The sequence below is a fragment of the Solea solea genome, chromosome 10 (assembly GCF_958295425.1).
Source record: "Solea solea chromosome 10, fSolSol10.1, whole genome shotgun sequence".
Classification (NCBI taxonomy): Eukaryota; Metazoa; Chordata; class Actinopteri; order Pleuronectiformes; family Soleidae; genus Solea; species Solea solea.
This window is the reverse complement of record NC_081143.1, coordinates 1582256-1654344: the sequence shown is the minus strand read 5'-3', so window position 1 is coordinate 1654344 and position 72089 is coordinate 1582256. Positions and strand designations below refer to the sequence as shown.

At 41.1% G+C, this 72089-nt stretch overlaps 4 protein-coding genes and 1 long non-coding RNA gene across 6 annotated transcripts; 1 reads left to right on the top strand and 4 right to left on the bottom strand.

Moving 5' to 3' along the window:
* Positions 1–16845: 16845 nt before the first annotated feature.
* On the bottom strand, positions 16846–18867 carry LOC131467461 (uncharacterized). Its single transcript, XR_009241500.1, has 4 exons — positions 18809–18867; positions 18201–18362; positions 17520–17699; positions 16846–17427 (listed from the first exon to the last, which is right to left on the bottom strand). It is a non-coding gene; the product is annotated as an uncharacterized LOC131467461 (long non-coding RNA).
* Positions 18868–18931: 64 nt separating this feature from the next.
* Positions 18932–23354, bottom strand: LOC131466709 (uncharacterized). The gene is made up of 12 exons (XM_058640137.1): positions 22876–23354; positions 22313–22451; positions 22154–22231; positions 21690–22061; positions 21459–21554; positions 21146–21375; positions 20751–20929; positions 20565–20652; positions 19998–20345; positions 19764–19881; positions 19208–19299; positions 18932–19117 (listed from the first exon to the last, which is right to left on the bottom strand). The coding sequence occupies exons 1-12, from the start codon at positions 22936–22938 to the stop codon at positions 18932–18934; spliced, it is 1989 nt and encodes a 662-aa protein (XP_058496120.1). The 5' UTR covers positions 22939–23354.
* Positions 23355–40378: 17024 nt separating this feature from the next.
* On the top strand, positions 40379–49192 carry LOC131466447 (PWWP domain-containing DNA repair factor 3A-like). Of its 2 annotated transcripts, XR_009241424.1 has the most exons (6): positions 40379–40613; positions 41119–47776; positions 48332–48422; positions 48504–48691; positions 48815–48903; positions 49016–49192. XR_009241424.1 is itself a non-coding variant. In XM_058639671.1 (4 exons), exons 2-4 carry the CDS (start codon positions 48599–48601, stop codon positions 49140–49142), a joined length of 309 nt encoding a protein of 102 aa, XP_058495654.1. In that variant the 5' UTR covers positions 47817–48422; positions 48504–48598; the 3' UTR covers positions 49143–49192. The 2 variants fall into 2 exon arrangements, 1 of the variants encoding a protein (XP_058495654.1); XM_058639671.1 differs by lacking the exons at positions 40379–40613; positions 41119–47776 and having other exon boundaries at positions 47817–48422.
* Positions 49193–63196: 14004 nt separating this feature from the next.
* LOC131466707 (store-operated calcium entry-associated regulatory factor-like) lies at positions 63197–65203 on the bottom strand. The gene is made up of 4 exons (XM_058640134.1): positions 65010–65203; positions 64678–64740; positions 64298–64588; positions 63197–64210 (listed from the first exon to the last, which is right to left on the bottom strand). Exons 1-4 carry the CDS (start codon positions 65188–65190, stop codon positions 64110–64112), a joined length of 636 nt encoding a protein of 211 aa, XP_058496117.1. The 5' UTR covers positions 65191–65203; the 3' UTR covers positions 63197–64109.
* A 2278-nt stretch (positions 65204–67481) lies between these two features.
* On the bottom strand, positions 67482–70428 carry LOC131467653 (interferon-induced protein with tetratricopeptide repeats 5-like). Its single transcript, XM_058641679.1, has 2 exons — positions 70117–70428; positions 67482–69161 (listed from the first exon to the last, which is right to left on the bottom strand). The coding sequence occupies exons 1-2, from the start codon at positions 70119–70121 to the stop codon at positions 67862–67864; spliced, it is 1305 nt and encodes a 434-aa protein (XP_058497662.1). The 5' UTR covers positions 70122–70428; the 3' UTR covers positions 67482–67861.
* Positions 70429–72089: the final 1661 nt, after the last annotated feature.

Sequence of the window (72089 nt, the reverse complement as noted above, 5' to 3'; positions counted from 1 at the left end):
ATGGAGTTTTTTTTCATTCTGAGTTCTTGAAAATGATAAACAAACATGCTCCATTACAAAAATTTAGAGTTAAGGGGCGAAATAATCCCTGGTTTTCCATTAATATTGGAAACCTCCTCAAAGAAAGAGATCATGCCTGGGTCAGAGCACGAAAAACAAAAAAAGAGGCTCACTGGCAATTTTTTCTTCAGCTCCGCAATAAATGTACCTCCCTCATAAAGAAGGCTAAATCTGAATTTATATATCAGAAACTACCAAAAACCTGAATGATCCCAAGAAATTTTGGAATGTTGTGAGAGGTGTTTCTGGTACTACTTCTTCCAGTGAACTGCCACCTTTTTTAGTCAAAGATTCTGTACACCTGACTGATAAATGTGCCATGCTAAATTATTTTAATGAACATTTTATCACAGCAGGGCACTTGTTTGATTCTTTAAATCGTGATTTTAAAAAAAACTCTTTTAAATAACGACTCTACTATCGTAAGCCATCCCCCTGTTGATTGTGCTTTTAATTTTGAACATGTGTCTATTTTTGAGGTCTGTAGAGCATTGGAAAATTTGGATCCCAAAAAAATCAGCTGGTCCTGATGGTTTGGATCCATTTTTCCTAAAGCTGGCTGCTGATTTAATTGCTGAGCCTCTAACTGGTATTTTTAACTTAAGTCTTAGCTGAAACCAACTTCCTAAAATGGAAATCTGCGTTTGTGTCACAACCGAACAAGGACTTGAACCCAATAGCACGACTCAGAGACAACTTCCAAAAATATTCCAATTTATTGGACAAAGTAACAAATAAAAATCACTCTCAAAGGGAGGAAAAGTATCAACAGAAAATCACTCTATCGAGGAATCACTAGATAAGCAAAAGGCCAAAGTAACAAATTATAATCACTCACTGGGAGGAGACAAAAGGTCTGGGCAAGGTGCCAAATCAAAATCACTCTTCACGAGGAAAAAACTCTGATGGCTCAAAAAGGGACAAAACAAAGTAGCAACTAAGAAAAGCAAAAACCTTACAAACAATTGACGTGGCATGGATTGGCGTGGGTTCTCTGGCATGACAGACAAGACGAACTGACACAGGGCAGAGGGAAGCACAGGCTATATGTAACTCAAAGTAAATGGGGAACAGGTGGAAACAATCAGGGCGGGGAAGATAATCAGACTGGCGGGAAAACTACAGGGGAAGGGCAAGTTATCTGAAACAAGAGGAAAGAGAGATGTCAAAATAAAACAGGAAGTCACAAAACAAATAGAAGGCAAAACTAAACATAACTTAACACAACTTTCTGGATATGACAGTACCCCCCCCTCTAGGGACGGCACCTGACGGCCCAGATAACTGAGGGTGGCGTCTGTAAAAGTCTGTGATGAGGTCAGGATCCACAATAAAGCTAGCAGGAACCCATGATCGTTCCTCTGGACCGTAGCCCTCCCAATCCACCAGGAACTGCCTGCCCCGGCCCCTGTTGCGCACAGCCAGCAGAGCCTTGACTGAGTAGGCAGGGCCGCCGTCGACCATCTGGGGAGGTGGAGGGGGTGCGGCTGCGGGCACCATGAGGCTTTCCTTAACCGGTTTCACCCGGCTGACGTGGAAGGTGGGGTGGACTCTCATGGACCGGGGCAAACGGAGACGGACAGCGGAAGGGCCGATGACCTTGGACACTGGGAAAGGCCCCACGAACCGTGGAGCCAACTTCCTGGAGGCGACTTGGAGAGGCAAATCCCGCGTAGAGAGCCAGACCTTCTGGCCAGGCTTGTATACAGGAGCAGGTAGGCGCCTCCGATCAGCAGCCCTCTTCATGCGGTCCACACTGCGTAGGAATGCCTTACGGGCGGCTGCCCAGATGCGGTGGCATCGCCGGACCATGGCATGGGCCGACGGGACGATGATCTCCTTTTCTGTCTCGGAGAAGACAGGGGGCTGGTAGCCGAAGACGCACTGGAATGGAGACATGGCAGTTGCCGAGGTGAGAAGGTGTGAGCCCAATGGATCACCTGTGGACGCATAACAACAGGGACAAACAAGCGATTCTCCGGACAACCACTGGGTGTCGGATTCTCACCATTAGCCTGCTTCACCTGAGATTCTATCTGCCAACTCACCGCTCCTACCACACGGTTCAGTGGTAGGATGGGCTCCGGTTCCTTGGCAGTAGGCTCGGGGTCAAACAGACGGGACAAGGCATCGGGCTTGGTGTTCTGGGACCCCGGCCTATAAGACAAAACAAAGTTAAATCTGTTAAAAAAAAATGTCCATCTGGCTTGGCGAGAGTTCAGTCTTTTTGCTTTGCGAATATATTCCAGATTCTTATGATCTGTCCATACAATGAATGGGTGCTGTGCGCCCTCTAACCAATGTCTCCACTCTTCCAAAGCTTTTTTCACTGCTAATAACTCACGGTTCCCAACATCGTAGTTTCTCTCTGCCGGCGAGAGTTTATGAGACAGGAAGGCGCAGGGATGAAGCTTGTTGTCCTTCTCAGAGTGCTGGGAGAGTACTGCCCCCACTCCATTATTGGAGGCATCCACCTCCACCACAAACTGCCGGCTGGGATCAGGAACTGTGAGAATGGGGGCAGTAGTGAATCGCACTTTGAGCTGCTGGAAGGCCTCCTCAGCTTGAGGGGACCACAAAAAGGGAGACTGAGGAGAGGTAAGTGCATGTAGAGGTGCAGCTGTGGCACTGAAGTTTCGGATAAACCTCCTGTAAAAGTTAGCAAATCCTAAGAATTGTTGAACCTTTTTGCGGCTATCAGGTGTTGGCCACTGAGCCACAGCGCTAACTTTAGCCGGATCCATTTGCACCTTTCCAGGGGCTATGATAAAGCCAAGGAAAGATACAGTGTCGGCATGGAATTCGCTCTTTTCTGTCTTGACATATAATTGGTTCTCCAGCAGTCGCTGGAGAACCTGCCGTACATGATGCACATGAGAGTCTAAATCTGGGGAGAAGATCAATATGTCATCTAAATACACGAACACAAAGTGGTTCAGGAAGTCTCTAAGTACATCGTTGATCATTGCTTGGAAGACAGCAGGAGCATTGGTCAACCCAAACGGCATGACTAGGTACTCGTAATGACCACTAGGAGTGTTAAAGCCTGTTTTCCATTCATCCCCCTCTCTGATCCTAACCAGATGATAGGCGTTTCTGAGGTCTAATTTAGTGAAAACCTTAGCTTGCTGAAGCTGATCAAAAGCTGATGACATTAGTGGCAGAGGGTACCGATTCTTAACAGTTATGTCATTAAGTGGTGCATAGTCTATACATGGTCGGAGTGTCCCATCTTTCTTTCCCACAAAAAAGAACCCTGCCCCCGCTGGAGATGAAGAGGGGCGGATAAGACCAGCCTTTAACGAGGACTCAATATACTCGGTCATAGCCTTCTTTTCGGGGCCAGAGATGGAATATAGTCTACCCTTAGGAATAGGGGACCCCGGGATCAAATCAATGGGGCAATCATAAGGCCTGTGGGGAGGAAGGGAGGTTGCCTTCTTTTTACTAAATACCTCACTCAACTCGTGGTAACATCTTGGGACTGAAGTCAGGTCAGGAGTTTCAGAGTCTGTGACATGAACAGAGGCAATGTTATCACTAGTTTTCACATTATGACAAGACTTTAAACACTTGGTTTTACATTCTTCTGCCCAGTTCAAGACCCTCCCAGTACTCCAGTCAATGTGCGGGTTATGTTTCTTCAGCCAGGGAAAACCCAAAATGAGAGGATACTGGGCAGAGTTATATAAATGAAATTGCATAAGTTCATAGTGGTTATCAATGATAACTGTGAGCAGTTCAGTCTTGTGCGTCACTCGAAAAATCAGACTGCCATCGAGAGCGCTGGCCTCTATAGGCTGAGATAATTGTTCTGTTTTTAGCTTGAGTCTCATGGCAAAATCCCAGTCCATGAGACTTTCATCAGCCCCCGAGTCAATGAGAGTCTCCAAACTAAGTGTGGTGTTGTGATGCCTCACCTTAGTCTGGGTTAAAGCTCGAGGAGGGAATTCCGTGGAGGAGAAACGTCTCCCCAGTACCCCCCTGTCGACTGGTGAGCCTGTGCCTTTTGCCGGACACGCTGCTAGCAGATGCCCTTGCTGTCCGCAATAGAAGCACCTGCCTTCCTGCAGGCGACGACGGCGCTCCTCTGTGGACAGTTTGGTTCGCCCCAACTGCATGGGCTCCTCCACCTCCTCGGATGGCCTCTCCCTCCGGGTAATGGGTGATGGAGCACGTGAGGAGCTCCGCCAACTGGGTGTAGTGACAGCAGCGCGACCCTGATGACGACCAGCTGCAGAGGCCATTCGGCTTCGTTGTAGCTCCTGTAAGCGGTTGTCTGTTCTTATGGCCAGAGTCATTACTGAGTCTAGATCAGAAGGCAAATCTAGGGGCACTAACAAGTCTTGAATTTGATCTGAAAGTCCCTTGAGAAAAACATCATACAGGGCCGTGGTATTCCATCCGCTATCCGTGGCTAGGGTGCGAAAGCGGATAGCATAGTCACAAACAGAGTCTCTATTTTGTTTGATGTTGCTCAACTCACGTGCTTTCTCTCGGTCGGATGAGAGGGGATCGAAAGCCTTCCGCAGAGCCTGTTTAAACTCCTTGAGGGATCCGCAGATCATTGAATCCCGAGACCATTCAGCCGTAGCCCATGCCCTCGCCCTCCCGGTGAGGTGGGAGATCATGAATGCCACCTTCGATCGTTCCGTAGGAAAGGCTGAGGGCAAGTGTTCATAATGCATATCACAGTCCACAATAAACGCCCGACATCCTCCTGACTCACCAGAAAACTTTTCTGGGGGGGAAAGGCGAAGAGTCGTGGCATGGGGAGCTGAGATCAATGAAGCTCTGGTATCCGCCGGAGATGATGTGGTCATGGTGTCTGAGGGAGAGGGATCCCTTGTGAGATGAGCAAGGACTTGATGTACTTGGTTTGCCAGGAGGTTAACTTGGGCTGTCATAGAGGCTTTGAACTCCTCCTGACTTTTAGCCATCCCCTTCACGCCACTGTGCAGAGAGGCCATGTGCTCCTCCTGCTGAGTCAGGCGGGTGTTCTGGGAGCGAACGGCCGCTGTCAGTTGTTCTGAGTCGGCTGGGTTCATGCTGGTCAGTTCGTTATGTCACAACCGAACAAGGACTTGAACCCAATAGCACGACTCAGAGACAACTTCCAAAAATATTCCAATTTATTGGACAAAGTAACAAATAAAAATCACTCTCAAAGGGAGGAAAAGTATCAACAGAAAATCACTCTATCGAGGAATCACTAGATAAGCAAAAGGCCAAAGTAACAAATTATAATCACTCACTGGGAGGAGACAAAAGGTCTGGGCAAGGTGCCAAATCAAAATCACTCTTCACGAGGAAAAAACTCTGATGGCTCAAAAAGGGACAAAACAAAGTAGCAACTAAGAAAAGCAAAAACCTTACAAACAATTGACGTGGCATGGATTGGCGTGGGTTCTCTGGCATGACAGACAAGACGAACTGACACAGGGCAGAGGGAAGCACAGGCTATATGTAACTCAAAGTAAATGGGGAACAGGTGGAAACAATCAGGGCGGGGAAGATAATCAGACTGGCGGGAAAACTACAGGGGAAGGGCAAGTTATCTGAAACAAGAGGAAAGAGAGATGTCAAAATAAAACAGGAAGTCACAAAACAAATAGAAGGCAAAACTAAACATAACTTAACACAACTTTCTGGATATGACAGTTTGTCCTCCCACTGCTTAAAGGAGGCGAACCCTCAAACGCGAACAATTACAGGCCTATTTCAAAATGATGCATTTTGGCGAAAGTATTGGAAAAATTGGTTTGCGATCAGTTGAAGGACTTTTTGGAATCTAACAACATTCTAAACTCTCTTCAATCAGGTTTTAGGAAGCAACACAGCACTGCTACTGCTGCCCTAAAAGTTTTAAATGATGTGTTTGAGGCATTGGACTCAAAAAAGTTTTGTGTTGCCCTGTTCATTGACCTGTACAAGGCATTTGACACTGTTGATCACAATATTTTGCTCGATATTCTCATCAAAAAAGGTATCTCCACACAAGCTACTACTTGGGTAAAAGATTATTTGGCAAATAGGACACAATGTGTTCAGATGGCTGGAGTTAGTTCCACTTTTCTTGAGGTCACAAAAGGTGTACCTCAAGGCTCAGTCCTAGGACCACTTTTGTTTACAATTTATGAAAAATGAAAAATCCAAAATTATGTTTTTTTCAAACTCATCTGTTCCCATGGAACAAATCCCCTCAATTAGAACTTCCCATGGCAGAGCTCTTGAGCTGGTTACCAGTTATAAGTACCTGGGATTTATTATTGATGGGGAGCTATCTTTCAAAGTGCATGTTAGAAATTTGGTTTCTAAATTAAGGGTGAAGCTCGGTTTCTTTTATAGAAACAAGTCTTGTTTCTCCCTCAGAGCTAGGAAGGTCCTGATATCAGCGACATTCTTACCAATAATTGACTATGGCGATGTTGTATACATGTGTGCCTCTAACTGTTGCCCACAGTCTTTGACTCCAGTCTATCATTGTGCTTTGAGGTTCATCACTGGCTGTAGCCGCCTCACCCACCACTGTGAACTGTATGCCAAAGCTTCCATGTCCTCTCTGTCTGAAAGATGCTACACACACTGGATGACTCTGGTCTATAAGGCTCTTCTCGGCTTGGTTCCTACCTATTTAAGTACTTTTCTTCAGCGGACCAGAAGCCATTATGCCTTACGTTCAAATGATATTTTGCACTTGTCTGCCTCACGCATTTGGACCGAAATGGGAAAAAAAGCTTTCAGTTTCTCTGCCCCCTCTGCTTGGAATACCCTCCAAACTGAACTTAAATTGCATGCTTTTATTTCACTGGGAGCTTTCCGCTCCATCTTAAAAGATACACAACAAAAAACCATTGAACAGTGCCTGGGTTCTTAAATTGTTACTGTGACCAAAACTCTTGCACTTTATGTTTGTCTAGTTGTTCTCTTGTATTTCTATGTTTGTATTGTAGTTGTTGTCTTCCTGTTTTTATTTAACTATGATGTGTGCTGCTGCCTTTCTTGGCCAGGTCACCGTTGTGAAAGAGATCTTGATCTCAATGGGTCTTTTTATCTGGTTAAATAAAGGAGAAATTAAAAAAATAATAATAATAATTGTTTAATTTCTCCCTTGAATTGTCTGTCTGAAGTTTTGTTTCTACCACTTGTGTCTCAGTGTAGTCTGAATGGCTGTTCACTTTGGGGAGTCTGTAACTGTACACTGTACACACGTGTTTTGAGTAAAATGTTAATAAACATATTGTTAAAAAAAATAGCAGTTTGCTGTCTCTGTTGAATGATTTTTTTATTCAACAGTAACAAGTAACAACAAATAAAGGCAGTAACAACATAACAGATTCTGTCCATTATAGAGTTTATTTTTCAGGCTGATCAACATATATATTTACCCACGAAAAAGTTTTTCCATCCATCGTTGGCTGGTGGCTTTTGTTTCCTGGAAGACGATGGCATTGATCCAGTCTCCTGGTTGATGGAGTCCTGGTAGTCGCTGACGGAGCTCTTTGGAAAAACTCTGCCGGTCCGTTTTTTTGAAAAGACTCATTTTATTCAGAAAGCTGACTGGTTCTGGCTTTTGCACAAACCCAGTACACCTCCTCAAAGTTACTGTCACTGAACATGGCAGCCAGCAGCGCATTTGCAGATCCGTACTCGCAACACAGCGTCTTGTGCAACCCAGTCTCATAGAAAAACGTACCCTGGCTACGTTGGTCCACAGTGCAAAAACGTAGAGGGGTTACAATAATGGCCCTGGAATTGTATGACTGTTACATTTTTTTCTGCCTATTCTTTTGCGTCCAGGTCACGTGACTTTCAAGATTCCGGCCGTGAGAACAAAAACATGGCGGACATTTCTCTCATTTTTAGTGAAAGAAATCAATATTTTGAGTATGATTCTGCATAAAAATGCGTTTTGATTACATTTCTAGCGAGAAATATATATTTTAATTTCATAATATTCACTTAGTGAATGTACATAATCACTCGCTTGCTCGTTGTTGCGAGATTTATTCAGATCTCGCCAGAAAAATGTGAAACTGATACGTTTTGGTTGTGGCCCCAGATTACACATAGGACACCCTTGCGATCTGACGGATCAAACCCTTGCGATCTGACGGATCAAACCCTCGACAACTACATGCCTTGCGTCTGAGGTTGATTTGCCGATCGACACATTATTCTGTGGCAGCGGGAGAAACTAATATTGACAAAGTGACGAGTTACGATCAAATGTCCGCTGTGTTTAATTTTGGAATCTACCGGATCCTGTAACTTCCTGTGTGGTGCGATCTCATTGATGGGGTTTGGCGCGTCATGGGCCTACGAAGAATAAGGGGACGAAGAAGAAGAAGAAGACGAAGAAGAAGAAGAAGAAGAAGAAGACGAAGAAGAAGAAGAAGAAGAAGAAGAAGAAGAAGAAGAAGTCATTTTAGCTTGCTTGATGGAGTCTGATTGTTAACTGAATATTTTCACGACTAGCGTGTTATTTGTGGTATTACTCCTCGATCACGATATTTCAATAAATATTCCATTCCATTGATTAAGTTTCTTATGACATACACAGTGCTGCCACCACGTGTCTGTTCTTAGTAATAACTTATTTCTGTATGATCACGTTTTTGTCTGCTTGGAGGTTAATTAATTGTACTTATATTATTGGAAATATGCAATATCTATCTATCTATCTATCTGAGATGATCTGTCAAGCTTTTGCAAACAGTATGTGTTGTCTGGTTCCTTACAAAGTGGGAGTCTTTCAGGCTTTTGAATGTTTTTTAATAAACTTTATAACAACATACACACACACACATATTACACACATATTTTCTTTCCTTAATTTGTGGTGTTCTCCTTCTTCACCCACTGTGGCGGCCAAGTTTTCCCACTGTAATAAAAAAAGATTATTTTTCATTTAGGTCTTTACATCAGCCATAAGTTAATTTCAAAACATGGTTAAGGGCAATGAGCAACAGCAAGCCACAACTTCATTCAGTAGGTTTATAAACTAACCCTAACCCTAACAGTAAATGACCTGCCTATGGTAATATTTTGGTTAAGGTTTGTAGCCGTTTATTTTAAATCATATACCTCTTCTCTGAAGGTATCCATTGTGAAAGACCTCTGCAATTTTCTGCACAATAATAGTCCCAAGTCATTGGACTTTTGTAAATGTCATTAAACCAATGTGTGTTTGTGAAATCTAATTTATTATTATCATTATTATTATTATTATTACTTTAGCATCCCAATGCACGCATTCACACACCCAGTGACACACTGGGGGGCAAGTGTGGGTTCAGTGTCTTGCCTAAGGACACCTCGACAAATTGAGCCACAGCCGCCCACAAATACAAGCCAAGGCTATTACTAAGTTTGAAGGACTAAGAATTAGGCTATTCCAATCAAAACTATGAGAAATTGTACATACCAGAGTGAACAGGGCTCCCACTCCACCAACTGCATTTGGATCCCCTGAAAAAACATCAAAGTTTAAGGGGTTTCTAGTTGGGGTGCTTGCAATTCCAGTACATCTAAGACTTTTAATATTGTAAAGCTAACCTTCAGCAATTTGCAGCGGATCACCCTCTTCACTGGGTAGTAAGGATCCCCTTCTAGGATCCCATGGTTACATTCTGAAAGAGCAAAATAGTACTTGAGTTTGACCTCATACATCGTCATCAATGTATCAAAAGCTATTTTGACACACAACACATGATATATATATGACTTAAGTATATCTGGTATATCTTATTACTGTATCTGAAGTCTGATTTGAAATGGTGAAATGTAAATCTAGGAAAGCTTAATAACCTGTGGGTGATGTTTTCCCCCTCAGTTTCCTCCTTGTAGACATGTCTACTGAGGCTGCAGAATTCTTCTGCTTCTTTTTCTTTGCATCTGTTGAGATTAAGGAAATGTGTGAAATCTGTGAAGAGCTGTTATTGCAATGAATACTGGTCTAAATACCTCTATTCCAATAACAAATATAAAATGTAACATTACAATTGTAAATATATAGATTAGAGCTGAAACAATTAATCGATTAATCGATTATGAATCGATTACTAAATTAAGCGACAACTATTTTGATAATCAAATAATCAGTTTGAAGCTTTTTTCATGATTAAAACAAGATTTCCGATTGTTTAAGCTTCTTAAATGTGAATATTTTCTACATTTCTTTGCTCTGGATAACAAAGACATCATTCAAAGTCAATCATTTTCGTTTGTGGACAAAGCAAGACATTTGAGAACATCATCATTTCCAGGTTTGACGAACACCAATCAACATTTTTTAAAGATTTTCTGATATTCTGATCACCAAACGATTAATCGAGAAAACAATAAACAGATAAATCGATTATGAAAATAATCGTTAGTTGCAGCTCTAATATATATTGTAATCTTTTGCAGGGCACCCATTGAAATACTTGGAAATTGTTTAACCATATGCTGTATGATCACTTATTCGCTCTACCAAGGGTTATAGACTACAAGATGGACAAACAGGTGACCAATTGAAGGAAAAGACTGAAAGATGAGGGGAAAAACAATGAATGTAGATCCTCCCACACAGACTATCTCAATAATAATAATGATCTCAAAATTGATGGGAGTTGTGTCTTGCATGGTCTCACTGAATGATTTACTAAGTATGAAGATTCTGTCAATCTGATTCAATGGGTTTTACAAACCCCAATTCCAATGAAGCTGGGACAACTGTAAAACGAAAATAAAAACATTATACAACGATTTGCTAATCATTTACAACCTATATTAAATTTAAAACTCTACAAAGACAAGACATTTAATCTTCAAACTGATAAAATGTATTGTTTTTTAGCTAATATTAACTGATTTTGAATTTGAGGCCTGCAACATGCTCCTTAAAACCTGGGACAGGATGAAGACTGGGAATGTTTGGAACATTCCACAGGTGAACAGGTTCATTGGAAACACTTGAGTGTCATGATTGGGCATAAAAGGGGCATCCCCGGAATTCATTCACAAGCAAGTCATCCTTGGTTGTGAATAACTGAGCCTTCTGGCGATGCTTTGTGACAGTCAGAATCACTGCTGTAAAGGATATTACCATGTGGGCTCAGGAACACCTTGGAAAACAATTGTCAGTTAACACAGATTGTCGCTATTACAAGTTCTACAAGTGCTGTCCACACCACATTTAAAATAGTTTTTGGAAATCTTGGATGTCGTATTCCTCTGGGTAAAGAGGAAAAGGACCTCCCAAATTGTTATCAGCGCTAAGTTCAAAGGCCAGCATCTGTGATGCTATGGGGGTGTATAGTGTCCATGTCATACCCATGTCCCATGACATTCAAAATGAGTGAATCTTTGCAAACAAACCAATAAATATCTTGTTATATATTCATTGAATATAGGAAATTAATTGGAATAGGGATTTGTATGATCATCTGGGGCCTAATTTATAAATGTAAAAACATATGAACAAACTGAGAAATAAGACACTGATTATGATGACAGAAATTCACGCTCCCCGCAGAATATGAAAGCTTGCTAAGTTACACAATATTTTGAGTTGATTATCATTTATAACAGAAACCAGCATAGGACGTGAATTGTTATGGCCATGTATTTTGATGTGTGTGTGTGCGCATACTGAGCTTGTCCATATATACAGTAGACTGAAGTGAATTCTATACAGCTAAAAATGAGGCACCAAAGATTGAAGCTGTTCTGGTACATTTCTTCATTTAGAGTATTATTTCAGATTAAGAAGGAGAGACCGATTAGATGTTTAACATGGTTTTGTATACCATGATTAAACAACATATGAAAAAGAAACAGACTAGTAATTGAATCATGATTTATATGCTATTTGAAAATATCAGCAGAATTTACCATGTTTCTGCTGAGGTGGTTGGTGGGCTGGATGGTAGGGCTGGATGGGGGAACTGGTTGTGGGCTGGATGGAAGGACTGGTGTTGAGCTGGATGGTGGGCTGCATGGGAGGACTGGTGGTGGGCTGGATGGTGGGGATGGGAGGACTGGTGTTGAGCTGGATGGTGGGCTGCATGGGAGGACTGGTCGTGGGCTGGATGGTGGGGATGGAAGGACTGGTGTTGAGCTGGATGGTGGGCTGCATCGGAGGACTGGTGGTGGGCTGCATTGGAGGACTGGTGGTGGGCTGCTGTTTAGTAAAACCTCAATGGTACAAAAAGAGGAAAGTATTAACCTCCTGTAGTAAGAACAAATGTCCTCTTTTTTCTAGCAGTGAGTGTGATCCATAAGGAAATGTATGTCTTTTGTATTCTTCTGTCTATAAATGCTGCCCTATGGAATCTATGCTCTCTGTTGAACTGGGGTGAGGCTGATTTTGATGCAAATTGTAGGCTCTCGTGAAGTGGAGATATGTGTTTATAGTTTTTTGAAGCCTCTTGCTGTTGCCTCTTTTGCTATGTATGGCAGACAATCAGTGAGCTATGTGGCTCACTGACTAGTAAAAGAAACAAGGTCTGCAAACTAGAGCTGGAACTAACTAATTATTTTCATAATCGATTAATCTGTCGATAATTTCTGGATTAATCTATTGATCCTTTGGTCCATAAAATATCAGAAAACCTTAAAAAATGCTGAGCAGTGTTCGTCAAACCTGGAAATGATTATGTTAAATGTCTTGTGTTGTCCACAAACCAAAATGATTGACTTTTAATGATTTCTTTGTTATCAAGAGCAAAGAAATTACGAAAATATTCACATTTAAGAAGCTTAAACAATCATAAATCTTGTTTTAATCATGAAAAAAGCTTTGAACCCATTCATCGATTATTTAAAACAGTTGTTGATTCATTTAGTAATCGATTAATTGTTTCAGCTCTACTGCAAACAATGGTTATTTTTACAATCTGTCAATTTTTTTTTTTTTTTTCAATGGATCGATTAGTTGTTTGGCCCAAAAGGCATAAAAAAATGTTAAAAAATACTGACCAGTGTTTCCCAAAGTCAAAGATGATGTATATACTGTATACATATATATTTATATGTTTGACTCTGAAAGCAGAGACTCTTTTAACTTAACTTTACTTATGACATAACTTAACTTATGACTCAAACCTATTCATCACTTATCAAATTTGTTGGTGATTAATTGTATAATTGATTAATAATCCCAAATATCAATTAATTATTGCACCTCAGAAAGAAATACCTATTGGATAAAGCAAAGACAAAATTTAATGAAGCAACAGGTGAAAAGCTATTTTTGGCCCACTGTGGTTTACCCCATGACAGCTGTACCAAGAAGATTCCCAACTGTTTTTGCTGTGTCTGTGGCACATTTATATTTATGTTGACTGTAGAGTAAGATTTTAAACAATCGCACACACTTACCATTAAGTAAAACTTCATATAGAGCCTTCATCCTGTCAAGGCATTTGTCAGAATGCTCTGACAACTGCCATTTTGGATGGAGGACTTGTGCGGACCAGGTGTTCTGCTTCTTCCTTTTCTTTCCAAGAAAGACTACGGCCATGTAGCCCAATGTGTTTAACTTTTCTACCTGAAAATACAGATATACATTATATAAAACATACAGACATATAAGCAATTATATGGGCTGTAATCATGTAAATAATTACTATAGAATTTAAACACATACTAAGACAGATGCCTCATCAACAACATGAGAGGTGGTTTTTTTTTTTTTTTGGTTTTTCAACCACATCTCCTTTCTGGCCTCAAATTTCTGGAGTTTTTTTGCCAGTCGTTGCTTCCTGGGTTGTACTGACTGGCAATATTTGCAGGTCTTGGTGGCCACACCAATAGCTGCTCTGCAGGTCACACAAGTTGTTGTTGTTGATCCTCGTGGCATCTTCAAACTACAATATAAAACAATCAACATTTAATAACTAAAGTGACAAAAGAACTGCATTATTTAAGTGTTATCACATTACAAATGTTTGTAATTTGGCCTACTTCAGCATTATTAGTCTTGTCAGACATCAACACTTCATGTAGCACTGTTTCAATGGTGTTCATATCACAGCATCACATCCAATTAACTGCTATTATCCTTAGCAGCAAATACAAGGCTACAGATTCTATGCAACCCTAACCCATACTCTATAGTCTCACATAGCTCCAAGTTGATTTTTGTTTTCATCTAGGTATATCTGTATTTTGTTTGTGTATGTGATTTTATCACTTGTCTTACTATAGCTCCTATCTCATTTTGATTCTGCTGAAGTGACATGTGAATTTGGTATCAATAAAGTTTTCAACTAATCTCATCATTCTGTCCTCGGTTAGCACATTGCCGCCAACTGCAGCTAAGCTTAAGTGCGGTGACCAATATAATGCAGGATAATAAACCCCTATGTCATTGACCACATCACTATAAATTCATGTTGTTTAAATAATTATGACCTAGACAGCGGTAACTAACTTTATAATTCAGGTGCCGTTAGCATGTTGATATCAGTACGAGTGTTCATTACCTACCTTAGAGGATGTACAGTATGAATGATGTTGGCGGAGAGCGCGGACACACCCCTCACTCACTTGTCAATCTGCTGACCTCTGTGCCTCTGTGATAGGGCAACCCACGTGCCAATCAGCGACCTCTCGCAGCTAGGTTGCCCACACGTCCATGTGCCCACACGTAAAAACGTGATGCCACTTTTGTGACACTGATTTTAAGATAAATTGGGCTAAGTATTTTCTACAAAACCCTGTCTCGATTGGGAATTTTATTCCCCACTATATATTCTCTCACTTTGGTGGTCTGAGCTTTATTTTGAACTCCAATTACAACTTGGACAAACTCCCTGTAGAACTGTCCACTTTCCATAAACAGGTCCTTTTAGCATGGTCTCTCATTTATTTTTATCTCATTTATTATTTCTTTCTCATCCCACACGTATCTAATTTGGAATAACAGAGATATTTTATATAAAAACAAGTCACTCTTTTTTGAGAATTGGGTACAGAATCAGATTCTGCTATTTAACGGGAGGGGTGACTTTTCTCTTACTGAGAATTTCTATCAACATATAATATTCCAGTTATGCCATGAGAATTTGCAGTTGTATTTGACACCATTCCATCAGGCTCAATAATGCTTTTTAGAAATACTGGCAGACCTCCACCCACTTCTGTCTTCCTCTCCGCTGTGGCTGAATCACCTGTTGTCATTCCATTTCAAAGGTTGACTATCTACCATAACCTGAACCCAAAGACCACTATAATCTCTGTTTTTGGGCAAATTATAATCTGTGATTGCAAAATAATAATTTATTTCATTGTAGGCTATATTTCCAGCAGGGTGCCTGGCTGCAGCTGAGGTTATGTCATCCAAAAATACTAGTTAACCATGTTATCCAATGAAGCACTGCACACACTTTTTTGTCTACTAAAATCTAACTATAACATTAGATGCATTGTGTGACAGAGTAACTTGGCTGAAAAAGAGCACAGTCACAGCACTGCAGTCATTTTTTAACCAGGTAAAAAAACAAAAACTACTGAAATAGAGGTGGTCTGTCAAGAATGTCAGAAACACAATGTTTAATAGCAAATTAATAGAAAACACAGTGGAATACTTGTGAATTTGCATGCAGACAACCTAGACTGGATGTGGCCTACTGTTTCCAATTAGTAGCCTCTCTATCAAGGCCTACTTTCTTATCATAATTATTATTATTAGTCTACCTAATTGTCACTCTACCTTTGTCTCCTTTGATGTATGTATATAAATGATTTGAATTACTGTATTACCTCATCCTGGCATAAAGTCCTCCAAAATCATAAAGATACAAACAATACTCAACCAATCCTCATTTTGATCATTATTTACACACACACACTTCAAAGTGCTCTCTGAACCTGAGCCTGTTAGGGCTCATGTCCAAAAAGTAAAAAAAATAAACTTTGTCATACATCACTGGAATTGTCTTGACCTTGAGAGTAACATATATCAATTTGAAGGCTCTTAATTATTTCTGCTTTGAGATATTGATCTTTGAACCTTAACCTCAGGGCATATTTGAAGGCTTATAATTAGGACAAAACATAGGCAATAATCACACTATTTGCAAGACAAGTGACATTTCCCCTCCAACACTATCTTTTTAACATCAGGCTTGACAGCTTTTAAGCTTGCCTTATGCGCCTGCAGTCCTACTTGACTTTTCACAAATTCACAGATGTATGTTGATCCAAACAAAGTGAGCACATGCATGGCCAATGTCTTCTGTATATCATACTTTTGGGGACAAGCCACCCTAAAACTTTCTGTACCATAGAGAGCAGCCTTCATGTCACCAGCGGCCTGGATGTCAATCAGTTCACTGTGATTGACCACCTCATCCAGCGACAATCACCTTCCCCACATTAGCAGTTGACAGCCTCAACTAGTGGCTTGCTATCATATAGGTAATATGAGTCTGTTAACACTGACAAAGGCTAAAAAATAACTTGTTTTTTCAAAGGCAAATTGATATATGAAATAATAATATATTACTTAGGGTACAATATTCATTTTAATTATATATCCTATTATATTATAGTAAAATTAAAGAGTGTCTGGCCCTGATGGTGTCTGTCAGAAAAATTCCAGCACTTGGACAAGTGTAGTTGATGAGCCCTGCCTTAGAATATAGGCCTAATGCTTACGACAGACTTACCTGAAAGAAACAACTCACACAATGGGATAAAACAGGAAACTGGCTTAAATAAAAACTATTCATGAAACAAACAAAAGAGACATGACTATAGTTGAAACATCAGTTCACTTTACTGGGTGAAATTAATAAAGCAGGCTTTCTAAAACCAAGAGACTATGCCCTGTTCAAAATAAAGACTGTATATCTTCAGATAGAGAAGGTGTATGTGTGTGTGAGAGTGAGTGAGTGAGTGAAGGGGAGAGAGAGAGAGAGAGAGAGAATTAATATACTAACATGTGGAAAAATAAGCACAAATAGCACACTGGTGGAGAGAGTAACAATACATAGGCTATGTAAACTACACAACTACAGTGAAGCTATGTAGGATGCACAATACTAACATAATGGTTGTTTACAGTTTCAGAGGAATTTGCAGTAAACAGCAGTAAAATTGCCTCAGGTTTTACAAACAAGTTATTTACAGCACTGTTTTAGTTTGATACACATCATGTCCCTAATAACTAGTCTTCCAGTTCCTCATCAGTAGAAGAAGTATTCTCCAAGTCTTCCTCTTCAGAGAAGTCATCTAAGGACAATGTTTGCAGTCCAAGAATACTATTGTATGTTGTGCGTGCTGTGGCCAGTTGTGCTTCAACTTCACACAATCTTTTCTTCAGCACACAATGTAGTCCCTCATGTCCTTTCTCCATCAATCCCTCTGTACTGCCTGAGAATGTGACATTAAAATAAAAATAAATAAGCCAAGTGGTTACCAGAGAAGCAAATTGAAAAAAAGGACAAACTATTTATTGTCCTTACATTTGCCATTGGTGTCTTCAGTGAGCTGAAAGGTAAGCTCTTTAATCAGTCCAGCAACACTCCTCATGTACTCCATGTGCTGTTTGACTTCACGAACCACAATGACTTCTTCTTCTTTCAGTCTAGCCAGCAGCATTACCTTATCAAAAACATTTTTTTTTCGCTCCATATCACCATGACCTGCAATACATTACATAAAGTGTTATCTTACATCTTAACTCCTATAAAAATATTGTGACAGAAGATATTTCGCATACATATTGTTTTTTTTGTGATTTTGATGGCTGCAGCAAATTTCAAACAAGCTGGGGAAATTTGTTGAAAACTCCAAACCACCTGTTTGGATCATTCACCTAAACATATTCATTAGTAACAGGTGATAATCTCATGATCATGCTTTGTGTTATTTATCCACCAACAGCGAACCCACTCATACACAACCCTTCCCTAAACTGCTTACTGCTATGGGTGTATTCCTACAATAGAGAAATAAACCCTGACAGGATGTGATAGTACCTCAGCGCTTCGCAAAAGGGGTTCGATAACATCCATTTATACATTACTGCATTCATTTTTTTGCATATTGCCTAGTGTCTTAAGATTTACATCAGATTCCATATGTACATCAAGATGTGTGCATCAAACAATTGGTATTCAGTGCATTTCAGAGGAAGTACTTACATTCCCATGGCCAGGAGTAGTTGTCCACAGCCAGGAGTTCATTGGGAGGAGGGAGTTTTCCAACTTCCCCCACAGTAGTATTATGGTCATTGATGGCAACTTCCAAGGCTTTTTTCTCAAGAGCAATCTTTTTTCTCAGTTGATGCCTTCGTTTATTCCCACCTACAATGAGAAACACAAAATGAGTGCACTCACACCATGACCACACAAAACCACCATAAAAAAATAAGGCTTCTCAATATACATGAATGTGTATATGATTATTGTGACAGATGCTGTGTGATCATTTTTGCATCAAAAGTTTCATTATCATTTGAAAAATTGTAAAAACACTTCATATTTTTTTGAAATAGACAATATGAAGTGTTTTACAACATTTGTAGGTCAGGACATCTCTGCACTTTGCATAAATATTGGAAATATTTGGATATTGCACTCAAACTTATTATGATTTTGACAGTTTTTCAGTATGCTGCTCTGACTTGTGGTAAACCTACTTCAAAAGATGTTTGTTTTTTTAAATAAATGACTGTTTATACTATGTATAAGTCAGTAGTGAATTCATTTTTTCACAAATTTGCATTACTAGTGGCCTTTTCTGCTCTCACCAGACTGACGATACAGCTGAAATTTTCGCTGTTTGATGCCCAAATATAACCCCTCGATGGCTGCAGGTCATTTTGGGTTGTTGCTCCTTTGGACGACAACAAACAAATTAATTCATGCCCATCTCAGTTTACAATCAGCCTCTTTTCAGATCCGCTGTACAAGAGCAGAGCCATCAAATATTTTCTCAAAGTACCTGAGGTCCACTGCTGAACATCAGACACCCACTGCTGGACTATGTCTTGTTGTATAGACAACTCTGCGGTGAGTTTCTCCAGGTCCTTTGTTGCCTCTGTAATCCTTTGTACAGTCTGTCCGAAAGACATTTCTGTGTTAACAAATGCTGAGACACAATTTAAAAACTGTTATTATACATATTTGCCTATTTGCCTAGTTAGTACCTTGATGTATCTTTTGGCCAGTGTCCGGTCAAGGTTTTCCGCCTTTCGCTTGTTCCAGCCACTTGCCTGGATTGTCAGCATGTCTGTGCGAACTTGACACACAATGTATATGCAGTAATTTAGGTCCACAGTGAGGACCAAAGGTCAGATACTACATTGATCATTCTCTAATATTGTTACATAAACCTGGAGAGAATACACTTAATTAATGTGTCAGAAGTTAAATTATTATAAAGAGAATCTTGATCAGTATAAAAGTGCTGACTAGACAATTATTTTCAATTATTAAGGGAGCACCTATGCATGGAAATCTAAAATGCAAAGGCCGAGCATCCGTGTTCAAACCCCTTCTCAGAAGGGGGAACATGGGAAATATTTAAGTCTGGTGCTGTTTGTCTTCTCTGGAGTTGGACACCTGCAGAGATTTGACTCCACCTGACCACCAGGAAGCACTCTATTGTAGAGAGGTGCTACACCTTCTGGTTTGGTCTATGTGGAGATGATATGTCGGCTTGTGGTCTCAATTTGGACACAACTATACATGAAGAATGCTTACCGGCTTTTGACATGTACTTGGAACAGATGGCTGCTCGGGAGAGGAAGCTGTTAACCTGTTCAACCTCCTCCCCGATTGTTGTTCCAGCTCCTTCTTGATTGCGTCCCCCCCATTTTAACTGTAATACATTTAGATGAATGTTATCATTTGGAAAACAAAAAGTAGGGGCAGTGGACAGACAATCATAATGTGTGGTACAAATTGGTAAGAAATACATCTAATTGTCATTATTACCTCACACATCCAAGAATGCGCTTTTGCATGCATGATGGAGAGAAATGGGCGCATGTTCAGCAAGTCCTCCAACTCTGGACAGTGGTCCACAACTCTCTGCAGATATGGCCAATATTTGCAGACCACATCAGAGCCAAAAAACTGGATGGTCTGTGAAGCTAGCTGTTTCTGGAGATATAATGGGTATGCAAATATTTCTCCACGGAACATATTCAGTCCCTTCAGCAAGACCCCATGATGGCAGACAGCAACTTCAACACCTTCCTCGTCTAGTTTGCTTGCAGACTTGCTGGCAGACTCTCGTGCTGCTGTCCACTGACCCGCACCACATCTCCCTTTCCCTGGATTCTTAAACAGATGAGGGCAAATACAGACATTTATACAGTTACATTATACAAAATAAGCTGTAAATCTATTATGTATATATTATGTATTATGGCATTTGATGCAATAATTCCACTTACTTAAATACACCAAATAATGTTTAAATTTTGAAAATAACAGGCAAACATTCATAAATGTTTTAAATTGTGGTGTTACACATGAAGAAATATAAATTTAGCTTACATGTCCAGTTGTTCCATGGATGTAATCAACAAAGGAGGACACCTCAGCATCACTGGCCAAAAAGACTCCATCAAAAAACCCATCAGGTCTTGAAAGAAATATATAGATGTGGGTTACATTTACAGTATAAAAGTCATTTTTAATTTTTGGCTCACTAGCATTTCATTGTACATGAATGTTACACACCCTGGTTGGCTTTTGAAACGATATAATTTGCGGTTCCCATCCACTGCAACTGCCAACATGGAGGGTGTGCATGCAGGGCTCTGAAAATGCTGGACCTGAGACAGCTTTTCAACCTCAAATTTGGCATAGGCCCATTCGAGGAAGGCCCTCTGCATTGTGTCCCCACATATCTTACCACTCTGAGAGCAAAAGTGAAAAAACAAAACAAAACAAAACAGTAAGCAGTTAGTACACAACTGATGATATATCGAAGGTTGGCTTCAGACTGTGGTACTGGCGAAAAAAGGGCTCTGTCAAGAAATGTGTGCTGAAATTTTGAGGATTGTAAGAACAAGTCCTAACAATTAATCAGTTATTTAAAAGGTGATCCAAATTTAAACGACAAATTCACTCACTCGCCCGAAGAGTTTCGTTCGACACTCGAGCATGCTGACAAAAGCTTGTCGTGACATCCCTGGGGCAGTGATTTTTAGATCCTCATACGTGGTGAACAAGTCCACCATGTACAAGGTCTCAAAATTGACAGTGGCTGGCCAGTAACCACTTTCAACCAGATCGCTTATAGTCACTGACAAGGTTTTTCCACAGGAGCAGTTTACTGATGGAAGGAAGAGGTTGTATCTTCCTGTAATGTCAGAGAAAAACAATTATCTCTTGTTCACAAGAAACAAAAAACACAATATGAAGAAATAATAACAAAAATGTTACCATTCATTCCAATTAAAATAACTGGCTTTCCCTTGGAAAAGCTTGTTTGCCCAGTGGAGCAGTCACAGCAGGGAGGAACGATTGGTAACATGCAATCTAAAAAGCAGAATAAGTTTACACATTAGAGTAAATGAAACCAAAAACTCAACAGTGAGGATTGTTCCTGTTGGAGTAAACCAGGGTTTGTGTAAAATGTAAAACAGCCTATATAACCTGAGACTTAAAAACGACCTTTTTCATGATAGGAGAATTTCCCTCCCTCATGCTGCTGAACAAAAGTGGATGGTGGCAGGTGTCTGAAGAACCCCTCCACCATGGATGCTCTGTTATGAAGCACCAGGGCCTCATGTGTGGAAAGGTCACAGGCTGTGCAGTAGAGTGATCGTGGTAAACAGTCCCTACACATCACTACTGCAGCGTTGTGTCCACAATGATGGCAAACCCCCTCCTTGGGCTTCTCAGATGACAACATATTGTTCACCATGAAGGGCCTCAGCACTGTCCAATTTTCCAGAGAGGAAGTTTGCCTGTTCCTCCAGTGCGAGGGCAGAGGTTGTTCAGGACCACTTCCTAAGAGGTCTCGCACATCTTGAACGAGGGAATCTGAAAATGAAGAGGGAAGAAGGCAATGGTAAATCGGGGCAATTACCACATAACAAATGAGGAAACAAGTACTAAGGGAAAAAAGGAAAAACCTAAATTTTCGATGGTCACATTTTCTCCAGTTGTGTCTTGAGAGTGAGAACAGGAGGGTTTTTCACTTGCTGAAGAAACTGCAAAAATAGGAATATCCATTTAGAATTGCTCAATCAATTAATGCAACTACTGATGAACAAACAAACAAAATTACTAACCAGTGGCTGAATCTCGCTTTCGTTTTTCCCCAGCTCTACTTCTTTTTGGCAGAGGTTGACCATCTTTGTCCTCATCAAGCCAAACACACAACTTTGTGGATTTCTCTGATCCTTCTTTTGTGTGTTCATGCTGATCCACCTAAATAATCAATAGAGCCACAGAATGAACAACCACCCACCAAGGTTTATCACCAACTACAAACATCTTATTATATAACCAATGTTATATAATGATATTACATTGTAAAAACTCAGATCTGTACTGACAGATAAGATCTGTACTGACTAAAAAACCCTTTCTACATTGAAAAAAAAGAAAAGAAAGTGAAACATTTTGTCAGTATATTGAATGAAACTCTAACTGGCTCTAAGTATGAACTCAGCTCAGCACTATAGCTTGCATGTGAATAAAGACATTGAACCAGGTACTGAATAGTTGTTTGTTTGGAGTGTTTTCAGTTTTGTACCTTGATACTTTTTCCTTGCTATACATCAGAGTCTATTACGGCCTTAGACATTGTAATTAGCAAGTAATTAGCATGGGACACTGAGATGTTATTTACCTTGCATTCATCCAGGAACGCATCAACCAGGAATATGGCATCGTCGGGGTCAAGTTGATTCATTTGCACAGCTTGGTCAAGTTATTTTTCCACGCTTCCTTTTCCTCGTTTATTTCCTCTTCTTCTTCTTCGTCTTCTTCTTCGTCTTCTTCTTCTTCTTCTTCTTCGTCTTCTTCTTCTTCGTCGTCTTCTTCTTCTTCGTCCCCTTATTCTTCGTAGGCCCATGACGCGCCAAACCCCATCAATGAGATCGCACCACACAGGAAGTTACAGGATCCGGTAGATTCCAAAATTAAACACAGCGGACATTTGATCGTAACTCGTCACTTTGTCAATATTAGTTTCTCCCGCTGCCACAGAATAATGTGTCGATCGGCAAATCAACCTCAGACGCAAGGCATGTAGTTGTCGAGGGTTTGATCCGTCAGATCGCAAGGGTTTGATCCGTCAGATCGCAAGGGTGTCCTATGTGTAATCTGGGGCCACAACCAAAACGTATCAGTTTCACATTTTTCTGGCGAGATCTGAATAATCTTCGCAACAACGAGCAAGCGAGTGATTATGTACATTCACTAAGTGAATATTATGAAATTAAAATATATATTTCTCGCTAGAAATGTAATCAAAACGCATTTTTATGCAGAATCATACTCAAAATATTGATTTCTTTCACTAAAAATGAGATAAATGTCCGCCATGTTTTTGTTCTCACGGCCGGAATCTTGAAAGTCACGTGACCTGGACGCAAAAGAATAGGCAGAAAAAAATGTAACAGTCATACAATTCCAGGGCCATTATTGTAACCCCTCTACGTTTTTGCACTGTGGACCAACGTAGCCAGGGTACGTTTTTCTATGAGACTGGGTTGCCTTGTAAACAGCAATTTGGACCTTTTTGATGTTTTTTGGGAGAGTGGGCGCCAGTTCCCCCACAGTCCTGTCTCCCAGTCGCACTATGATCCCAAAGAAGTCCACGTCATATATCAATGCATTTGAGTCTGGGATGTGGATCAGTAAGTTTGAGCAAAATACCACAAAAAAGGAGTCAGAATCCTCTAAGTTCTGTGAATGGGACACGGTCCTGGCAGACCCTTGGCTGTCACATGACACAGGATGTACTGGTTGGCTGTCACATGACTCTGTATGGTCTGGTTCTGGTTGGCTGTCACATGACTCAGGATGTTATGGTTCTGGTTGGCTGTCACATGACTCGGTATGTTCTGGTGCATCCTGGCTGTCACATGACTTGATCTTTTGGTGCATTTTGGCTACGACACGACTCGGGACTGTCCTCTCGCTCCTCTGAGTCGAGCAACTGGTTGAGGATATTTGTCACCTTGGCTGCTAACAACTGCAGCATTTTGTCTGTGATATAAGTAGGTTTCACTCTGAGTCCCAGCGCTGCTTCCAGGCCAAGGTGGAAAGCTGTGTCAAAGCTGGCCAGGATATCCTCCTCTGTCACGTATCTGTAATTATGGTTCTCGTTCCTTAAACCTGAGTGGGAAACAACCTGCGGCTTCACAACCTGAAAAACCGATCTGCTGATCACATCCACAATATTCTTGATGACGGAGGACAGCAAACTGCTAAACTCGGTTCTGACGCGTCTGCCATCCATCACCAACTCCCATAACTCCCACGAAGGGAGGGCCATATTAATGTACAAGCTAAATAGTGAAGCCACACACTCAGATTTGAACAAGGGCATGTCCAAATCACTGAACACCATGTCTCCCATTTCATCATCTGATAAAAGTGATTTTTTGTCAGAAGAAAGAGACAATGGGAGGCCCCAACTCACCAACATAAAGTGTGAGTGTATGAAGTTTCTTCAGTTTGGATTAACCCTCACACTCACAGTGAATTAGTCTGTTGTTTTCGGTAGAAACAAATGTCTGCTACAGTCAAAGCATTTTAAAATGAGCTCACACAATGCCCAACGACTCTCTCTCTGCGTTTCTCAGTGTAGCAGACGAAATCCCTGCGCTGCACACAGGAAGTAATTTGTTTTATGTCAGTCGTCCTACGATGAAGCAAACAAACAATGAGCAACTTATGAATGGCTGGAGGAGGAAGCTAAGACCACTGCACTACATACCGGTCAGGCGATCCCGGCCAACACAGCGTGGAACGGAGGGATCAACGCTCCCCGAGAGCGACCAGCGGCAGACAGTGAGTGGCACAGAGCGGTGAACAACGCGCAGCCAGCAGCAACACCCAAGTGGACCTTTATAAAACAATCACATTAGTACTGGATGGGCAACATACGCGAGAAATGCAGCTGGCAGCCCACCTGTAACCACACGGACGCAGAAATGGAGGAAGCACAGGAGTGACGCGACCCAGCCTCCAGCAAGCAAAGGGCTGACAGGTGCTTTACGCCCGCCTTATGTGGCAGTCTCCCACTGTGATTGGGTGGCAAACCGGATCAAAGGTGGACAAGGAGCAAGTAACTTTTCCTCTCTTCTCTCCAGTTACCAGCAACACATGCTGGAATTTGTCTGCTCTCAGATTTCATTTCATGTTCAGAATGGTTTATATTGACAGACGATGTCTGCAACTTAGCACTTGTAAAGGAATAATTGTATTAAAGGTGACATGGAATGCTCGTATCGCACATATATGTGTATGTTAGTTATGGAGATTTACTAACATATATTAACTTGTTTTCATGGTCAAAAACCTCCTAGTCGCTGCAAACGAGCTGATCGAAATAAATATCTCAAGACCAAAATCACACCCCCAGAACGTGGACTGTGTTGTGATTGGCCAGCCAACGAGAGCTTTCCCACTGTCCTGTGATTGGCCAGGTACCTGGAAGTGACGTAATTGGTAGGCCAGCTCTCAGATACACAGCTCCCCCTCTGGCACGGTGGATGCTCTGCATCTCAGCAGCTACAACGAGAGTAGTTCTTCTTCTTCTGCGGTTGAATGTACGCAACCGGATGTGCCCGGACTAGTGCCCGCACCAGGAGGCACTACGGTGGTGAGAGGAGTGGTGAGGTATACTGATGACATCATCAACAAGTGCCGATCCGCTTCACAGAGCCCAGGAAAACAATAAAAGCCTATTTTCTCAGCAGTGGCTGAACTGTTTGTTCTGAAACTTTAGGGTTTCATAAACGAGGTAATGACGCAGATACACACACAAACGCAGCGTTAATTGGAGCTTCCGGTCTATGTCCACTTTAAGGCTGCATATTTATGGTGAGAATCTGCTTTCATTGTCTTTCACAAGTGACCCATGTCTATTATCTGCATTTACACTGTTTATCACTTCAGGAGGGCCACACGGTTGGTGTCGTGGTTAGCAAGTGCGTGGGTTATCTCCAGGTTCTCCAGTTTCCTCCCACAGTCCAAAAACATGCAATATGGGAAATAGGCAAATTGCACACTATAAATGTGAGTGTGAGAGTGAATGGTTGTTTGTCTCTATATGTGTCCACGCCTATCGCCCTATGTCAGCTGAGTGCCCCCATGCGATGATACTGTGGAGGCTAAAACGGTAGAAGATGGATGGATCACTAAAGGTGGGTGTGGTGTTATTATGAAATTTAGACTCAGCATAAGTCCACTGGTTTGATCCCTTTTCCTTCACTGAAGGCGTTGAAAGAGTCGTGATCGACGGACTTCCGGCTTAGCGACTGATGGAGTAAGGCGTGCCTTCGGGAGCTCCTGCGAAACTAATTTGTAACAACATTAGGGCTTTTTTCGTGAACTTTCAATTATACATTTTTAGCTCCACAAGCTCGTTGTGAGTGCATTACATGCTGGTATGCCTTCAAAAGCAAATAATACGAACAACCCGGCGGCTACACTAACGAGGCCTACCCCCCCGGCTGTATCCCCGCCGCAGAGTGCAGCTGCTAAGACGCCCCCTTCAGAGGAGGCTGCTACCTACTTCTGCGGAGTTTAAAGCTGAACTGCTTACTGCTCTTCGAGGTGAGATGGCAGGCATTTTCAAGACAGAATTAGAGTCGGCGATGACAAATAACTTTACTCAGATAAAGTCCGAACTGCAGAGTGTGAAGACGGAGCTACAAGCTAACATGTCAGCTATCAGGTCGGAGGTGGATGTGCTAAAGATAACTGTGAATGACATGGAACGCTCGCTTTCTACATGTACTGATGATGTGGTTTCCCTCAAAAGTTCGGTGGACAAACTCTCGGCCCGACTTGTTTCTCTTGACAGTAGATGTGAGGATCTGGAGGCGAGGTCTCGCCGTAACAACATCAGGATAATAGGTCTACCCGAGGAGCACGGCACGATCGACGCGACCATAGTTTCCACCTTGCTGAAAGATGCTCTCGGCTTAGGGAAGGAGCCAGTTGTGGACCGTGCACATCGATCCCTACAGTCTGAGCCGAAACCCGGCGATCGTCCTCGTCCCATAATAGCACGTCTACACTATTATGCAGACTGTGTTGATATTCTACGACGTGCCAGAATTCACCGACGGATTGAGGTGAGGGATTCAACAGTCTCCATTTTCCCGGATTTCACCGCGGACGGCCAAAGCACGCGCTTCCTTCAATGATGTCCGACACCAGCTCAGGGACATTCCTGACGTAAGGTTTGGGCTGCTGCATCCAGCGTGTCTTCGGATCACCAGAGGGGATGTCACGAGGGAATTTACATCACCTGGCGAAGCCGCAGCTTTTGTGAAAACACTTAAGTAAACTTGGATTAGTTACCACTAAGTTATTGAAACACATGTTTGAGTGTTGATGCCACTGCAGTTATACTACTTTATTTTATTTATAAAAAGTGGTGAAATGTTTTTTATTGGTACTGTCTAGGTAATAGTTTTGAATATTATACCATTTCTGCAGATATGTTCTGTTTATGTTGACATGAATGGCACCATAACCCCTACTGTTCTAATAAGCAGTCAAACTTGCTTATGTATGTGCAGGTTTCTTAGATGGAGTTTTGTGGTGTTAATATTTCGGCCCTGTCTTTAGCTATATATTTTTATTTTCTTAACGTTCGCAGGAGCTCCAGTCAAGTTGGAGCGAGGGGAATATTACTATTTGGTCCAAAGCCTCGAGTCCATTCTTTTGGTTTTTGACTCCTTGTGGAGTTAGCACTGGTATCCTATCATTTGGGGATGGGATAGCGGAAGGTGTGTGGAGTGGCTAAATGGTTAAGACCGGTACCCTGTGTGCGAAAGACATCATGGTTGCAAGTTCGATTCCACCCCTGACTGATTGTACTCAATTCCGTTGTAAGTCGTTTTGGATAAAAGCATCTGCTAAATGACATGTAATGGAAAGTGCTGTGGGATCTGGGGTGAGTTAGTTGAGTCAGTTAAGCTCTTGTTTACCACCGTTGTTGTTTTTTTTTTTTTTTTCTTCTTTTCTCTTTCTTCTCCTTTGTCCCTGGAGTGTGGGGTTGGGAAAACTGGTTGCCTCCTATTTTGATACACATTTCACATGGCTAATGTTTCAAGCTCAAATGTGAGATTTATTAGTTGGAATATAAAAGGTCTAGGAGGTGCTGTTAAACGGTGTAGGGTGTTCTCCCATTTAAAGCGTTTGAAATTTGACATTGTATTTTTGCAGGAGACCCATATGAGGAACAAAGATCAAGTTAGACTGAAATGTCCTTGGGTTGCTGAGGTATTCCATTCTAGCCTCAACTCAAAGGCCAGAGGGGTTGCCATCTTGATTAGTAAATCCGTCCCATTTACCCTGACTACTACCATTTCTGATAAAGACGGCAGATATCTGATAGTTTTGGGTACTCTATTTCGTGTGCCTATCCTATTAGTTATTGTTTACGCACCAAATTTTGATAATCCTGGTTTTATGAACAGGTTGTTTGAAAATCTCCCATCTCTGAGTGACTGTTTTTTTATTTTTGGCGGGGACATGAACTGTGCTGTTGACCCTCAACTAGATCGGTCTAAACCTGGTTCAACCCAATCCCTAATGGCTAAGGCCCTCTGCAATTTTATGTCTAGTAATGGCTATGTTGACCCCTGGAGATTTCGTAATCTGAGCAGTAGACGATATTCTTTTTACTCGCATGTGCACCAAACTTTTTCACGCATAGATTATTTCTTTGTAGATGCTAAACTTTTTCCAAAAGTGACAGATGTTTGTATCATCCAATTATTGTTTCAGATCACTCACCGGTGTCCATAGATGTTCAGATTTCCTCAGAACCTCGCTATTCCACCCATTGGCGATTCAACACCTCACTTTTATCGGATGACAAATTTCATAAATTCATTGTAGGTGCAATAGAGGATTTTATTGTTCTTAATCAATCTGCTTCGGAACCTATCCCTAAGGCGCTACTGTGGGAGTCCTTAAAAGCATATCTGCGAGGTCAGATAATTTCATACTCTGCACATATAAGGAAATTAAGGATGTCGAATATATATATATATATATTCAGAGGCTTACATCTGCTTTAGAATCAGTAGACCAACAGCTTGCGACCGCCCCATCTGATGATCTTTCAAAGCATTGCGTGACCTTACCGACCGAGCTGGATCTTATCACAACTGCGGAGGCGGAACGCCTGTTACTTCATTCCCGTTCTAGATATTACGAACATGGCGATAGGTCTGGCAGGTTGCTAGCTCACCAGTTGCGTCGTCAAGCAGCCTCACGTCTAATACCTCGCATTAAGGATGGATCGGGAGAGTTGCAAGAGAACCCGGCTGTTATTAACTCTGTTTTTTCGTCTTTTTATGAGTCCCTGTACAAGTCTGAATTCTCATCGGATCCAGCTGATATGCACACGTTTTTAGATGAACTTCAGTTTCCTTCCATAAATCCAGAATTGTTTAATCAATTAGAGTCTGCTCTGACCATTCAAAAATTAAACTCAGCTTTACAAAGCATGCAAAATAATAAAGCCCCGGGGTCCGACGAGTTTCCGGTCGAATTTTTCAAAGCTTTTCATGCCAACCTTACTCCACTACTTTATTCTGTTTATGTCAAATCTTTGTCACTCGGTTCTCTCCCTCCTACATTGAGACAAGCCTCTATTAGTGTTCTTTTGAAGAAGGGCAAAGATGCTGATCTTTGTACTTCCTATAGACCAATTTCTTTAATGAACGTTGATACGAAGATTCTTGCAAAGGCCTTGGCTCGCCGACTTGAAAAGGTTCTTCCAACAATTATAAAGGGGCGTCAGCTTTATTATAATGTTCGTACTTTGTTAAATGTAATTTCCTCAAAAGAAGCAACAGCTGTACCTGAAGTAGTGATATCGGTTGATGCCGAAAAGGCATTCAATCGAGTAGCATGGAATTATTTATTTGCAGTCTTAGCTAAATTCGGATTTGGTAAGAGTTTTATATCATGGTTACACCTTCTTTATACACTCCCATGTGCCAGTATTACTACTAATGACATTCAATCCAGATATTTTTTTTTAAAACAGAGGTTGCAGACAGGGTTGCACCCTGTCTCCCCTCTTGTTTGCACTTGCTATAGAGCCCTTGTCTATGCACTTAAGGACCTCTCCCACTTTTGATGGCATCACCAGGACTCATACAGAGTTGAAACTGTCGCTATATGCCGATGACCTGTTGCTATATGTCGCAAATCCGGTAGGAGCCTGCCCCGCCATTGTTTCGCTCTTTCGTAGATTCGGCCGGTTCTCAGGGTATAAGGTTAATGTCGCCAAGAGTGAATGTTATCCTGTCAATAAATTAGCGATGCAGCTCTCCCAGTCGGACATTCCTTTCAAATTGAGCCCTTCTGGTTTTAGGTATCTTGGGGTTAACATTACCAGATCTTTTAAATCTCTTTACTCTTAAAATTTTTCTCCCGTTTTTGCAGAGATTAAGGCAGAGTTTCAAAAGTGGGGTTCCCTCCCCCTCTCTTTGATAGGACGAATAAACACTGTCAAGATGAATGTCCTGCCAAAGTTTCTGTTTCTGTTTAATTGTCTGCCGATATTTTTACCAAAAAGCTTTTTTAAAACAGTAGACTCGATTATTTGTAAATTTTTGTGGAATGGCAAAATGCCTAGAGTTAGACAAAAAGTACTTCAGAATTGCAAGTTCTATGGCGGCCTCTCTTTGCCAAATTTTCAATTCTACTATTGGGCCGCGAACATTACTAAAATTATATTATGGTCCAACTCAACTAATATACTTTGGCATCAATTGGAAGCCCAGTCATGCTCCCCAGGCTCTTTTTCTGCTTTATTAACCAGTTCAGTCACCGCAAACACCTCTGGCCTTACCTGCAACCCTGTGGTCATCGCTACGCTTAAGATATGGTTTCAATTTAGGAAGCAGTTTAAATTTACTGCTCCCACAGTTTTAACCCCACTGTTAAAAAATCCTGCGTTTAAGCCTGCGTTTACTGATTCCACTTTCTCCTTGTGGCAAGATAAGGGACTGAAATGTTTTGAGGACTTCTATAAGGAAGGGGTCTTTTGTTCTTTTGCAGATCTGTTTACTGAATTCAATCTTCCACCCTCTCATCTTTTTAGATATTTCCAGGTGAGAAACTGTGCAAAGTCCTTATTCTCCGACTTCCCTCGCCTTCCACCTAAGCAGCCATGGGGTGCTCTTACAATTGAATCCTTTACAGAGGTCTTTAATGTCAAACATTTACAGTTCTATTCAGTCGTATGATGTTCATTTGACCACCAACACATGAAGGTCTTGGGAGCGCGAACTTGGATTGGCTTTTGACGAATATTGATGGGAGTCCGCACTGCAGGTCGTTCACAGAACCTCTATTTGTGCCAGGTTGACCTTGATACAGTTTAAAGTTGTATTTAGATGTCACTATTCGAAGACAAGGTTGGCACAGATTTTCCAGAATACGGTGTCTGTGACAGATGCGGAGGCACGCCCTGCAATCTTACGCATATGTTTTTCTCTTGTCCAGCTCTGACCAATTTTTGGCAAATTTACTTGAGCACCATGTCTCAGATATTCTCCAGGACTATTCATATGTCACCACACATTGGTATTTTTTGTCTTCCAGAAGTATATACCCAATATTCCACTAAAGAGTTGGGGGTATTAGCTTTTACCTCCCTGATAGCTAAACGCCACCTCCTTCTTAACTGGAAATCCACAACAGTTCCTTCCAGCACACAATGGATTAAAGAGACTATGTCCTTTTTAAAACTAGAGAGAATTAGATATTCAAGAAGGGGAAACTTGAACACATTCTACAATAAATGGCAACCGTTTTTTTTTTATTTATCTATTTTTATTTTATCTTTTTTTATTATTATTTATTTATTATTGTTATTATTATTATTGTTATTTAATTTGATCTATTATGTTTATGTGGTTGGTTCAGTCATGTGATCGTTGTTTGTTTCTAAAAATATGAAAATCTAAGGGTGTATACAGACATTTAATGCCGACATCAATGTCTCTTGTATGTAAGTGCCTTTTGTTGTTCTTGTATGCACACCAATAAAAATATGAAACAGAAAGAGTTGTGATCATCGATAGTCTTATCACAGGTCACATTGACATGGGAATGTCTGATCTGTTTGCTTACATTGTAGACACAAATGCACATTATTGGATTTGTATCTGATTTATTTCCACACATGAATCTGATCTCATGCACTCTGAATCCATGTGAGAAAATGAGGACGATGAAGGCAGAGTTGAAGGCTCAGCCTAGCAAGGCAACAAGCTTTATTTTGAATTTTCGAAGTAACAAGGTTAACAGAAATGGATCAAACCGTCTTTTATACACCAACTAGCATGTGCATGCTACTTAATGCATGCCCTACAACATGGGCTCTAAGGGAAGTCCGTCTTTGTTTTCATCACATTCAGCATCACTTCCAGCTCCATCTTTAAGGTTCTGGGTAACAGCACCCCCTGGTGGTACAGCATTGTTACGCTTTACTTTGAAAATGTCCCATCTCTCAGGCAGCAGGCCCTTGTTGAACAGGACCAAAGCCAGTGCAGAAAAAGCTAGGATGGTTATCAGAGTACACAGCATGGAGAATGTTCTGACCGCAAATGTTTGGACGTAGACACCGTCCTCCAGTGTGCAACCGGGAAGGTAAAGAACGACAGGAAGACCTACAGTGTTCTCTCCTAACAGAATCCTCACAATCAGTCCTATGATGTGTTATTATATTCATTCATGTTCCTGTGCTTTCCTCAAGAAATGTATTTAATATATTTAAATTTGCATTGAATGAAAAGGTTAAATTAGCTATAGCTAAGTGTGAGAGCCAAGTCCAAGACAAAGATTGACACGACATCAAGCAATGTTGCCTTCACCAAACCATGTCTCTGCTGCAAGAGATATCACACACTTGTAGAGTGCTATCAGGTAGCAGAAATGGCTTACAAGGACAAGTTGGATTTTATAAGGATTTTATTATTAACTGCAAAAAGAAACTGGCATGTCAAATATGTTCAGAAAAACATCGAACCATGCTACACATTCCCAAAAAGGAGGATGTTCCAGAAAAGCCGAGTGCTGGCAGCCAAGAGGAGGCCAGTCCAGAGCAAACAATGGTCTCAAGTGCTCTTGTACACATAAAACAGAAAAAAAACATTTGTGATGGGGCCGGAGAAAAGTGTGTTCTTGCCATACTTCCTGTGTGCGTCAAGTCAAAAAAGGGCAGCAAAATTGTGGAAACATATGCGTTTGTCAATCCTGGGAGCTCAGCCACATTTTGCACAGACTCTTTAGCATGACAGCTAAATCTTCAAGGTAAAGGAATGTGAACTTATCTTAACCACAATGAGCTCAACTAAGCAAGTGGAAATTTGTCTTCTCAGAGACATGAAGGTTAGTGGACTTGAGGAAACTAACTTTATCAGTTTGCCAAAAGTCTTCACCCAAAGGACCGTTCCGGTGGCAAGAGAAAATATACCTACACAAAAGGACATTGATAAATGGCTGTATCTACAGGAAGTGAAACTGCCATGCATTGATGCTGAAATAGGGCTTCTTATTGGTAATAATGTGCATGAAGCATTCAAGCCATGGAAAGTTGTCCATAGTCAGGACAATGGGCACTATGCAGTAAAGACAATCTATGGATGGACCGTGAATGGCCCTTTAAGGGAACAACAAGACAGTGGATTGGATGGCAATGAGCAATATCAAGTCACAGTCAACAGGATTTCTATGGAGACAGTGGAAAATCTGCTTACACAGCAATACAATGTCGACTTTTCTGAGCATAGCTACAGTGATAAATTAGAAATGTCACAAGAAGACAAGCAGTTCATCAATTCTGTATCCAGTTCAGTGTATCATGTCGACGGGCATTACTACATTAACATGCCCACCAAAACATCACCAGTCAGTTTGCTATTATAACCAATAGAAGTGCTGCAGTGCAGCGAGCACTGAGTCTCAAGAAGAAACTCATCAAAAACCATGCATTCCACCAGGAATACAAAGTCTATATCGGTGATCTGATAAAGACAGGTTATGCAGTAAAGGTTCCAGAAACACAGTTGAAACGGCAGGATGGAAGAGTGTGGTATATTCCACATCATGGGGTGTACCACCCACAAAAAAAGACACTTCGGGTAGTGTTCGACTGTGCTGCCAGCTTTCAGGGAACCTCACTCAACAAGGAGCTGCTTCAGGGTCCAGACCTGACTAACTCCCTGATTGGTGTACTGACACGGTTTAGACAGGATCATGTTGCAGTCATAGCAGATATTAAAGCCATGTACCACCAAGTGAGAGTCCCAGAAGAGGATACAGATCTGCTGCGCTTCCTGTGGTGGCCAGAAGGAGACGTCACACAGGAAAGGGTGGAGCACAAAATGGTCGTTCACCTGTTTGGTGCAACCTCGTCGCCAAGCTGTGCCAACTTCGCTTTACGGAGGACAGCAGATGAGAACAGAACTGGATCTTCACCTGAAGCTGTGGAAACAATTCTCAGGAATTTTTACGTCGACGACTCTTTGAAAGCAGTCAATACAGAGAGTGAAGCCATTTCTTGTAGGAGACATTTCCTGGAGCTTGTAGCATTGTGCGCATCAGGTGGTTTCCATCTCACAAAATGGACAAGCAATAGCCGAGCGCTCTTAATGACAGTTCCAGAGAGTGAGAGAGCTAAAGAAGTTAAGGACTTAGACCTGGCTAAAGATGCACTTCCAGTGAAAAGAGTGTTAGGTGTGCTCTGGTGCATAGAATCAGACAGTTTCAAGTTCAGAGTTAACGTCAGCAGAAAGGCAGACACAAGATGAAGAGTTTTATCAGTGGTGAGCTCCATATATGACCCACTGGGATTCCTTGCTCCAGTTGTGCTTCCAGCTAAGAACAACTATGCAAGGAAAAACAGACATGGGATGAGGAAATTCCTGACAAACTGGCACGATTCTGGAACACATGGATAAATCAGGTGCCACAGCTTTCCAGCTGAGAGATTTGGACCTATCGCATCTGCACAACTGCACCATTTTTCGGATGCCAGTGAGAGTGTCTATGGAACAGTGTCTTTCTTGAAGCTGGTAAACAGCGATGGCCATGTGCAGTGTGCTTTCATGATGGGAAAGGCACGTGTGGCTCCTCTCAAGCAAACTACTATCCCACGTATGGAGCTGTCAACTGCTGTGGTGTCCGTTAACATGGATGCTCTTTTAAGGAGGGAGCTCCAGCTGGAACTAAAGGACTCAATGTTCTGGACAGATAGCACTGCTTTGTTAAAATACATTGGCAATGAGGCACTATGCTGTAAACCTTTGTTGCTGTCATCAAAGAAACAACCAAGGTAGAGCAATGGCAGTACGTCAACACCACAGAGAATCCAGCTGATTGTGCCTCTCGTGGGCTCACTCCAGAGAGAGTTTATGGCCAATCAGATCTGGATTAAAGGACCATCACATCTGACAGATCCAGACTATGTGTGTCTAACAAAGGTGGACAGAGTGAAACTCTCTGAGGATGATGATGAAGTGAGAAAGACTGCTATTGTTCACAGAACACAAGTTACTGAAAGTACTGACACAGTAAACAAGTTAATGGGTTACTATTCCAACTGGCATCGCCTCAAAAGAGCTGTATCATGGATGCTTAGGCTGAGAGAAGGTCTGCTATTCTTAAGCAAAAGGTGAAAAGAACTGGAAGCTGCAACTTACCATCAGGATGATGGCTCAAGCAAAGCAGTGATCGATGTAAACAAAGAGATACAGCAGTATAAAGCAACCTTGAGCAAGGGGCCTCTGACCTGACAAAACCTGAATGCAGCAGAAACGGAGATCATCTGTTATTGTCAAAGTAACAGGTTCCGAGATGAGATCTCATCATTAAAAAGAGGGGCACAACTAGTCAAAGGGAACAGATTTGTAAGCTAGACCCAGTGCTACAAAATGGCATACTGAGAGTAGGGGGTTGTCTCAGCAAATCTGCAATGCCTGAGGAATCTAAGCACCCCATAATCATGCCGAATGATATGCATCCCACAATGCTGCTTCTGAGGGACATACACGAAAAGGTTGGACATGCAGGAAGAAACCATATGCTCTCCCGCCTTCGCCAAAGGTTCTTGATCCCAGCAGCTAATTCTGCAGCAAGGAAACTCATATCCAGGTGCGTTACATGCAAAAAATTCCAAGCTAAAGCTCATGGACAAAAAATGGCAGATTTGCCTGCAGACAGACTGTTACCAGACAAACCACCTTTCATTGGTGTAGGTGTGGACTATTTTGGGCCGATAGAGGTCAAAAGAGGTCACAGCATCGTTAAAAAATACGGGGTATTGTTCACTTGTCTGACAACTCGTGCTGTGCACCTGGAGGTGTCCCACACACTCGACACAGATTCGTGCCTAAATGCACTTAGACGCTTCATGTGCAGGACAGGTCAAGTCTCTGTCATCAGGTCAGACAATGGCACTAACCTTGTCAGTGCAGAAAAGGAACTACGTGCAGCCATGCAACAGTGGGATGTGGTCAAAATACAGGATACACTTGTACAGAAAGGAGTCCAGTGGATTTTCAACCCACCTGCCGGACCTCATTTTGGTGGAGTGTGGGAACGTCAAGTGAAATATGTGAAGAAAGTCTTAAAGTCTATCCTGCATGAGCAGAGCCGGCCCTGGGCATAGGCAGTATAGGCAAATGCTAGGGGCGCCGTCATCCGCAGGGGGCGCCAAACAGGAAAAAAATAAATAATAATAAAAAAATAAAGGTGTATACATATATATATATATATATATATATATATACATAAATACTACTTCTGTCTTCTGCCATCATTACTATTATTTCGAAATATTATATAAGCCCACAGCAACATAAAGTCATAGCAAAGACTATTAAATAAGGCAGAAGCCTTTTTTCTGGGTGCAACGAGCCGTTGCTCTGTACCTGCCCTCTGTGAGGGGGGCGGGGTCAAGAGGCCAGCTGCCTGAATCTGACCCAGAGACGAAGAAAAAGATTAATGACACTGTATCGGAATTATGTCCAAAAGACTGAAGCCATCAGCTGCCCAAGGAAGGAAAAGAAGGAAAAAAGAGGAAGGAAAACGTGAAAAAGATAGAGGTACAGTAATGTCAATGTGATGAAGTGCATGAAATGAATAGTTTAATGCATCGTAGTTACCGTTGTTGGAGCAGAGTGTTAGCTTGCTAGCTTACTTCGGACGATAGCAACATTGTTTAATAATCACTAAATAGCTGAGTAAACGTGTGTTAATGTTACTCCACCTTAAATTCATCAGGGACGTTTGGAAACTTAACGTTAGGCCTGTTCAGGTGTTATTTTACAGGTGTCTTTCCTGCTTGTATGTCAGTTAAAATGCTTTTAGTTGTCCATCCCCTTTGTAATAGGGTGTGTGAGCTTCCCCACTCACAGCTCGTCCAAAGGAAGGGAAAAAGCCTGGGTGGTGGTGGAAAATAATCTTTTAATTTGAGTCCAACAGAAAAAGTCCACCAACCATACAGAAATAAAATGCAGTTGTCGCTCTCCGTCGCTCTCCTTCTCTCTCCTCGCTCCTGCTTCCTCCTTCCGGACCCAGCCTACTGCAAGAGACCAGAACCAGGTTACAAGTGTGCTTAAATAGCTGACTGATTACCTGATTCTGTCCAGCTGTCTGATCACCGGCTGAGCCACTCCTCCCTCTCCTCCAGCAGCCGCCACTCTAACCATACCCCACTGCCACAGGGTGGTTGTAAGCCTTTGGTTTTATGTGTCACAGTTTATGTTTGTTAAAGTTTACATCATTGTTAAAGTGCGGTTAAAGTGTATTACTGTTAATATTTCATACCTTAGCTTTCCCATATCATTCATAGGCTATATATACATATATATTCATTTCACTGCACTTTACTGGTTTTTGCACTCTGGTTAGACTGAATTGCATTGCAATGACAATAAAGTTGAATGAATCTCATCACATTTTCATTATTAGTCTATATTAGTCTCATGTATAGCACACCAAGCATCTGTTTTTTTTATTAAAATGTAACATGCAGTCGTCACATATACTTCTCTTCTCTCTTCAGATGCACTTCAAATATTTCAGTACCACCCCCAGTGACACAGCATCAGGTGCGGCTGTCCCGTCTACCTCTGCACAGCCCAGTGACACAGCATCAGGACTAAAGGCTGCACCTATAGACCCTGCTGACTGGCCATCTCTTACAGACAAAGTAAGAAGAGAGTTAGTTCACAGAGTCTTAGTTAATGGGGAAAAAATCAAAAGGAGCTGGCTGATGTACTCCAAAAAGAATGATAGCTTGCACTGTTTTTATTTGGTGTGATATTTTTTACTCAAAGAAATAAAATCTTGAATACACACATGCAGTTTCTGTGTGATTGTATGAAAGTTGATTGTGAAATTGACTGCTGCGATGCAAGGGGGCGCCAGCTAAAATCTTGCCTAGGGCACCAAATTACTCAGGGCCGGCACTGACTGTGCACCTTGTGCTTCTAAAGCTCTTTTGCTAAAAGATGAGTCAGTCCCAATATGAGGGATAATTGATGTTATTTTATTCACAAAAAAGTTGATAAAGTCATCACTGCTCAGTGTTAAAGGAATAGATGGTTCAGTGGAGCTGTGGCTCTGTGTCAGCCTGGCTACAGTGCTGAAAACAAACCTATGATTATTCTTATTTTCTTCAATTAAAGAAGAATAATAGGCAGCTCTAGCTTTGTGTAGGGCTTTTTTGTAAGCTACAAAACCATCTTTCTAGACTATATAAAATTCCTCTAGGTTATTGGAACGCCATTTTCTTTCTAATCTACGTAACGTCTGTTTAAGAGCACGAGTATTGGAGTTAAACCATGGTGCTCGTCTCATCTGATTCACCACCTTCTTTTTCAGAGGGGCAACACAATCTAATGTAGTACGCAGTGAGGCTGCTGTACTATCAACAAGGTTATCTATGAGGGCGGGAGTAAAATCACAAAAGGTACCTTCAGATGTACTGACATATGGCACCGAGTTAAATAAAGGTTGCACTGTCTCTTTGAATGTATTCATATTAAATATCAGACAGTATTTCTTATTTATGTTATTGTAGTTCATTATTGTACAATTAAATGTGAGTAAATAATGATCAGTAAGGAGAGGGTTTTGAGGAACTATGTTTAAGTTATCAATATCAATACCATAAGTTAAAACAAGATCGAGGGTGTGATTAAGGCAATGAGTTGGTTTATTAACGTGTTGAATAAAACCTATTGATTCCAACAGCGAGTTAAATGCGCAGCTAAGACTATCACGGTCAACATCTACATGGATGTTGAAATCCCCTACAATTATGATTTGATCTGTCTTAAGCACTAACTCAGATAAGAACTCAGAGAACTCTGATATGAACTCTGAATAAGGTGCAGGTGGACGATAAACTGTGACTATCATAACTGGTTTTTGTGATTTCCAACTAGGATGAGATAGATTAAAAATAAGGCTTTCAAACGATGAATATCCTGGTTTGGGTTTGGGATTGATAAATAATCTAGTATTAAAAATGGCTGCAACACCTCATGAGTGGGTGGAGTTGACTCATTTAGACTAACGTAATCTTCTTCATGTAACCAAGTTTCAGTTACACAGAATAAATCAATACAATTGTCAGAAATTAGATCATTTATTAAAACAGATTTTGAGGAGAGAGACCTAATATTTAATAGTCCACATTTAAAAGTGGTATTATTTGACTCTATTTTATTGTTGGTATTAATCTTTATTAAGTTAGAATGTCTAACTCCTCTTCTGTTTATTATTGATTTATTTACTTTAGTTTTAACTTTAGTAGGTCGAGGGACAGACACAGTCTCTATGGGGTTTTTAATTGGTGACTGCTCGAAAAGAAGCACAGAGAAGCATGGAAGACTGCAACTCTGTGTCCTGGTCTCAACAATGCGACCAAACCGTACAAGTTGCCCATAACTGTCTTTCACTCCCACTGTCACTAGAAATATGTAACTGTTTTACACTTTTTTCTCCAGTACATGTCTCCCAATCCCTCTATCAATGACATCAAAGTGTCTGCAGTACCCTTTATCTAACTAACATCAAAGGTCCCCAAAGCCACGTTCCTTGTGAAACGAGGCGACAGGCTACTAGATGTGACTTGTAGTTCACGAGCTGGGAGAAGCTCCTCCCACACTGGTCACAGCAGTATGGCTTCTCTTTGGTGTGGACCCGTATGTGTATCTTGTATATACTGAAATACGTGAAAGTCTTTTCACACTGGACACACTGGTACGGTCCATTGTGGTCACACAGGTGTTTTCTGTAGGAGCTCTGCTCGCTGAAATCCTCCCCGCACTGGTCACAGCGGTACGCCGTCTCTTCCGGGTGAGTATACAGGTGAAGATTGTACAGTTGGCTGATGGAGTTTCTCTGCGTCGTGGGTGACTTTGTGTCTTCTCAGACTGCAAATCCAACGGAAACATTTCCCACAGCTCTGACACTGATGGGGTCTGCTTTCTTCTTTGTCCTCCTGTTTCAACTGAGGAGAACTCCAAGGCAAGTGGAGTCAGAGTGGCAGTCAACATATTCTAAAGATATTAAAGACTTAAGAAGGTGTAGATTTATTTGGTGTCCATTTTCCTTTGTGTCTCTGTTGGTAGTCAATGACTAATGTGCCACTAACGTACAACATTTAAAGGTCCCATATTATACCCTATTTCTCTAAGTTAAAATAGTTCCCTGGTGTCCTAATGAACATGTCTGTGACATGTTTTGGTCAAAATACCATAAGGATGAAGCACCATAGCAGTTCAATAACCCTGCTAAACCCTGTGCCTGGTCCCTTTATATGCAAGTGAGACACAGGTAAACATACACCCACTTCTTCCAGGGGGTGTGTCGACGCCAGCACGCTCACGCTACCATGACAACAGTTGAACGTGAACCGTGGGAGGAACATGGCTGGTGGAGGAAACATTGCGGTTCAACCATATATGTTTGAACCAGAGTCCGACCCTGAACAAGAGAAAACTACGGAAGAAGTTGTAGTATGTAGACTGCAACAGGACGTGTCAGAATGGTCAGTTATGAGCTCTATTTGACCGTTTCCTAAAAATGTGTGTTTGTACGTCGGTGAAATACGGTCGCTGACTAAATACGGCGACCGCTGGCCGCAGTCTGATGTGAAGTGGTGCGAACACACGAACACACGTTTGCTGACTTTATCCGGCACATTAGCTTCATATATAAAATCCTCTGAGGCTGGAAGTTTGTGTAAAACACTGTGCTCCACTGTGCAGCCACCAACAGCACACAGTCCATCTGCGTTGACATAATACCGCTCTTCCTCCCTCGCCGGCACTCTCGCATTTTATAGGGACAAGGTGGAGCTAAGGTGGAGCTAAGGTGGAGCTCTCCAAGTAAACTTACTGGTGGGTGGTAACATTCACGGTGAAATGCGCATGCTGCCGTCATAAGCGCAGGGAATTCAACATTGCATGTTTTATCGCCTATACTTACACTAAGGGGGACCACGAAAACATGACTGAGTATTCTTTTTCCACACTTTGGCGACTGGTAGGGCCTCCAGAGTCCCAAATGTAAGTATTGAAATGGTTAAAAAGTAGATTTTGCATAATATGTCCCCTTTAAAATGAAAAACTGGCATGAGTTCCTATTGCTTATTATGACTCATGATTAACTGACAGTTGGCTGTTAACTTGTTTAAATATTGGTTAAGGATAGTAATATGGCCGTTCAGACATAAGGCTGTGATTTAGCGCCCTCTGCTGCCACTGAGGAAACAAAATCATCCATATGCATCATTTTCTTTCCAAGTCTTTCTGTACAGTGCTCACCTCTTCAGAAGAATTCATTTCATTTCTTTATCAGTCAACGTCCTCCACATCTTCTCCTCAGCAGGTGTGAGCGCTGAAAGGATTGTTGCTACAACAGTGACGGTGTAAATACAGACATCGAGCGGTCAGACTGTCACATATCTCAGCGTGGTGCTGCCACACCAGTGAATTGAAAACTGAATGTTTATCATGTTAGCTGGAGATGACAGACGAACTGAGGGACGTGGTTCATTTACAGGATTTGAACATGAGTTCTACCTCAAGCTCAGGTCGACATGAGGAGAGATTCTGCTGTTATTAAACATTGTGGATGAAAGTAGTCTGAACAGCCAGAGATGGCGTCAAATCTCAATGATTGGGTTCACAACATATGGCAACAGGTCAGGGATCCACTTCTGCCAAGGACCTATTCATCTCAAATATACAGTATGTACTATACTGTTAGAAAAAGACCTGTATATTGTTCTAACAATAAACCATTGTATATTATAGAAAGAGACAAAGATCAGCGACAGCATTTTAGCCGAGTCATTATGTGGACTCTTTATTTCTGCTTCACGGGACGAGATGAGAAGTATTATTGTCTTTGAAATTGCTTGAAATGGGTGTAGGTGGTGGGGTGGTGTTATCAACAAGTATCGGACTGATAGTGGTCGATATTCCAGGTTTCCAGGCAAATATATCTCTGTCCTTTCAAACTGTTAAAACTAAGAGCAACTGATTTTTCCCGCATTGTCAATTTTAGCCATTTTATATTAAAAACCGGTTTACAGGTGTACCTAATAAAGTGGCCAGTGATTGTACGCGTAGACGCCGAATCGGCTGCATCACAAGCTAACGGGGCTAACACGGATTAGTGCGAGGAGTCTGACTAAATACGCAACACTTACACGGTCAAGTTAATTAGAAAATCGGTTAGTTAGCTAGATACTAAGTTACTAAATTGTCCTGGGGCTTTACGTCCATCAATACACGCTAAGTAAACAGAATGGAGCCTCTGCTGGCAGCAGTGTTGCTACGCTAATGTCGCCATTTTGTAAAGTGATGCCACGATGACGTCATAGCTGGAGAGAGCTAGTTTTATTTTAAATGTGGTTATTTTATACGGGAAATGTTATATTAATGCACGTAAATGGGTGAAAAGAAGAGCAATAGTTCAACAGTTAGAAACCTAACATGTTTTGTTAACATAATTGACCAAAAGGTATCAAGATTACAAACAAACAACCTCTTTTAAATGACATTTATGACCTACAATGGCAATAATTTTAATTTGTTCATGCAGAAGAAATCTCTAAAAAAATAAAAAAATAAAAAGATAATAATAATAATAATAATAATAATATATGCAATAAATTGCTACATGCATGTCATTAATTAATTATCACCAATTTCTACTGCAATAGAGAATAGATTGATATTTGTAAAACACTCAAAGCTATTATATTTGTTATCATCCCAGTTCAGTAGAAGTAATGGGTGACTACATCCAGAAGAGGGCAGTAAAGCTAGATTACCAACTGTTGTAAAACACCAAACAACATGACATCAACATCAACTGAGCTGTTTGCTATGGAAGAAAAGTGATGTCACGAGGATCACTGGGATGTTCACAGTCTGTCCAGAAACTTCTCAATTTCACGGCACCTATAATTCTTGCCTCTGTCTCTGATCTTCTCCAGAGCTTTAATGCTGTTCTGTCGATAGAACGACTCGATCGGTATCTCCGCCGCCTTCATGTGATAATCCAGCGATCCGTTGAAGTTCTGCCGTTGGAAGTATAGAAATTTTGCATACATGTTGTAAAGGACCTGCTTGTCTGCAGGTTGCAGGTCCCGTTCAAGCAGCTCCCGGTATATGTCCTCAGCTTCACCCAGGCCGCGAGGGGACTGTGCGTACACACTTGCAAGGTCCAATCTCTTGACAAAGTTAGAATGCGGGTAAAGAGAAATCACCTGCTTGTGGAGACTGATCGCTTTATCTATCATTTGCGGTGTTGGGGGACTGCCCCTTGAATTGATCTTCCACTTGTAACAGAGTGCCAGGCATCTTTTCAGATAGCGTTTGTCTGGATGGTTTAGGAGAGCCTCCTCTGCCAAAGCTATAGCCTTGTCATAAGATTTATCGCTTCTGTAAATCCGTAGTATCACTTTGATTCCACTGTAGCTGCTGACGGGATTTCCCAAAATCCTTGTTGCCAACTCACTCACTTCATCTTTAACATCTTCTCCTCTGGCACGCTGCCTAAGGCACACTGCAGCAAGTTCCAGGTTCTCTGGATCCTGTTCCTTGGCATTCTGCATTCTCTCCATGAAGTCTGCCCCTAGTTGGTTCTCATCGTGCTTATGAAGACTGGCCAACCCTATCAGATGGCTGGTCTGCCACTCCACCATGTCTGGCTGCATCCCGATGGCTTTCTGGAAGTATTCGCCCGCCAGTACCTTGTGTTCTCTGCTGAACTTCAGCAGAGTCCAGGCTTTTTCAGCATAGATCTCCGGGTGCAGCTCGTCCTGTGATGGAGATGGGAATTCTTCCTTCAGAGCAGCAACCTTTGACAGGTAAGCCTGACTCTCTGCTTCCTCACCTTGGCGATAGTGCAGCCAAGCCAGATTTCCATAGTTCACCAGCAGCCATGGACCCCTGTCTGCGTCTCTTGTTCGGTTTAGAGCTTCTGTAGCCATGCTGAAGAAACTCCTGGCTTCGTTGGCTTCATTGGTTCCCAGCTGGAAGTGGATGTAGCCCTGCAGGTTGTAAATGTGACCCAGCCAACAGTTTCCCTCATCAGTTCCAATGTCCTGCAGCATCTCCCTGAGGTGTAAAAGTATGGACTTGTTGTCATCCAGGTCCCAGGTGAAGTGGCACTGCAGCTTTTTCAGTTTGGCCTCCAGCGTAGTCTCACTCTGTGCGGCGCTGGTGGAGTTTAATTTAAGACATTAAAACGTTGTCACTATGTTGACAGAATATTCTCAGTGGCAATTTTACATTTATCTCTTATTTATTGGCAGAAATTAAATATACTGTCCATATTTCTACGACCCCTGTGTTCAGTTACTGATTTGAGAGTACTATAACAAGTGCCATAACAATCAATATTAATTGATTGATTGTTATTTGGATAATAAAAGTCATATGGGTTTTCCTCTAGGCTGCCGTAATGCACCACAATATTTCTGCAGCCTCCCAAACAGACGGCTCGGCCTGAGATGTGAACTATGCAAATGAGGAAGAATGTCAACCAATCTTTAAAAATTGGGGCACCCAATGGCCGACATATGAACGCTTTTCTCTTTTTTCCCCATCATGGAAAATATAACACAGTTTAATAAATGATAAACAAAACAGCGTTTGGTCTGTCTGCATTCTGTGTCTGCACCAAGGTTATAATAGTTTTAGTTTTCCTCTGTTTTAATTTGAGTATTTGCCAAGATTCAAAAAGATTCAAAAAGGTCATAATAAGTATTGTTTCATAAAACCCCAGCAAAAGATGGCATTTTAAACATGAGTTAGGACAGAAGAATAACCATCCAAAAAAGTTATATCACTAATAATGAACAGAAATATCTTAACAGGTGGAACTGATTTATACCACTAAGTTATTATTAGTGACGTAGTAAAGTTATTATTCCCCTATAGGAAAATAATGATTCTGCCCATAAACACTTTCACATAAAAACGTTTCTAAACCACACCATCTCTGATATTCTTTATTATTAATAATGATAATAATAATAACAATAATAATAATAACAATAATAATAATAACAACAACAACAATAATAATAATAATATGAAATAATTGCATGAATTCACCTCATCCTGAGCTGTTTCCTGGCCTCTGTGGTCAGCTCGTCTGGTTGTAGTTGGATTAGACTTGGGATCACTGTTGTATCGTCAGCAGCAGTTTGTGCAGCAGTGTTTCGGATGAGGGCCGGAGACGCTTTTATGAGGGCGTCTGTAACTTCTGTTTCTCCTGAAACGAAACCTTGACTCAGCAGTTACGCCCTTTAACTTCAGTGAAATGACAAATATGTTTGGATGGACGCATTTACGTCATACACACACAAGATTGTGTAGCTATTCTTGACTGCCAGTTATTTGGAAACCAAAACCTCACCTCTAATCTCAAAGATAACCAGGGGGGTATTCCATCAACGTAGCTAAGAATTGCCAGACTTAGGTGTAAGCTTGAAGCTTGACTAAGCTCCATCTCCCAATCTAGCTCCAAGTCGTTCCATCAAGTGAAATCAGCTGGCTCCACCTGACGCTTAGTCAAGCCTCACCTGTTAAGCCTCAACTTGTGCACGCCCACAGGGAAAATAAAAAGCCCATTCTAGTCGAGCGCGGAAACTGTGAAAACTGGAGAAGGGTCTAGCTGCAGACCCGCAGACCACTCAACGAAACACCCCTTTACTCAACGAAACACCCCCTCACACTACACGACACTCTGATTGGCTCTCAAGAGACTGCGTCTGAAACGTGATGAAGTTTACGTTGACCGAGTATGAAGAGAGAACCCGAAAAAGTAACACGGGAAAAACACGGGAAAATGACGGAGGAAAAGGTAAGAATTGATAAAAAACACATTTAGATATTGAACACTGGATGAATAGTCATTATTTGTATCCATTAAATCAATTAAGTGTGGTTTATTAACCAGTAATGTCTGCATGCTGTAACGATAGCGATTGTAACAGCAAGCAAGACGCAGCGATTTTCTCCCTTTTTTCTTTTTTTCCTTTTTTTTTTATTTATATGTACAGGTTATAACATTGACAATATAACATTCTCTCATTTGAACCAAGAAATGTATAAGATAAACTATATGATCTCTATATATTAGTATGTATCTGTATCTTTGACTCTGACAAGTTGCACACAGCTTTGCTCATTTGAAAACGTGTGACCTCAGTTCTACAATTGTTAAGATAAAAGATTTGATGATGAATAATATTTTTCATGTTTAGAAATTAGGGCCACACGGTGGTGTAGTGGTTAGCACTCTCGCCTTGCAGCGAGAAGACCCGGTTGGAACAAGGGCCTTTCTGGATGGAGTTTGCATGTTTTCCCCGTGTGTGCGTGGGTTCTCTCCGGGTTCTCCGGCTTCCTCCCACAGTCCAAAAACATGCAATGTGGGGATAGGTAAATTGGACACTCTAAATTGACCATAGGAGTGAGTGTGAGAGTGAATGGTTGTTTGTCTCTATCTGTGTGTGGCCCTGCGATGGACTGGCGAACTGTCCAGGGTGTACCCAGCCTATCGCCCAATGTAGCTGAGATTGGCACAGCACCCCCCGCGACCCTCTGGTGGAGGATAAAGCGGTAGGTGATGACTGATGATTATTTGGAAATTAGAAGTTCTGTTGAATCACAGTCAACAGTGTCATTTGATTTGATTTATTTTAGTTAGCCTGCATATATTTTAGGACAGGGAAAGTCTTACAGGCAAATGCAGTCCAGTTCATTACTACTTGATTCTGGATTAAAAATGTTTCCATGTTAAAAATACAAAATACAATTTTAATTTACATTTTCTTTTATAGAGCAACACTACGTTCAGTAATGGAGCAGACCCTGAGCTGAGAACATGCGACTCGGACACTTATCAGTGTCTGATCTGCACAAAAAAGGGGAGCTATGCAAAGCTTGTGTCCCATCTGCAGGGACACCAAAGGTCAATGGTGGAGTACGGTGGTAAGTCCTAAATGATCAAATATTTTTTCATTTCAACGCTGAAAGGCTTTAATTTCCCCATGAGCCTTATGTATTATTAAATGTGATGTTATTTCTGTTTGTCCTGACCATGGATAACTGTGACCATCAAACTATTCAACTCATCCATTTGAGTATCAGAAACTCAAAATAAGTAAAGTAAACTAATGCTGGAGCCATTTCATCTATGTGTACTGTACTTCATGTGTGTAGAATCTTAAGTCAATGTGTATTTTATTTTCACTCTTGTTGAGAATTTAGATATTGAGAAAAAGTTTCAAGATTCCTGCATTTTTATAGATGCCCCTGATAATAATGATTGTTCTCAGAAGTAATGTAACAATTTGCCTCTCAGACAGGCTTATCTGTATATCCATTTAGGGCAGTGATGTTACTGTGGCCAAACAAGTTGCCAGCCAGGATGACACCTCTTATCAGAGGAAGTGCAAATAATCAGGGAAAGAAAATGTCTTATTCAAAGTTCTTAATCACATGTATTCAGTGTTGCATATTATGTGTAATTTAATTTTCGGAAAGGGCCCAACAAGCCCAACAGAAGCGACGCGAGGCATGTTGTCTGTTAACCAGTGTAATCACAGAGGATCAGGGCATGCTGCAACACCTTAAAGTGAGTGACAATGGCATTTAGTGTGGTGTTTGTGTATTTGTATATGAATACCCAAACTAAAATCCTATACAATTTTTATAGAACATCATCACAGGCAACACGGTGTCTCCTTGGGCCAAGAAACAGGACAGGGTCATCCTTCTTTTTGAAGATGATGAGATGATGTGGACAAAGTCATGCACTTCTTGTCTGAAGTACTCGAACGTACTGAGACAGACAAGAAGTCTGCAGATCCAGTGGCGTTTGTAATGGATGTACTTTTGCCAGAGGTGAGATCTCAGACACTGACACTGATTTGTAGACTACATGTTTTATATGACTGCATATGTCTGTCTCCTTGTCTACATGGTCACTGTCTAACACAATCTTAAATCTTAATCTTCATGCCACAGGCAACAGTATACGCCCTCGGAGCTGTTCACTCCATCTCCCTGGACAAAGCCAAGGAGATGTACATGCGTGGCACAGAGTTTGACTCAAGGTAAGCCGGATAGTTTAGGAAACTGTTAATCCAATTTTCAGTTTATATCTTATTATGTATTTGAGTGTCTTTAACGACTTCATTATTTTGCTATATCGTTTTGTCTTGTCAGCGAGATAACCCAGCTTGGGGAACAGCTTCAGAGCCACATTTCCTCAAAAGTGAGGCAGAAACTGGATAGCTTCCTGAGCAATTACAAGAAAGCCTTGGAGTGTGAGGAATTCCTCAGGCGCCTGTAATCCCTGGGTAGTGAATGTGTCTGCTGGATAGTCTGTTGTGTATAACATAAAGAAAATATATCATTCATCACTTGTATTCATTACATGGATTTGAAAGTTATACAACTTTCTGTGCAGAATCAAGGGTTTCAGTGCATTTGTTTTACTTTCATCAAAAGACCTACTGATGTCCATCTGGCTGGGTTTGATTCAGATACCAATGTTTCACATATCTTCCTGGAAATAGGTAACATCTCCTTAATGACATACTCAGCAGATCTTGTCTACTTAACTTCTGTCTACCACCAGCTGGACCACAGCAGCACAGAATTTTAGGAGGGTTTCTTTCAGGTTAAAAACCTGATCAAGTAGACTTTTATTAGTTCTAATCGTTGTTCTGTCCAGTTGAACAACATGTCAAACTACAGACTAATAAGACATTCAATAAATGTAGGCCTATATTAAACACACCTTTTTGTAACATACAGGTTGCCATGATGTTGGAAGTTTGCAAAAACAAATGAAATTATTCAAAGTGTGTGTTCAAAGTGGAATTTGTGATATTATACTGTATAAACGTGATATTATATTGTATAAACATTGTATAAACGTGATATTATATTGTATAAACATTGTATAAACGTGCTATTATATTGTATAACCATTGTATAAACGTGATATTATATTGTATAAACGTGATAATTATATTGTATAAACGTGATAATTATATCACATAAACGTGATATTATATCACATAAACGTGATATTATATTGTATAAACGTGATAATTATATCACATCAACGTGATACTATATTGTATAAACGTGATAATAATATCACAAAAACGTGATAGTATATTGTGTAAACGTGATGTTCAAAGAACTTTTCCAATAGGCATTTATATATTTTAGCAGTTTGGCTATAACATTTCATACTTTACAAAGTGACATTAATTATTCACAAATTGCACAGAAAGAACATTTCTGTGTTCATAAAAGTCAACACGAGTATTTATTCTTCTCTATTCCTGTCGCACACCGGGATAAAAGTCTCTTGTCAACAAGTGTCTATGAGATACGCGTGTGTAAATAGAGTTTCAATAAAAGAAGACGTTATCACGTTAGTAAACGTCATCACGTTTGAGACGCAGTCTCTTGAGAGCCAATCAGAGTGTCGGGTAGTGTGAGGGGGTGTTTCGTTGAGTAAAGGGGTGTTTCGTTGAGTAAAGGGGCGTTTCGTTGAGTGGTCTGCGGGTCTGCAGCTGGACCTACTTGGAAAAATGCCGAAAAGCAAGGGAAAAGAACGTGCAGAGATGTTCTCCGCAGCGGAGCAAACCCTCCTCATGGAGGTATATGAGGATTACAGCCACATAATCCCAAAGAAGGGCAATACCACGGCAATCAATAAAGCGAGGGATGTGGCGTGGCAGAATATTGCCGACAGGCTGAATGCGTAAGTGACAAAGAAAATGAAGTATTTCAGCATCATCATGTTATATAAATCCTCCATCAAAGGGACAAAATATATGGAGACAATAATCTACCAATTGATTTCTTTGTTTTAAACTAATCAATTATGTGGACCTATTAATGCAACCAAAGCCCTAAAATGAAAAGGAAAATCCCCAAAGAACAAAAAGACAGCCCTAATAAGTAACATTCATATGAACATAATTAAAATAGCATTATTGTTTCACTGCAATGTATGTGAAATTCTCCATATTTTATCATTTGTCAGCCCTAGTAGTAATGTTAGAAAGTGATATTCATCACATTTATCAACTGATTGTTATGCAAATCGATGGGATAGCTTTCATTTATTTCCTGCATGGCCAATTGTATAGAATTGATATCCTTTTCATTTAAGCCTGTCATTTTTACATGCTGTATTTGTGCTACTTCTGTATTTTGTCCCAGATGCTATATGTTGAATTGTTGTATTTTCATGTTATTTTATGTAAAGCACTTTGAATCACCTTGTGCTAAAATGTGCTATATAAAGTAGCCTTGCCTACATTTTTGATAATAATAGGCTACATTTAATCAAAGTATTTTACATGACTCATCACATTTATCATACAATTGATGGTAGATTATTACATGAAGAAATGCAATGTTGGTTATCATTCTATAGGAAATAATCATATGACAGATCTATTGATTATTTATCTAGAATCATTTAGCAAATCAAGCAATTCAATGGAGACGAGGACCCCTATTACAGTAAGTGAATGCAGGTGACAGCAAATCAATCATCTATCTCCTATCAATCGGAGGCCCTAACCCTTGTTACATCAAAAGAATGATGATCTCTTTAAATTTCCTTTTATTATATTTTTTTGCTAATTAGTTTAATTTTGTATCTATTTGTGTCTTATTTTTTTATTATATTTTATTTTGGTGATAATGTTCTTTCATGTATTTATATATAATATATAATTATTAGTATAAATAATTTCTTTAATAGATTTTATTATATATTTTATGTTTTACATATTATTTTATCATTCCATGACAGTTGTGTGTCTCTGTTTCTGTCTATTGGACATTCTTTGATCATAGATGGTGCTAAGCTTCACTTTTAGCCTGCTACAGACCAGGTTTGCCCGGCAGCATAAGTTACCATGGTTACTTGGCTGGCATTCACATTAGCCACCTTGGTGGAACAGGGTTGAGGCTCAGATTGATGGAACGGAAACCTGAGCCACAGTTATGGCTTAGCCATGGTTGAGGCTTAGCCAGAGTCATAGTTTCCATGGTTACTGAGATGGGGCTAATCTCAGCCTCTTTGATGGAACCGAACTCTCACTCATATTAGCCAGACTTGGCCATTTAAGCTTGGCTTTGCCTTTAGCCTGCCTCTAGGAACATAAACGACGCACTGGCAAATGACAACGGAACTGGGGACACTATATAGGGGAGAGGGATTCAAGGGCTGGTGGGAGTGATTACTAAAGGATCACCAGGTGACGTGCATGAGGGAATTTAGGGGAGATGTGTCAAAACAACTGAAGAAACCACACGACAGGAAGACATGACATTTACCAAAATAAAAGGGGAAGTGAAAATCAAACCCACACCAAAAGTGACATGAACTTAACGTGACTTTAAACCTAAACTAACACAATAACTAAACTAAGCAAACAAAAACACTAACAGACTTGATGCTTCGTGACACAGTGCTTGAGTGGTGGTGGTGCAAGGTCATGCATCAATTTGTACATCAAGCACGTCAGCAAAAAACAGAAAAGTGTTTAAGGTCAACAGGTTATGCTTTTTTATAATGGTACAGTGATGGTAGTGTCTTGGTTTTTTTATCGCTTTCACAGCCTGTTTGTAAAGTCTATACAAGGGTTTCAGTGTAGCCACACCTGCCTGGGACCAGCTTGTGGCGCAACATGACAGATGTGAGAGGATCATTGAATGCATAAACAATTTAGCAGCATGCTAAAAGGTAATTGATGCCTAATATGTCTAAAATTAATTAAACTAGCTCTAACATTTCTGGATACCATTTTTATATGCTTTTTAAAAGTCAATCAATGATTATGCAAAAATTTTAATCCCTTCTCCTTTGACAAAAATATCAGGTTGTTGCTGTGCATTTCTCTTGTTGGAGAAATACGTACCAACTGTTTTACTGACATTGAGAGTCAGACAGCTGCTAATTAGCCAGTCTGAGACTTTGTGTAGTACTGCAGTGAGTTAGGATGCAGCCTGATCTCTATCATTAGCATGTGTGTAGATAACTGTGTCGTCAGCATACATTTGTATATGCACTTCTGGGCAGGTCATTAATGTATAAGCTAAATAAAATTGGTCCTAAAATTGATCCCTGTGGGACTCCAAATGTGCTATTAGCAAAATAAGAGCATGCATCATTAATTCTGGTGCACTGCTTTCTTGAATCTAAATAAGATTCCATCCATGTTAGAGCTTTAAATGAAAAGTCAAACTTGGAAAATGACACCTCCATTATCAAGGCTGGATTTAATTTGTTCAATAAAATAGCAGTTTGCGGACTTCTGGTATGACCTCGAGCTGGTAAGTCACGCTCAACCCTGCTCCACCAACAATCCTTAAAATCCTGATATAAAATATAGAACTGCACCTAAATAGTGTAGGCGACTTTAGGTCTGGAAGCGGTGATGTCAAATCTTGGAAAATCGAGCAGAAGTCGAGGGAAAATACAGACGCAAGCGAAGTTAACTGACTTCAGGGCACAAAAAATGGAAAGTCAAGCTAGCAAAGAGGCTAACGTTAGCATGAAGACTCCTGAAGAAAACGACAGTGAGTTAACTGGAGCTAAAGCAGAGATACTGGCGGCGATACACTGCTTGAAGTCTGTGTTCTCGACCAGACTTGATGGGATCCTGCACGCCGTTGAAGAAAACAGAAAAGAACTGGCCGAGTGCACCGAAAGGATAAAGCAAGCTGAGGTACGTTTATCAACCGTGGAGGACGAACATGCCAAGCTACAAGAAACGGCTAAAGCACTGAAGAAAAGGAACACATTTCTGGAGGATAAAGTTGTAGATATGGAAATGACATCGCGCCTGAATAACCTGAGGCTGGTGAATTTGCCCGAGGGGGCCGAGGGCCCGGACACTTGCAACTAGCACTTGAAAGATATCCTCTACAAAAACCAACAGGTGCGCTTATACAACGACCTCGCCACCGAAGTGCACAAACAACGGAGACAGTACGACTCGGTACACCAGCAGCTGCGCAGCCTTGGACCTCAGACACGGCATAATACCCCCGGCCAAACTGGTGATAACTTACAAGGAACAAACACGCACATTTAACACTCCGACGGAGGTGCAGCACTTCATAAACAAGGTGAAAGAAGAAGCTGCAAGAGTACATTTTGAAGCCTGAGACAGAGGAAGCAACAGGTCTGTAAGCGGATTGTCACACAGGAAAATGGAATGTGCAACAATAGACTGTAAAAACTAAATAATTTGTGGTACTAAAACAGGGAACCAACGAAACGTGAAATCCTCTGTTTTTTGTTTTTTTTTGTTTTTGTTTTTGTTTGTTTTCTTAAAGTAAAATATTCTTTCTCAATATGGTAAAGTTAAAGGCATTAGTGTATCAGTATTTTGAATGTTGGTAGTTAATAATGTTTGCACAGGTTTATACAACATACTCCGGTCAGGGATGTTTGTTGTTACATAAAGGAGCATACACTGTTGAGCCATAAAAAGGCAGGTAAGTTTGAATGTTTTTGATTAAGCTGCTGCAGATGTAGGATGGTTTGTACACAGGCCGTGTAATAATAGAATAGAAATACTATCATTTTTGTTATTTCAATGGAGCTCAGCTCAAACATTGTCCTCTATCTTATTTTTCACTCTTTAGTAAATACGAAATAAGTTCATTTAGTAAATAATGGCATTAAAAGCTGCAACGATGTCAGTATTTTAACATTGGCGAATTATGAGCTTGCACTTGTACATTTTTCTCAGGAGTAACTATTCGGATTGAAGTAAAACGGAGCAGGTTGGCAAGGGCAGACTACACCTAATTTCCCATTTTTTTTTCTTTTTGTTTTAAACCGGTCCGAGAGAAGACTGAGTGGACTGATCCAGGGATCTGTTCACAACAGCAGCCGGAAGCAAATTTAGGGGGGCATCCCATTTAGTTGGGAGAATGGGGTTATTGTTTTTCTACTGTTCAGTGTGTTTAATCAATGTTCTAGGGTTTAAATGTGTTCATACTCTTAGATATGTAATTTTCATTAAGGGGGCCTCATGGTATATTATTTGGAATGTCTCAAAAAGTAGAACTTAAATGTACTTCCTGGAATTGCAGAGGTTTACAAAAAACTAAGAAAATCAAACAGGTTATGATTAAGTTGAAAGACACCAATTCAACAATAGTTTTTCTGCAGGAAACACACACCTTAAAAGAGGACATTATAAGAATTAGAAGGAGGTGGCAGGGGAACGTCTATGCAGCATCATTTACAACACAGGCAAGGGGAGTCGTGACACTAATCCACCAATCAGTGCCCTTTCAGGTTTCTAATGTAATCGAGGATAAACTTGGTAGGTATTTGGTCATCCAGGGATCGCTGCTCTCAGTAAACTTGAACTTGGTTAATATATATGGCCCCAACACAGATGAAGCCAGCTTTTTTACAAATGTATTTCTCACGCTTGCATCCCTCCCAGGAGAGTATATAATTGCTGGGGACTAGAATTGTACGCCAGACACAGTCAGGGACAGATCTACAGGTATTGATCAAACTCATAATAGATGTAGAACAACCATTCATCATTTCATTAAAGAGTTAAATCTGTTAGACATCTGGAGACACTTGAAACCTAATGATGTTGTCTACTCCTTTCACTCAAGTACTTATCAGACATACTCACGGATAGATTACTTTTAATCTCTGCATCATTGGTCTCTAAAATACAGGATTGTTCCTATGGTAGTATATTAATTTCAGATCACGGACTGTGCTGTATGATATACACAGATGGGAACCTTATTAGAGATCCACCCACATGGACTCTGAGTCAGAAATGGTTACAAGACGCTGATTTTGTGAAGTATGTGGGAACAGAAATAGATAATTATTTTAAAGATAATACAACACAAACAACAGCATGTGTCAAATGGGACGATCCCCAGGCCCAAAAGACATTTCTGGATAAGCTGGATATTCCAACTATTTCCAAAGAATATGCAGAGATGCTAGAGGCAGATCTTAAAGAAGAGGAAATAAGCATCGCTGTTGATGACATGAAGGCAGGAAAATCAGCAGGACCTGATGGAATCCCAATAGACTTGTATAAAAATAAGACAAAGTTACTTAAACCACTACTAGAAATGTTCTTGGAAACATTTTGTAATGGTAGTTTACCCAAATCAATGACTTGTGCATTAATAACTTTATTGCCAAAACCAGGGAAGCCCAACAATAGATGCGAAAATATGAGACCAATGAGTCTACTAAATTCTGACCTCAAAATTCTGTGTAAAATCTTAGCAAGACAGTTACAAGAAACATTACCCAGTGTAATACATAGAGATCAAAATGGGTTTGTCATTGGCCGCCAAGGGTTCCACAATGTTAGGAGGGTCCTTAATATTATGCAAAGCTTAAAGGACACTTCAAATATGGCCCTCCTATCTCTAGATGCCGAAGAGTCTTTTGATAAGGTGGAGTGGTCTTACCTTTTCAACACTCTGGAAAGATTTGGATATGGGAACAAATTTATAAAGTGGGTTCAACTACTTCCCTACAGCGGAAATATTAACGAACAAAAATATATCAAAAATGATCTCAATCAAGAGAGGATGTCAGGGCATCCTCTCTTGATTACTCTGGCGATTGAACGATTTGCTATAGCTGTACGTGTGCACACAGGAATAGTTGGAATAACAATTGGCCAGACAGAACATAAACTTTCTCTATATGCAGATGACGTTATCTTATTTCTCTCCCACCTTAACAAAACAATCCCTGCTCTTCTACAGTTAATAATTGGTGCCATCTCATGGTATACAATTAAGTCCTCAAAAATTGATGTCTAAGGATAGTTTAAGCAAAGGTGCTATTTCAGAGATGTATGATGTATTGATGTCTAACTCATCAGAAAATTCAGATTGTAAAAAAAACGTATGGAGTAAAGACCTGGGGAAAGAGATCTCTCCAGAGGACTGGGGATCAATCAGTCAACACGAGTTTGAGATTGTTACAGTATAAATGGACAATGAGAACTTATATCACACCAGTTAAATGAAATAAATATAACAGTAATATTCCTGATTTATGTACAAAATGTATGAGGGAAGAGGGGACGCTATGCCACTGTGTGTGTGACTGCAGTAAGGTCAAAGCTTTTTGGGAAGAAATTAAAAAAGCAATAGAAAAGATCTTGTGATAAGCCCAGTTTTCTTTATTTTAGGACTTTACCCCAAAAATCACAAAGAGTGAACAAACTATGATAGACTTGTGTCTTCTACATGCAAAAAAGAAGAAGAAGAAGTGCAGCATAGCAAGTGTCACTCATTGGGTCAGGCAAATGTTAATTACCTTTCCTTTGGAAAAAATAACATATATACAAAGAGGGAAACAAGAACTTTTTGAGAAGGTTTGGGGACCATGCGAGTGGTTTGTGAAAGGTGTGGAGTTAGTGGATGAAGAGGAGGTTTGAGTCCAGGTCAATGTAAACCTCTTAATGAGGCTAAAGAGCATATACATTGTGAAGATAATGTATATCTTCACAATGTATATGTGAAGATAGACTCAACAATTTGAGTCTATTCAAACTCAAACTGTTGAGTTTGAATATGAATCATGTGATATATGTCATGTGATATATGAATATCACATGACTCGGTATGTTCTGGTGCATCCTGGCTGTCACATGACTTGATCTTTTGGTGCATTTTGGCTATGACACGACTCGGGACTGTCCTCTAGCTCCTCTGAGTCGAGCAACTGGTTGAGGATATTTGTCACCTCGGCTGCTAACAACTGCAGCATTTTGTCTGTGATATAAGAAGGTTTCACTCTGAGTCCCAGCGCTGCTTCCAGGCCAAGGTGGAAAGCTGTGTCAAACGTGGCCAGGATATCCTCCACTGTCACGTATCTGTAATTATGGTTCTCGTTCCTTAAACCTGAGTGGGAAACAACCTGCGGCTTCACAACCTGAAAAACCGATGTGCTGATCACATCCACAATATTCTTGATGACGGAGGACAGCAAACGGCTGAACTCGGCTCTGGTGCGTCTGCCGTCCATCACCAACTCCCATAATTCCCACGAAGGGAGGGCCATATTAATGTACGAGCTAAAGAGTGAAGCCACACACTCAGATTTGAACAAGGGCATGTCACTGAACACCATGTCTCCCATTTGATCATCTGATGAAAGTGATTTTTTTTGTCAGAAGAAAGAGACAATGGGAGATCCCAACTCACCAACATAATGTGTGAGTGTATGAAGTTTCTTCAGTTTGGATTAACCCTCACACTCACATTGAATTAGTCTGTTGTTTTCAGTAGAAACAAATGTCTGCTACAGTCAAAGCATTTTCAAATGAGCTCACACAATGCCCAACAACTCTCTCTCTGCGTTTCTCAGTGTAGCAAACAGGAAGTATTTTGTTTTATGTCAAGACGACAGACGGAGGCAACGGCAACACTGAGCTCGCGTCAACGGGACAGGGTAATCAATTCTCGTCCCCTCCGTCAGGTGTGATAGTTTTACTTGGTGGAGCCTGTTTTCGGTTGAACGACGCAGCAAACAAACAATGTTACATTGTTTGTTTGCTGCGTCCTTTACAACGCGTATGCGAAATTTCTAAACTTCCAACGGCAGGACCGCAACGGATCGGTGGATAATCACATGAAGGCGGCGGAGATACCGCTCGAGTCGTTCTATAGACAGAACAGCATTAAAGCTCTGGAGAAGATCAGAGACAGAGGCAAGAATCATAGGTGCCGTGAAATTAAGCAGTTTCTGGACAGACATTGCTGCAACAGCTCGATCTTGCAGATACATGTTGCTCAACATCCGAAGGATACGGCCTCTTCTAACCCAGAAGGCGGCACAGGTTCTGGTCCAGGCTCTTGTCATCTCACGCTTGGATTACTGCAACTCCCTCCTGGCTGGTCTTCCTGCATGTGCCATACGACCTCTGCAACTCATCCAGAATGCAGCAGCTCGACTGGTCTTCAACTTACCAAAGTTCTCCCACACTACACCGCTCCTCCGCTCCCTTCACTGGCTTCCTGTAGCTGCTCGCATCCGCTTCAAGACTCTAGTGCTTGCGTTCCATGCTACAAACGGATCCGGTCCAGCCTACATCCAGGACATGATCAAAACCTACACCCCAGCCCGCCCACTCCACTCTGCATCGACAAACCGGCTCGCTGCCCCCTCACTGAGAGGATCGCAGAGGCACTCGCAGAACTCGAGACTGTTCACTGTCCTCGCTCCCAAATGGTGGAACGATCTCCCCATCGACATCCGGACAGCTGAAAGCCTCCACATCTTCCGACGCCGACTAAAAACACATTTCTTCCGACTCTACCTCGACTAAGAAGACAAAACCCCCCCCCAAAAAAACATAAACTTGTACATCGCACTTATGACTAGCACTTCATAGTTTGATCTACTTGAAGCTCTTACTTACTTCTAGCTCTTATTTGTACCCAAACGTTTAAATGCACTTTTGTAAGTCGCTTTGGATAAAAGTGTCTGCTAAATGACATGTAATGTAATGTAATGAACATCACAGTGATCCTCGTGACATCACTTTTCTTCCATAGCAAACAGCTCAGTCGATGTTGATGTCATGTTGTTTGGTGTTTTACAACAGTTGGTAATGTAGCTTCACTGCCCTCTTCTGGATGTAGTCCCCCATTACTTCTACTGAACCGGGATGATAACAAATATAATAGCTCTGAGGGTTTTACAAATATCAATCTTAAATCATATGACATTTATTCTCTATTGCAGTAAAACTTGGTGATAATTCATTAATGACATGCATGTAACAATTTATTGCATTATATGTGATATATATGAATTTTGATAAGGTGGAGTGGTCTTACCTTTTTAACACTCTGGAAAGACTTGGATATGGGAACAAATTTATAAAGTGGGTTCAACTACTTCCCTACGGCGGAAATATTAGCAGCATAAGTTACCATGGTTACATGGCTAGCATTCACATTAGCCACCTTGGTGGAACAGGGTTGAGGCTCAGATTGATGGAACGGAAACCTGAGCCACAGTTATGGCTTAGCCAGAGTCATAGTTTCCATGGTTACTGAGTTGGGGCTAATCTCAGCCTCTTTGACGGAACCGAACTCTCACTCATATTAGCCAGACTTGGCCATTTAAGCTTGGCTTTGCCTTTAGCCTGCTTGATGGAATACCCCCCAGTTTACCAGAAACTTAATCTATGGCTGTGCTGGTACTGGAAAGATCCTACACGCCCACACATAAGCACAGGGGTTATCGATCTTTCACTTATCAATAAACTTCAAAATATTAGTATATAAACTATAGTTTCTGGATAGACTGGCTTATCATTAGCAGCCATCCTGACCGCAAGGCCACGTTTACGTCGTTTACCCCCCTGGTTATCTCTGAGATTAGAGGTGAGGTTTTGGTTTCCAAATAACTGGCAGTCAAGAATAGCTACACAAACCTGTGTGTGTATGACGTAAATGCGTCCATGATTCCAACACACATTAAGACATGAGGTCAGAACGAAATTTCAGTCTCTCCAGAACCCGGTCAGCCCAACAATAAAAAAAAGAAAGAAGAAAATAACCAACAGTTTAAACTTAAAAAATATAAAATCTCAAAAAAAGATTTCAAACTTTAAAACCTCTGGAGGTAAGGTGCTGTCTGATTCCTGATTCCTGGTGTTGACAGTAACCACTTGTCAATATCAGTGCATGACACCAGGTTCAGGGTGTGTGAAGCACATCTCTGATTACAGTATCATCTTCATCACCATCATCATCATCATCAGAAACAACACTGGTCTGCAAGGCCTCACTGATGTCAGTAAACGTCACCTCATCCTCCTGGTCGTCCTGCTCCACTTGCTGATACATTTTGAAGGCCTTTACACAATTTGAGCCATTATCTGTGACTGTTGTGGTGATTTTGAATGATATCCCATGTGAGGAGTAGATATGATAAAGCTCTGTTGCAATTTGTATGTATGTATTCGTATGTATGGCGTCCCTTGAACCTCCTCCATGCCAGGGCTGCCTTACCTCGCTCCATGCTTTGTGGATTTATCCAATGCGCTGTTACGCCTAGAGAGCTCTTGTTACATGCAGTCCATCTGTCTGCTGTGGTAGACACATATTCTAACTTCTCAAACGTTTGTTTGAGCTCCACATTCATTTGTTTATATTGGGCGTCTATATAGTTAGAAAGCGTCTTTCTACGCGGTAGGGCTACCCCTCCTCTGACCGGTATTTTGGTAACTAGTGCCCTGAATGAGTCCGACTCAACCGTAGATAATGGCAGCATATCCTCCACAACATACCTGGCTAGTAGTTTGTTCAGTTCCGTCTGAGACAAAACGTGTGGTGGCGGGGCCTTACAATCAAGCTTCAGTTGCTTGGGTTTTGTGGCACTGTCTCCTTCTCCTTCGGCGGTCTTGGCCACTAATTTCGTGGAAGCATGCAGTGTTGAAAGATGTTTGAGTAAGTTTGAATTACTTGACACCGACGTGGATAGGAACTTTTGCCCAGGTCAAAATGTGCATTTTACGATGACATTCGTTGCTTTGATTTCCTGGAGGGAAAAGTAATGGCTATACTTCCATTTGGAGAAGGCTCCTTTTGGATTATTTGGGCTCGCCATACCTGTCTCTCGTTAACTGACTTGCTTGTGTTGTTTGTTGTGTGTCTGACTATGCATGCTTTCGAACACCCGCCCAACTCTACCTCTGATTGGCTTAGCATGAAATTTTACTCAACCCCAGCCAATCGTCAGCATTTATGCGCTTGACTCGTGCACTGCTCACTAACCAAGGAAGAATAGCAAAACAAAGTCTTTGCCTCTCGGCTCAGAGATCTAGTTGGTCTGATGAATGAAACAGCTTCATTTATAGTAATTTTGGCAGTAATGGTAACAGCATTATTAAGATGGTAAGAGTAATCAATAAGATTACTTGTTACTGAAAAAAATAATTATAAAATAAATATTATTTATAACACCGTTTTTCCCATCACTGCTGGCCAGTCAGCGGCCGGCAGTCTGACCAATTATTGCATAGTACCTACTACTAGCAAGCTTGGAACCTCGCCGGAGCAGGTATTAAAATAGTACCTGCTACCAGGTACTATGCTAATGGAACTCTACTTAAACCGTGGCATGGCGTGGCGAGGTGAGGTGAGGTGAGGCGAGTAGAGCCGGTAGAAATGCGCCATTACTGGCTGTATTTTCTACTTTTGACATTTCAATAAACTGGTATGTTAACCCTTAATTTCTAATATTGCCTTGTTAAGACTTTCGTTTTAAATAGTTAAAAATCTGTTATTGAATATTTATTTACTCTCTGATTTAACACTCATACCCTTCACCTCTGAGTTGAATAGAAAAGATTGAGTATCATTGTCCTGTAAACTGTTGACTTCAACCCAGGCATCAGGACTAATCGTCCATGTGGAAAAAGGTCACTGAGTGTTTTTTATAATATAAACCATCCGTGAACAAGACTGATGTCAGATTTCTTGACAATAGGATTTAAATCTTAAAGGGTTTACATTTCCAATGATTGGTTAACTTTAATTCCCACCAATATTTAAAAGTTCAGTTATTTGTTCTTTAAATGGAGTCAAATTAAATAAATATTTACTTTACTTTATTTTGAAAAACCTCTTCCTAACGCCAGAAAGACAGAATACCTTGGGGAGGGATTGTTACATGTTGGTACATATTTCCTCCCTTACAAAAAGATTGAGTTAATTTAGTTTAAGGTTAGTTTAAATGATTAATGCAGGATTACTTGTTACAGCGCAATTTGTGAACAGTTAAAGTAGTTAATGCCTTTGATTAACTTCTAGTAGTACTACTACTTCTACTAGTTTCAGGCCGAGTGTGTTTTCTGACCCCAAACTGCGCGCGCACATTTATGTGACGTAGCTCTCCAAAGGATCTAGAAAGTAGCCTGTCGGTAACAGACTCTCCCCCAGTTTAGTTTGGTGAAGAGCTTTGCTATGGCTCGCTAAATTGCTAACGTCTTCGCTGCTAAGGTTAGCTGTGGCTGCACTCGTGACTGGGTGCCTTGCATTGATGTGGTAGGCTAAACTTGAGCTGCTTCGGTGGTAAGCTAACTCCTTCTATCACTTTACCTTTATTAATGGTGCCGTCGGGGTGTTTTAGTCTGGCCTCGTGGGCGTAAAGTTACAGATTAAAAATGAGATTAACGCGATTAAAAACCATAGTGCACTAAATATGACTTTAATTAATTAATTGCAATTAATGCAATAATTTGACCCCCCTACTTAATATACGTTTCCTTTTCATACAGTTATTTACCCTCTTACATTCCAAACCAGACATCTAGAATACAATAGAATAGAAATACTTTATTCATCCCCAAGGGGACATTGTTTTAACACAGCCACAAAATAAAATCCAAAAAAAAATTAATCATAAAATGTACAGATGTACAAGAAAATAGTGCAATAATAAAAGAATGGCATAAAGGAGAGACTAATGTAGTCTGATTAATATTGATCTCATGAAGAGACATTGTGCAGTTATTACAGAGAGTTCTTGTAAGTCCTGACGGCTGATGGCAGGAATGACGTCCTGAATCTGTCCTGTGACAGCGGAGAATGTGCTCTCCTGAGCCTGGAGGATGTTCAGGGTTATCCACTTTGTTCAGTATCCACGGTGACCTGTTTGCAGCCAATGATGGATCAGTTTGTTGAGTTTGTTTGTTTCACCGGCTCCAATACTGCTCCCCCAGCACACCACAGCAAAGAACAGAGCACTGGCCACAACAGACAGTAAAAGAACTCCAACATGTCGCTGCATACATCAACGGATCGCATCACAAAGGATCGCAGCCTGCTCCCTGTACGCAGCGCTGGCGTTAGCCTTCCAGTCCAGTGTGTTGTTCAGCGTCACACCATCTCTGTGTCCTCCCCCAGCACCCTCGGCGGTTGTGGAGCTGTCCTGTTCCTCCTGAAGTCCACCACCATTTCCTTGGTCTTGGTCACATTCAGAATCAGGTGGTTCTCACTGGCCCACTTCACAAAGTCAGTGGAGAACTTGCAGGTGGCCGAGGTGTATATGGTGAACAGGAAGGGGGACAGCACAGGTCCCTATAGCTTGCAACAAATAATAAAACAGGCCTTAGCACCAACACAATGTTTCCATGTGTTCTCTGTATGAGTCTGATCTACTTTGTGTTCGTGGAGATCAGGACGTGTGGCCTCAGGGTGTAAAATCTCCAAACAACTCTTTCTTATGGACCAATCACTGTCTGCAGGATTTTGGACAGTGGGAGGAGCCTGGGAACTGTTGGCCATGAGTGTAGTCACTATGGAAACCGTAGCCTGGGTTTGCCCCAGCATGTCCTGAACAGAAAGAGGAAAAGTTTGTCAAGTGGAGAAGGTCTAGGACTTACTGTTGCCGACTAAATCCTTCTCCAGTAACAACAGTACCTGTGAAGTCGGGCTTGAATCCTGGGGGTGGAGGTCCTGCGGTGGAGCCATGGTGATTGCCTCCAGGGTAACCAGTCTGTCCTCCGTCCTGCCCCCACTGGGCCATGTTTCCACTGAGGAACAGCTTATAGACGCAATAGGCTACGAGCAGAAGCACGCCGACCACCAGCAGGCCTCCTAAATCCCCACTGTGAGACGGGTGCGAGCTGTGATGACTGTGCTGCTGCTGCTGCTCCTGGTGATTGTTTCCTGAGAAACCGCTGAAGAAGCTGGAGGCAAAGCCCCCGAGATCTGAGACAGGCAGACAGAGAAAGATACTTTCTAAATATGTCCCCTATGTTTGATGAAAAAGATGAAGCCTCATTAATCTGACATCCAACCTCCAAATCCCTTGACTCCTCCTTGGGAGCCCCATCTGTTTCCCTGTGTCCTCCTCCATCGGTCTGTTAAGGTCAGCCTTCACTACCACACCCCAATTCTTTGGATCAATTCACAACGGTTCGAGTGATGAAACTTAAACATAAAGAACAGTTGAACTATCTGTCACACGTAATGGTATTCAGCACTGGTCTGCTCAGAACAACAACAAAGTGAGATTTACACAGAAATCTATATGTGCATGACCTCCTCCTATTGTCATTCTAACAGTTGTTATCAATATTAATCAAAATTAGACTAGAAGTATGCAACTAAACAAGTTAATTTAGATAAAAACAACAATCATCATGTGAGTTCATCAGGAAAGGTACAGATGAGGCTACATCTAATACGTCTTCAGTCAGTTCCAGGGAGTACTCCAGTCCACAGGAGCCCTTCAGGATGTAGGCATCATTGGGGTGGTTGTAGCCCTCACAGCTCACCTTGATGCGACCAAAACCGTACAAGTTGCCCATAACTGTCTTTCACTCCCACTGTCAAAGGAAATATGTACATGTACATGTCTCCCAATCCCTCTATCAATGACATCAAAGTGTCTGCGGTACCCTTTATCTAACTAACGTCAAAGGTCCACAAAGCCACGTTCCTTGTGGAACGAGGCGACAGGCTACTAGATGTGACTTGTAGTTCCCGAGCTTCTCGTAGTTCCCGAGCTGGGAGAAGCTCCTCCCACACTGGTCACAGCAGTATGGCTTCTCTTTGGTGTGGACCCGCATGTGTATCTTGTATATACTGAAATACGTGAAAGTCTTTTCTAACTGGACACACTGGTACGGTCCATTGTGGTCACGCAGGTGTTTTCTGTAGGAGCTCTGCTCGCTGAAATCCTCCCCGCACTGGTCACAGCGGTACGCCGTCTCTTCCGGGTGAGTATACGGGTGAAGATTGTACAGTTGGCTGAAACTGCTGCCACACAGCTCGCAGTGATGGAGTTTCTCTGCGTCGTGGGTGACTTTGTGTCTTCTCATACTGCAAATCCAACGGAAACATTTCCCACAGCTCTGACACTGATGGGGTCTACTTTCTTCTTTGTCCTCCTGTTTCAACTGAGGAGAACTCCAAGGCAAGTGGAGTCAGAGTGGCAGTCAACATATTCTAAAGATATTAAAGACTTAAGAAGGTGTAGATTTTATTTGGTGTCCAATTTTCCTTTGTGTCTCTGTTGGTAGTCAATGACTAATGTGCCTAATATGTCCCCTTTAAAATGAAAAAGTGAGAAAAAGGCATGAGTTCCTATTGCTTATTATGACTCATGATTAACTGACAGTTGGCTGTTAACTTGTTTAAATATTGGTTAAGGATAGTAATATGGCTGTTTAGACATAAGGCTGGGATTTAGCGCCCTCTGTTGCCACTGAGGAAACAACATCATCCATATGCATCATTTTCTTTCCAAGTCTTTCTGTACAGTGCTCACCTCTTCAGAAGAATTCATTTCATTTCTTTATCAGTCAACGTGCTCCACATCTTCTCCTCAGCAGGTGTGAGCTCTGAAAGGATTGTTGCTACAACAGTGATGGTGTAAATACAGACATGGAACGGTCACTGTCCCATATCTCAGTGTGGTGCTGCCACACCAGTGAATTGAAAACTGAATGTTTATCATGTTAGCTGGAGATGACAGACGAACTGAGGGACGTGGTTCATTTACAGGATTTGAACACGAGTTCTACCTCAAGCTCAGGTCGACATGAGGAGAGATTGTGCTGTTATTAAACACTATGGATGAAAGTAGTCTGAACAGCCGGAGATGGCGTCAAATCTCAATGATCGGGTTCACAACCTATGGCAACAGGTCAGGGACCCACTTCTGCCAAGGACCTATTCATCTCAAATATACAGTATGTACTATACTGTATATTGTTCGAACAATAAACCATTGTATATTATAGAAAGAGACAAAGATCAGCGACAGCATTTTACGGGACGAGATGAGAATTATTATTGTCTTTGAAATTGCTTGAAATGGGTGTAGGTGGTGGGGTGGTGTTGTCAACAAGTATCGGACTGATAGTGGTCGATATTCCAGGTTTCCAGGCAAATATATCTCTGTCCTTCCAAACTGTTAAAACTAAGAGCAACTGATTTTTCCCGCATTGTCAATTTTAGCCATTTTATATTAAAAACCGGTTTACAGGTGTACCTAATAAAGTGGCCAGTGATTGTACACGTAGACGCCGAATCGGCTCCATTCTAGCATCACAAGCTAACAGGGCTAACACGGATTAGTGCCAGAAGTCTGACTAAATACGCAACACTTACACGGTCGAGTTAATTAGTAAACCGGTTAGTTAGCGAGATACTAAGTTACTAAATTGTCCTGGGGCTTCACGTCCATCAATACACGCTAAGAAAACAGAATGGAGCCTCTGCTAGCAGCGGTGTTGCTACGCTAATGTCGCCATTTTGGAAAGTGACGCGACGATGACGTCATAGCTGGAGAGAGCTAGTTTTATTTTAAAGGTGATTATTTTATACGGGAAATGTTATATAAATGCACGTAAATGGGTGAAAATAGTTCAACAGTTAGAAACCTAACATGTTTTGTTAACATAATTGACCAAAAGGTATCAAGATTACAAACAAACAACCTTTTTTAAATGACATTTATGACCTACAATGGCAATAATTTTCATTTATTTTGTACGAATGCCACCGTCTGTACCCCCTGGTGATTTCTTTTGAAAATCCGATTTAAAAAACAATTTGAGAATGAAAATATGAAGAACTTTTGGGCCAGAAAACATCAGAGCGGTAAAATCTTTATTCAGCTTACACCACAAATAAAGCAATACAGCAATATTTTTACTTCTCAAAAACAGAGTGTAAGCAGCATTCATTCTTAAATATAATGCAATAAATTGTTACATGCATGTCATTAATTAATTATCACCAAGTTTTACTGCAATAGAGAATAAATGTCATATGATTTAAGATTGATATTTGTAAAACCCTCAGAGCTATTATATTTGTTATCATCCCAGTTCAGTAGAAGTAATGGGTGACTACATCCACAAGAGGGCAGTAAAGCTACATTACCAACTGTTGTAAAACACCAAACAACATGACATCGACTGAGCTGTTTGCTATGGAAGAAAAGTGATGTCACGAGGATCACTGTGATGTTCACAGTCCGTCCAGAAACTGCTCAATTTCACTGCACCTATGATTCTTGCCTCTGTCTCTGATCTTCTCCAGAGTTTTAATGCTGTTCTGTCTAAAGAACGACTCGTGCGGTATCTCCGCCGCCTTCATGTGATAATCCAGCGATCCGTTGAAGTTCTGCCGTTTGAAGTATAGAAATTTCGCATACGAGTTGTAAAGGACCTGCTTGTTTGCAGGTTCCAGGTCACGTTCGAGCAGCTCCTGGTATATGGCCTCAGCTTCATCCAGGCCGTGAGGGGACTGTGCGTACACACTTGCAAGGTCCATTCTCTTGACTAAGGAAGAATGTGGGTAAAGAGTAATCACCTGCTTGTGGAGACTGATCCCTTTATCTATCATTTGCGGTGTCGGGTGATCCATTGAATTGATCTTCCACCTGTAACAGAGTGCCAGGCATCTTTTCAGATAGCGTTTGTCTGGATGGTTTTGGAGAGCCTCCTCTGCCAAGGCTGTAGCTTTGTCAAAAGAGTCATCGCTTCTGTAAATCCGTAGTATCACTTTGATTCCACTGTACCTGCTGACGGGATTTCCCAAAATCCTTGTTGCCAACTCACTCACTTCATCATTAACATCTTCTCCTCTGCTGGCACGCCACCTAAGGTACACTGCAGCAAGGTACAGGTTCTCTGGATCCTGTTCCTTGGCATTCTGCATTCTCTCCATGAAGTCTGCCCCTAGTTGGTTCTTATCGTGCTTATGAAGACTGGCCCACCCTATCAGATGGCTGGTCTGCCACTCCACCATGTCTGGCTGCATCCCGATGGCTTTCTGGAAGTATTCGCCTGCCAGTACCTTGTGTTCTCTGCTGAACTTCAGCAGAGTCCAGGCTTTTTCTGCATAGATCTCCGGGTGCAGCTCGTCCTGTGATGGAGATGGGAATTCTTCCTTCAGAGCAGCGACCTTTGACAGGTAAGCCTGACTCTCTGCTTCCTCACCTTGGCGATAGTGCAGCCAAGCCAGATTTCCATAGTTCACCAGCAGCCATGGACCCCGGTCTGCGTCTCTTGTTCGGTTTAGAGCTTCTGCAGCCATGCTGAAGAAACTCCTGGCTTCGTTGGCTTCATTGGTTCCCAGCTGGAAGTGGATGTAGCCCTGCAGGTTGTAAATGTGACCCAGCCAACAGTTTCCCTCATCAGTTCCGATGTCCTCCAGCATCTCCCTCTCCCCTAAAAGTATGGACTGGTTGCCATCCAGGTCCCAGGTGAAGTGGCACTGCAGCTTTTTCAGTTTGGCCTCCAGCGTAGTCTCACTCTGTGCGGCGCTGGTGGAGTTTAATTTAAGACATTAAAACGTTGTCACTATGTTGACAGAATATTCTCAGAGTGGCACTTTTACATTTATCTCTTATTTATTGGCAGAAATTAAATATACTGTCCATATTTCTACGACCCCTGTGTTCAGTTACTGATGTGAGAGTACTTTTAAAAGTAAACACATTTATTTAGAGAGGCTTTTAATATTCAGTAGCACGGTGACACATTCTGTCTGTTCTTTCTAGTTGTGCGCTTTCATTATTTATGTTATTGCCTTGCAGATATTTTAAAGTGCCATAACAATCAATATTAATTGATTGATTGTTTTTTGTAAGTGCTTGGGAATAAAAGTCATAAGGGTTTTCCTCTAGGCAAGGGCCTTGCTTCATGGAGGCTGCCGTAATGCACCACAATATTTCTGCAGCCTCCCAAACAAACGGATCGGCCTGAGATGTGAACTATGCAAATGAAGAAGAATGTCAACCAATCTTTAAGAATTGGGGCACCCAATGGCCGACATATGAACGTTTTTCTCTTTTTTCCCATCACGGAAAATATAACACAGTTTAATAAATGATAAACAAAACAGCGTTTGGTCCGTCTGCATTCTGTGTCTGCACCAAGGTTATAATAGTTTTAGTTTTCCTCTGTTTTAATTCAAGTAAAGATTCAAAAAGGTCATAATAAGTATTGTGTCATAAAACCCCAGCAAAAGATGCCATTTTAAACATGCATTAGGACAGAAGAATAACCATCCAAAAAAGTTATATCACTAATAATGAACAGGAATATCTTAATAGGTGGAACTGGTTTATACCACTAAGTTATAATTAGTGACATAGTAAAGTAAAAATAATGATTCTGCCCATAAACACTTTCTAAAACGTTTCTAAACCACACCATCTCTGATATTCTTTATTATTAATAATGATAATAATAACAATAATAATAATATGAATTCACCTCATCCTGATTCACCACCTCAGCTCGTCTGGTTATAGTTGGATTAGACTTGGGATCACTGTTGTATCGTCAGCAGCAGTTTGTGCAGCAGTGTTTTGGGTGAGGAGTGGAGACCCTTCTATGAGGGAGTCTGTTACTTTTGCTTCTCCTGAAACAAAACCGTGACTCAGCAGTTACGCCCTTTAACTTCAGTGAAATGACAAATATGTTTGGATGGAGGTTTGTGTAGCTATTCTTGACTGCCAGGGGGGTATTCCATCAACGTAGCTAAGAATTGCCAGACTTAGGTGTAAGCTTGAAGCTTGACTAAGCTCCACTTTCCAATCTAGCTCCAAGTCGTTCCATCAAGTGAAATCAGCTGGCTCAACCTGACGCTTAGTCAAGCCTCAACTGTTAAGCCTCAACTTGTGCACGGCCACAGGGAAAATAAAAAGCCCATTCTAGTCGAGCGCGGAAACTGTGAAAAATGCCGAAAAGCAAGAGGAAAAGAGCGTGCAGAGATGTTCTCTGCAGCGGAGCAAACCCTCCTCATGGAGGTATATGACGATTACAGCCACATAATCTGAAAGAAGGGCAATACCGCGGCAATCAATAAAGCGAGGGATGTGGCGTGGCAGAATATTGCAGACAGGCTGAATGCGTAAGTGACAAAGAAAATGAAGTATTTCAGCATCATCATGTTATATAAATCCTCCATCAAAGGGACAAAATATATGTAGACAATAATCTACCAAGTGATTTCTTGATGGTTTTTGTTTTAAACTAATCAATTATGTGGATCTATTAATGCAACCAAATCCCTAAAATTAAAAGGAAAAGACAGCCCTAATAAGTAACATTCATATGAACATAATTAAAATAACATTATTGTTTCACTGCAATGTATGTGAAATTCTCCATATTTGATCATTTGGCAGTCCTAGTAGTTATGTTAGAAAGTGATATTCATCACATTTATCAACTGAATGTTATGCAAATCGATGTGATAGCTTTCATTTATTTCCTGCATGGCCAATTGTATAGAATTGATATCATTTTCATTTAAGCCTGTCATTTTTACATGCTGTATTTTGTCCCACATGCTATATGTTGAATTGTTGTATTTTCATTTTATTTTATGTAAAGCACTTTGAATCACCTTGTGCTAAAATGTGCTATATAAAGTTGCCTTGCCTACATTTTTTTTTTTATTGACATTCAGAAACATACATCTCACATCTGTTGTCTGCTCTAAATGCCTAGATAAAAAAAAAAAAACAATGAAAAAAGGAAAATCCCACATTAGCAACTATGTACAAGTTAGGGAGTGATCCTTCGTATAATACAGTCATTGGTTTGTAAAAATAAAATTAGGTCTATGGAGTGTGACATATTGACCCAGTTCTCCCAGTATGAAGCAAATTTCTCCAATTGATAGATGTCCATTGTAATGTCCATCCATAAATTTAAAGTTGGGCTCTCCTGTGACAACCATTTCCTGGTTAGACTCTGTTTACAGGCCACCAGCAAGATATTTAGTAGATGTTTATCCCCTTTCAGCCATTCCTCAGATATGTGTCCAAAAAACATAGCCTTACTCTCGAGGGGTATTTCGCAGATAAAGATCTCCTGTAGACCATTATGTAACCCTCTCCAGCTCTTAATGACAGGACAGTCCCAGCAAACATGGTAGTGGTCAGCATTTTGATTTCCACAGTTCCTCCAGCATCATAGTGAGACTTCTGAGAAGGTGTAAGAAAGTACCTAATCAAGCTTTTCCATCCTAATTCCCTCCACTTCTGTGAGCTGGTACATCTCCATTGATACCTCCAAATTGTTGTCCATTCTTCCTCAGATATATTTATCCCTCCTTCCTTCTCCCGTTTTATTTGAATATATGAAATTAGACAGACCCTTATATAAGCATGACACAGTTTTGTAAATAATTGAATTAGACATGTGTTTATCTTTGTTAGATTTTTCATCTTTGTATT

Coding starts and splice junctions, on each gene's coding strand:
- LOC131466709 (XM_058640137.1), bottom strand. CDS start 22,938: ATGAATCAACTTGACCCCGACGATGCCATATTCCTGGTTGATGCGTTC. Junction 22,232..22,312: donor AAAGCGAGATTCAGCCACTG/GTTAGTAATTTT, acceptor CTATTTTTGCAG/TTTCTTCAGCAAGTGAAAAA. Junction 20,346..20,564: donor TCCATGGAACAACTGGACAT/GTAAGCTAAATT, acceptor CATCTGTTTAAG/AATCCAGGGAAAGGGAGATG.
- LOC131466447 (XM_058639671.1), top strand. CDS start 48,599: ATGCACTTCTTGTCTGAAGTACTCGAACGTACTGAGACAGACAAGAAG. Junction 48,692..48,814: donor TGGATGTACTTTTGCCAGAG/GTGAGATCTCAG, acceptor TTCATGCCACAG/GCAACAGTATACGCCCTCGG. Junction 48,904..49,015: donor GGCACAGAGTTTGACTCAAG/GTAAGCCGGATA, acceptor TTGTCTTGTCAG/CGAGATAACCCAGCTTGGGG.
- LOC131466707 (XM_058640134.1), bottom strand. CDS start 65,190: ATGGGCAACTTGTACGGTTTTGGTCGCATCAAGGTGAGCTGTGAGGGC. Junction 64,589..64,677: donor AGGAGTCAAGGGATTTGGAG/GTTGGATGTCAG, acceptor TGCCTGTCTCAG/ATCTCGGGGGCTTTGCCTCC. Junction 64,211..64,297: donor ATTCAAGCCCGACTTCACAG/GTACTGTTGTTA, acceptor CTTTCTGTTCAG/GACATGCTGGGGCAAACCCA.